This window comes from Bos indicus, chromosome 6 (assembly GCF_029378745.1).
Source record: "Bos indicus isolate NIAB-ARS_2022 breed Sahiwal x Tharparkar chromosome 6, NIAB-ARS_B.indTharparkar_mat_pri_1.0, whole genome shotgun sequence".
NCBI lineage: Eukaryota > Metazoa > Chordata > Mammalia > Artiodactyla > Bovidae > Bos > Bos indicus.
The window spans coordinates 45,415,481-45,487,569 of NC_091765.1; the positions used below are offsets into that span (position 1 = coordinate 45,415,481).

Here is a 72,089-nt window from a genome sequence, read left to right on the forward strand (position 1 = left end):
AGGGAATCTCAAGGCACTCCAAAATCTTCCCTACTCTCCACATACACCCAATTCTTTCTGCTCACTGATTTGCAAAAGATCTCAGAGATTCATTTCTATCTTTATTCCAAGCTCAACATTTGTTTAAATATTTATTTCTGGAATAGACCACCATTAAACCTTCTTGGTTATTTCTATAGTGTGAACAAGTTATTTGATCATTGGACCAACGGACATTTACTAAGGTTCTCCAACATGCAGAGAAAGGAACATGCAGTAAGTAGACTGATGACCCCCAGGAAAGAGGCAATTTGAAGGACCAGCAGAGAATGCCAGGAGGGTGAAATTGAAGCTGGTGCCATCACCACTGTACTGAACACCCACTTTTCAAGGTGTCTAAGAGAGAGAAAGGAGGAAAGGAAGGTACAGTGAGAGTTCCAGAGGTATGGAATTGCTTTGTGATAGAGAAGGGCAAGGGTGTGAGGCATGTCTTGAATGGGAAGGGATATTTGGAGCCTGATAATTCCAGGGCGGGGCCCACTGCTGCAATGAACCCCCACTCACCAGGAATCTGTTGTCCTGGGGGCTCTCAACACAAAAGCTGATCTGGAATCTGACAGCAGCCCTGCTCGCCTATACCCCTACCCATCCAAGAGTCCCTGCTGGCACCGTGGATGCATGATGCTCAGTCGATCTTTTAAAAGTAAGAGGCAAACAAAACTGTGTGCGGAATTGGATGTTTATTTCCACCATCTGCGTGGCAATACAAGTTCAAGTTATAATGGCATCCGCACTCTATCAGTATTAGGCAACCATTTAAACATCCACAGCCATTTACTGATTATAAACACACACTAAAAAAAAAGCGGCAAGTGGCATGTGGCCCCGCACCTGCTGCCTTTGTGTGTGTCAGTCAATTTCATGCCTAGGAAGCACTGGGCTCCATGGGGACGGCTATATAAGCAGTTTGGTTGGTTGTGGGTTTGCTTTTTTCCTTTTTTTTTTTTTTCCTGGGAAACAGCATAAACCAAGTTGGCCCCAAAATGCATTTATTGCAAATAGATGGGAATAAATGGAAAATAGACAATGATCATAAATGCAAACAAAAATACTGAATTTCCTAATGTTAAAAGGCCCATTTGCTTATAATTAGTAGATTAAAACTAATGAGTATTTTTACTGGCTTTCAAGAAAAGTTAGCAGGGGTCACTGTGCAAAACAAAAAGGCTTCTATCTCCCATCTGCCTCCACCCTCAGCCCAGAAGGTTTGAGTCACCAGGTGATGGCAAATAGGGTATAAAGTGAATATGGTGAGAGTGGGCATGGGGAATTGAAGGCACAAAAAGAAACTGATGCATTTTACAGGGGGACTAAAGGAAGTTTACCCAAAAGCTGTCAAAATGTTTTCTGGATCAACTCTTTATCTTATAAAGGGTTTTCTTTATCTCCTTCAGACCTGTCCATGCCCTGTCATAGCTGGGGGCTCCTGCCTCAGTCCTGACCCTAATTAGCTGTGCGACTTTGGGCAGTCAGTCCTGCTCAGAACCTGTTTTCTTACTGGGGAAAGACTTAAAGGGGGTGTTTTATTTCCAGGTTAACTTCTCCAAGGAGAGGTTTTGCTTTTGTTTTGTTTTGTTCTGTTGGGTTTTTGGATTTTTGGGTTTTTTTGGCAGCTTTCTAATTGAAAGTACTTTCTGCCTTTATGGTGTATAAGACCAATTTACTGCCTGTGAGCAAATCTTTTGGAGGCGAGAGTGTGGAAAATCACTCTCTCAGCTTTCTATCTGGTCAAAAGCTCCAAGTGCTTTCTAAAAGTTTCCGTCTCTCTAAAGTGGTCCGTGAGATCCATCAGGCATTCTTCTCACTGAGCATCATACTCAGCTCTTCTGATTTATCCCGGAGGGGGTCCCTGTCTGCATTCCTTCTCTGAAAACTGGTTTTGAGATGGCATCCTTCCACTGCTCATTAAACCTGGCTGGCTGGAACCCCAAACAATGGTTCAATTAGCCTTCAATGCATTTATCTAGAATAAGGGTTCCCTCTATGTATCTGACGGAGAAGGCAATGGCACCCCACTCCAGTACTCTTGCCTGGAAAATCCCATGGACGGAGGACTCCGGTGGGCTGCGGTCCATGGGGTCGCTAAGAGTCGGATACGACTGAGCAACTTTACTTTCACTTTTCACTTTCATGCATTGGAGAAGGAAATGGCAACCCACTCCAGTGTTCTTGCCTGGAGAATCCCAGGGACGGGGGAGCCTGGTGGGCTGCCGTCTATGGGGTCACACAGAGTCGGACACGACTGAAGTGACTTAGCAGCAGCAGCAGCTATGTATCTGAAACAATTACCCCCATTGCCTTATAGACCTAATCTAATTTGAGGTTCTAATTCACAGCCTTATGTTAAGGAAGTTGGCATTGAAATTGGATTGTTATACATACTATGGACTGAAGTCCATTTCTTATGATAACCAGTGAAAACTTGGAACAGGTGAAATGTGAATTTCTCCAGCATCCTGGAAGATATTTAGGAGCCCATTTGGAATATGAACATCCTTCATAAATCCAGTATTACTAATCCATGGGAAAGTTGTTAGAAAATACCATCTCAAGCCTTGTGAATCTCTTTTCTCTGCACTTGTCCAATTTTCTCTGGTTACTCAAGCCATCTGTTTCTCACCTCTTCTCCCTTTTCCACTAAAATCTACCCTTAGGGGATCTTATTTGGATCATGACTCAAATGTAAAAAAGGAAATTAATTAGAGAAGTGAACAATGATAGCATATTTGATGATATCAAGATAATTGGGGTTGAAAACAGTATTGTGACTTTTGAAAAAATGAGTCCTTTAGTTGTTGTTCAGTTACTCAGTCTTGCCCGACTCTTTACTAACCCCATGGACTGCAGCACACCAGGCTTCCCTGTCCTTCACTAACTCCTGGAGTTTGCTTAAACTCATGTCCATTGAGTCAATGATACCATCCAACCATCTCACCCTCTGTTGCCCCCTTCTCCTCCTAAGAGAAAGGAGATTCTTCAGGTAGGAGATTCATATTGAAATGTGAGCTACACGTTAAAATGCATATTTGCTTTAAAGTAAGAGGGTGGTGCAGGTAAAACAAAATAGGGCTTGGTAAGTGTCAAAGGTGGCCCTCATTATATGGTTCTCTCCAATATGTTTGAAAATTTCCATAATAAAAACGTTTTTTAATAAACCACTCTCAGGGAAACATCTGATAAACTTATCCAAACTAAGATGTTGCTGCTAAGGGTAAATAGCAGTTATCCATTTCCTGGTGTAGCTATTAATACATTTTAACAGGATTCAAAAAAAGACTTAAGACAAATAAATAAATACAACAGTAGCAAATAAGGTGGGAGCAAAGGAGAGAGGAGGGAAGGAGGGGGCCATGAGGAAAATGGCCACTCGAACAAGAGCTTTGAATACAGTTCATCTTACTGTTCATTTTTTCATCTGATCTAATAGGATTTAATCAAGATCAGGCCTCTAAACCTGGCTGCATTTTTTAAAATTGAAGTATAGTTGATTTACAATGTTGTGTTAGTTTCAGTGATTCAGATATGTGTGTATATATATATTTTTTAAAGATTATTTTTCCTATACTCAAAATATTGAGTATAGTTTCCTGTGCCATACAGTAGGTCCTGTTTGTTCCTATAGTAGTGTATTTATGTTAATCCCAAACTCCTAATTTATCTCCATCCCTTTCCCCTTTGATAACTGTTAGGTGTGCTTTCTATGTCTAACACAGCTACATTTTAACAGATTGTCTCTGGTGCTACTTTGTTGAAATCTCTCTGTTGTTGTTGTTAACTGCCATGTAACAATAGCTACTATCAATGCACTTGCTGTTTGTCAGACTCCTTGCTAGGTACTTCACACGCATGATTACATTTGATCTTTATTTCAACTTTCTTAGATATCATTACCCCAATTTTACAGACGAGTCAAAAGTAACTTGTGCAATGTCACTCAGACACGTAGAAGTCTGGTCTCTCAATTATGTCATGGTCACCATAGTACCTTGGTCACTATAGTACTTTGGTCACAACAGAACTCTTCCTAAAGGTTCAGGGGATGATTTACTCTTCTCACAGTGTATGGACCACTTGTCAGAGGTATGCTAAACCACTGTCTTGCCCCACGTTTAAAACAGTAATTAGTACTTTAAATTACTAAAGAGCTAACAACTGAAGTTTGAGCTAACGTTGAAGGAGCAAACAATGCAGAGGGCATGGGTTCAATCCCTGGTCAGGGAACTAAGATAGCACATGCCTCAAGGAGAGGCCAGGAAAAATAAAAAGGAGTGAATATCAGGGAGGTTGCCAGCAAAGCACATTGCTGTAGCCAGGTAACAAAGTCTTTTCTTGATGGGGAGACTGGAGCAGGACCTCTTTGGATCTGCCATAACCAAATAGGATTTTTGGAGCTCTGTCCTAGAAGCAATAGAAAACCACTGAATAGACTCAATCAGACATGATAAGATTTCATACACAGTTAAAATATAATTAATAATGCCTACTGAATCATTCATACAACAAATACATGTCTCATGTGCCAGGTGCCATTTAGGTACTTGGGTATATGTGAGGGGACAAAGATCCTGCCCTGAAGTAGCTTATGTTCTAGCCAGAGGGATAGAGATAAACAATTGAATGTAATAGTTAAATTACATAATACGTTGTATCTTTGCTCTTCAGTGTGGTCCCTGGGCCAGTATCACAGGCCAGTATCTGTTATTGCCTGTCGGTTTGCTAGAAATGCCAGCCTCACCCCAGATCTACTGAATTCAAATGTGCATTTTAACAAGAAGCCCACTTTTAAGCACAAAAAAACTGAGGCTCCACTTTCAACTTTAAGAAAAATTTTAAGCAATGTTAAAGTGGGGGAGATAGCCACCAGTATTAAGAGTAGTAGTCTAGGTAGACCTCATCAGGAAGGGAAAGTTTGATTAAAAACATGAAAGAGGTGAGTTAGCCAAGCCTCTGGGTTGAGCTGTTTCCAGGCAGAGGAAGTAGCTGGAACCAAGGCTCTGAGGCAAAGTGTGCCTAGTGTTTGAAGAATAGCAAGATAGCCAGTTTGGCTGGAAGGGGCAAGGGTGAAGAGTAGAAAAAAAAGAGAGATAAAGGAAGTCAGAGAGATAAAGGGGGTGGGAGTAGGATGGCCAGATGCTGTCGGGCCTTTGGGGGCACAACAAGGACTATGCCTTACACTGAGTGATATAAGGAGTCACTACAAGAGTTTGAGCAGGCAAGTGACTACACGCCTTAAAAGGATCACTCTGGCTGTTGTATTGAGAATAAGATTGTAATGGGGCATGGTGAGAAAACAGGGAGACTTCTAGGGGTGGGAGGGAAGTACCGAAATAATTCAGATAAAAAACACTGATAGGTGAGACCTAGTGGATAAAAGAGGAGGAGGTAAGAAGCAGTTTGATCCTAGATAACTTTTTAAGGTAGATTCAACAAAGTTTCTTGATGAATTAGATGTAGGATGTGGGAAAAAAAGGGAAAGAGGAGAATTCAAAGGTGTGGAGTTCAAGAAAGAGGTCTGCTTGAGACCCAAATTTGATCATTCTACTATAAAGTTATATAAGAATAGGGCTAAATATAGCAAACCACTGTGCCGGTAGGTCTGCTGACTATACCAAAAACTTTGGTCAGATAATACAATGGATGTGGGCATCACAGTAAATGAACTTTCTCTGTACATTTTTGTTGGGTTGTGATCTAGAATTTCAGGTACACAAAATTATTAATGCGTATTTAAATGTTTCTTTAAAAAAAACTCTCAGATATAAACACAAAACAGAAATTCACAAAAATCTAAATAGAAAAATTCTGGAAAAAGAAAAAAGATAGTCATCAAAAATCAACTAATACTTTGTAATTTCCACTGGAAATGAACAAAATTTCATTGATGATTCTCTCTCAGAAATAATTCTACTGGGAATTCCCTGGTGGGTTCCTATGTTTAGGACTTGGCGTTTTCACCGCCATGGCCAAGGTTCCTCTGATTAGGGAACTAAGATCCTGTAAGCCACATGGTGTGGCTGAAAAAAAAAAATCTACCTAATAAGCTAAGAAATAGATTTTCATTTAATTTTTAAAATTTAATTTAAATCTAGTAAAAATTGGTACATTATAGCTTTATGCAGACCATCATAGTAGTTATTAACAGCAAGTGCTGTGTTTCAAGTATTGAGTTAATCACTTTGTATCTCACTTAAATCCTCAATCCTAAAGGATTGTACCCACTTAACATACGATGAGACTGAGATTCAGAGAGGTTAAATGTGAATTCACATGGGTTAATAAGTACCAGTGCAAAGATTTAATTAAAAATCAAATGAGAACCTGCAAAAATCAAACAGTACAATTTAAAAACAAAGTCTGCTGAAGAAGGAAGTACGACCATTTTATATTTAATTAACATGTTTCTTTTTAAATACTTTTAAGCCTCCAACCATCTACAGTCAACAGAGCTTTGCAAAATGGGTGCTGGAAGATTCTCTTCTCCTTCCCCTTTTTAAAAAAAAATAATCTAGCCTCCACCCCCATGACTCATGAGTCTCATTACAAAGTATGACTTTCCTTGCTGATTTCTGGGCAAGTTAATACTGATGATTAAATGAAAATATGTGCAAGTAATTTAATGTTAGTTATCTGCACTTTCAGATTTTATCTGTAGCAATGATTAGGTAAAATAATGTAACACACTGCCATGATTTATTAAAAATTTATTGCATAATAAATTATACAATTCAGTCTTATTTTTAAATAGTCTACAGCAAAAATATTTTTGGAAATATCTTCTCTTTTAGTAAAACACATAAGTTAGCAGGCTGACACCAGCTTCAATTCTAATAGCTAAAATCCCTCACAACTATACATTTAAACATAGTCTTTCTTCACAGTTCTCTAAATGTTCAAGTTGACACCAATATCACTTGATAAAAACAAGACCATATAAATAGTTTCAGATTTTGCTTAAGGCCTTAGATTGAACTTTAAAATATTAGGTGGAAAATTATAAAGATATAGTCATTAGCCTTGAACTCATCGTCTTACACGTGTACACACCATAATGACCAAGAAGAGCATGAAAGTAGAAAGGCAGGCACGAAGGAACACAGCGGGGAAGTCTTAGGCCTGTATGCTGAGCGGCCGTAAGAGATCAATAATCAACACGATGTGACAGACAAGAAAAGACTATTTACAGGAACTTAAAAAAGATGTTCACAGCATATTCAGTTGTTTTATCAAATTATTCAGAGGGTATCAAACCTCTGAAATAATTCAACTTCTACGTACACAAACTTAGTTTAAAAACGGGACTGGCCTCATGAATGCAAAACACAAAACCATTTAAGGGCTTGGCAGAAATGAGTACATTTCAGACAGTGGGAAAAGAAAACCCAAGTTTTATATGCACCAAATGTGTATGTATTCATAAAAGTTTCCCTGAATGAGATTCACCAGGGTTTGCCATACCTGTCAGTTGTTGGATTTTTCCTCTACGAAAGAAGACAAGAATATAACTTAGGATGAGCTACTAATTCAATATTAAAGTAACATCACTGGTTGAACAAATTATCTCTGTTTAATTTTACTAAGACCTACGATGGCTGTCTAGTCTAAAACCAAAAGCATGCCCTATAGCTTAGACCTCATGACAGTACTTACTATAGTGGTTAAAGAAACAGAACCACAATAGAGGTATGTGCTAGGGCAAAATATCAGGGAAAAAAACTCAATTTAAAGTTATCATTCTGTATATCAAGTGCCCATTGACTGAACATAACTGTTTTCAATAATTCACATTTGATCAACTCATCAACTATTGCAAAAAGCTAAATAAAAAGATTTATAGTTGAACACAGAGTTCCTAAGGCTAGTATCACATATCATTCCCTGAAAGAGGGAGAATTTGTCAGCAGAGAACTTAAGAGCCAAATTGAGAATTGGATTGAAAATACCCTTTCCTGCTCTGTGTATAATAAGTAACACATTGGGTGTAGTGACCTAAAGAATATTTCATGTTATTCAATTTTCTTTTCTGGGCAGACTACCACACAGCCCAATGACTTTAAAAACCAAACTCCAAAATTCTACCTGATAGTCATAATAAGGGCAGTTGGAGCACAAAGATAGAGGAGGTCATCTTAGCCACTGATTGGAAAAGATATCATCGGTTGGCCCTTTGCCCCAGTGAGACGATAACTAAAGCCAGTTATGAGGCTTACCAATCATTACTAGGAGATTAAAATAAATAACTTGTATGTACATGGAAAGGAGAGATAGCAAGTCAAAGGACACTGGAGTGGGGACAAAGGAAAACCTAAATGTGCAGAACCTATAATATCCCTTCAAAAATTCTTGACTTCTACAACCTCAAGGTCAAATTGAAACCAGCAGGAATAGAGTTGGAATTCTAAAACCTCTGAAAAGAAAGGGCTAATAGTAAAAGCTGCAGCTGATTTTATGCGCCAGGAATGAAATGTTATAACATATCTATCATTCACATGTGGGTTCGTGTAATTTATCTTCAATTAGAATTATTATCTATTCAGCAGCTGTAGCCCAAGAACTGCTGATACACCACAGTTGAGAAAACATTTGCGGGTCTCTGGACTCTGGCCTTCCTTAAGTTAAATGCTGATCACATAAAATAGATCACTCGTTCTATAAAGCGATCTGGGCTTATGTGGACAGTATACTGCATCACCAGCATCTACATCCACAGCATCATTTCATTTCCTTTCACAGACTGGAGAGGGTCTATAGCAACTCTTCATCTTAATCAGTTCTTCGATTCAGTCCCAAATTCACGTTAAAAACATTATACAACTTTTTAATCCAGGATTTACCTTTGAAAGAAATATTTAAAGAACCCAGACACTTCAAGTATCTGAACCCCAGACATACAAAAATTTCAAAGCAACCCTTTATGATAGTTGTAATTAAGTACTTATCTCAACAGTGGACTTCCAAAGTTGGCAATAAAATATTCTAATTTACCAGTGGGAGTGGCAGCAATCTAAGCTCATGTTTAACACAGTTTACAGTACCAAACCAATGAAGAAAAACACAATCCAGAAAGAAAAGTGGCATTCTCTACTGTAGTGTTTTCAAAAATACATTCAAAGGGACGTCAGTAAGTATTTAATTAAAAAAACAGGTTCCATCTTTAGACAAGGATATATTCAAACTCAAATAGAAGGGATTCTTAGAGCCTTTAATATGCCAATAGGCAGGTTTGCAAAGTTCCCAACTTGCTCATGGAACCTTTCATACCCTTGAGCATCTCTTAGGAATAAATGCTCCACAGAGCAAGTCTTAAGAAACACAGTTTTGAAACTTTGGTGCATTCAGGAGCTTCACTAATTCCTTAGGCTATCAGTCTTAAAATTAACACCAAAAATAACAGTTATAGCCAGTAAGTCTAGGATTACAGATTCAGGAAGGAAGCATATGGGCAATGGGTAGGGAATACACCTGTTCATCATACTCCATCATTTTCACCTCCCCAGCAAAAATATGTTCCGAATCCCCATGTTAACCACTCTTGATGATGGCTGTACAAAACACCTGAACAAGCTAACCAAGACTGCTTGAGGCAAAAACACTGAAATAAAGTTTTCACTTTCCCAAATGGAAAAATGCACACATGTCGTATTAACAGTTTATAATTATATACTCAGAAGAGGTAACCTCAGTTATCAGTTAAGAATCTGCATACTGTGTAATTCATTAACATTTACGGAGCTACTTTATATTAAGTTACTAGTGAATAAGTAAAGCTGCTATGGAAAACTTCTCTTTATTTAGGAGTTCTCTTACTTTGGTGGTGGTTTAGTCGCTAAGTCATGTCCAATTCTTGCAACCCTATGGACTACAGCCTGCCAGGCTCCTCTGTCCATGGGATTCTCCAAGCAAGAATATTGGAGTGGGTTGCCATTTCCTTCTCCAAGGGATCTTTCCCATCCAGGAATCGAATCCGGGTCTCCTGCATCGCAGGCAGATTCTTTACTGACTGAGCTACGAGAGAATTTAGAGCAGTGTTTCTCAACCACAGCTCTAGTGAGATTTGGGGCTAGATAAATCTTTTATTTTGGGAAGTTGTCTTGCCCATTGTAGGATGTTGAACAGCATGCCTGGCCTCCACTAACTGGATATCAATAGTATTCTGCTAGTTTTGACAATCAAAAAGATCCCCAAATGTTTCTTAGATATAAGCAAATCATCCTGAAGTTGAGATCCATTTCTATTGAGTGAAAATTAAAGCTTACACCTTGACTCTGCTTTCCTGGGAAATATCCATTTTACAGGCATACCATGACTTACACACATTGACAAACATCTAGTAAATAGTAGCATTAGTGATCTTTCTAAATTCTGTGTGGTCAGAAACTAAGTAATTTGTGAATGACAGAGAATGGTCAGAGGAACACAGTCTACACATTTCAAAGAGAATCAGAGGTCATGTGTAATTTTACTATCAACATATTAGTAAGAATTATCTGAATCATAATGCTTAATTGGCAAATGTTTAACAATTGGAAAAATGTTAATTGTATATTATGACCTGTTGAGGATGGTAATGATTGAAGCAGTCTAAAAACAACAAATGTAACAATCATCAATGGCTAGCTCAGACCATATTCTATTCCTTGACCAAATATTCTCCATGAAATTCTCAATTCAAAAATCTTACGTTTTGTCTTTAAACTGTTAGCTTATACTGTAGCCTCCTCACTTCTTTCAAATCATCAAAAATAAACCCTTCACATGTCATCAAGAAGAATCCTGGCATGTGTCAAGACATACATTATCTAGTTTTAAAGCCATTTCTTCTATATCCACATCTTCAGTTTTGTCATTATTGTCAACTCCAGATATGTCACTCTCTTTATTTTGTTCCTTTTTGACTGTCTTTAAACACTTGTCAAGTCTCTTTATGAACAAGTCCACATCCTGTGTCTTCATTCCAATGGCTGACGCAGCATTGAGGTAAGCACAAGGGTAATTATTTGTATGTGACATAAAGCCTCTGAAAGTGTAGCCACTCACAGTCTGCATAGACCCAAGAGGAACAACCCTGAAAGAGAAAAGATTTACCAATTTAATATGTCTGGTGATGTTAACAGAGTATCACTCATAAACAAAAGAAAGCTGTGTTACTAAGCCTTACACCCACTTACTAAAAAGTTTAAAAACAGCTATAGATCGTAGCCTATGAAAACAGACTGTCAGCCTTAAAATAAAATTATACGATACAATGCACTTCACACAGGAAGGTACTATCTGATGTTTACCATTACCTTATCTTCTATTAAAGAGCTACAAGCTCTAGAAATCAAAAACACCTTCACATCTTCCAAAAAGTAGAAAGAAAATTATTTGTTTTTGTACCAAATATGGAAATTTGACACTTCACATATACACACTTCAATGGAATATTTAAGTTTGTAAATCAAACCACTTTGATTAACTGCCATGTATCTCCTCAAGTAATCAATAGACTAAAATTACACCTATCTGATCATATTATGCATGGAAGGTTTTAGAGCAAGGCTCCAGAAGAAATCGCATAATTGCTTACAGTGGATTGATGGTCAGCAACTAGCAATACTCAGCAATGGCACATGCATTTTTAAAGCTTGATTTCACTGGCATACTTGATATAAGCAGATTTCTAACGGTACTTTTTTTAAAAAGCAGCCAATTAAGATCAACCTAAACATAAAGACAAATAGGGGCAACACTAAAAAGCAAGGCCAAGAAAACCATTTTATAAGTGTCAAAACTATGCTGCATACAGATAGAGCTCATCAAGTTAAAACGGTGAAGTAATCTAAGATTTTTTCCTTTTAGGAAGTTGTTCTTTGACGTGAAATCTCTGACCTCTGGTAGTCAGAGAGAAATTCTTTAGTAGAAGCATGTAAAGAAGAGTACTTAGAGCAAGCTACTTCAAGTCATCTTTCTCTGACTCATCAAATATAAAATGAAAAATGAAATTCATCTTAAGCTATAAAAGCAAAAAAGACATTTTTCAAAGGCAAGACAAGAACTGCATAGCTGTTTTCAGTTTAGGAAATGGACTTTTCCTTAAAAACATTTTCACTTAAACTTAAGAATGAAGCTAACTTATTTCTAACACCATAATGTGAAGATTATCTAACAAAGGAAAATAAATACAAATTTGTACAGAGGGTAATGAACTTTGTTTTTGTGTATCTATTAAACAAGATTCATATCCCTTTGTGACTATTTCACACACTACAGGTGGATGCATAACAGCCTCACAGATTCTCTACCTCATCACTATTTTCCTCCATGATGAATCCTCAGGTATAGCTCACCATATACTTGAGGGACTTATTGGTAAGGAAACATACTTCATTAACTTTATAACACAAAATAAAACCAATTCCCTTTTAAACATACTTACCTGGCTCCAGAAACCTGTCTTGTAAAAAGCATGGAGCCAAGCTGAGTGACAGCTCTGCTACAGTGTTTATCTAGGGTTCTAAGTGTCATAGCTGAAAGAGAAAACAGTATTCCAGTGAGCCTTGGTTCACCAGCCCAAAACCACTCAAGAAACAAATAACCATGAAGACGTTACTTTTTTTTATTGTGTTAACAAACATAAAGCATAAAATTTACCATCTTACCCAATTTTTAAGTATATACTTCAGTGGTATTAAATACTCAAACACTGTTAAACAACCATTACACCATTCATCTCCATAACTCTTTTTCTCTTAAAAACTGACACTCTACACCTATTAAACTGTAATTCTCCATTCTCCCTGACCCTAGCAACCGGCATTACACTTTCTATCATGATTTTGAGTACTCTTAAGTGCCTCACACAGGTGGAATCATATGGCATTTATCTTTTGCAACTGGCTTATTCCATGGAGATAGCACTTTTTATTCATTGTCTCATGGCACCATTTCACTTTAATGCACTTAATAAATTATAGTAAGGATTTTATTGCATATCAAAGAAAAATATTTTAAAACAAGCTAACATACTCAGAAAAGAATTTCCATACAACCCTTCCAAAGAGTGAATATTCCAGTTAAATTCATGGAACAATGACATGAATAGCATGACTTACCATACTAGATACTTTACAGTTATAATATCAACCACTCGTAACTTTGTATGTGAGGGATCATTATCTCTACTTTTAGACAGGGAAAAGAAAGTTAGAGGCTACTACATGGCAGAACTGAAATTCAGATCACACCATATCACCTTCTATAGCATCTACCTAGATTTTAAACCAACAGAGAGGACTGACTAGGGTGATTTATTATCTATCAGTGGCCAAAAGGTTTTCCAAGGAAGTTCATTCCTGGAAAAGGCTTCAACTACAAATTATTAATTTCCTTACTTTCCTCAGATATACATAAATATGAGCCATATTATACTATATATATTCACAAATTAAAAGAGGTAATTATGAAGCTTAAATGTTAAATACATAAAAATCAACATTCATATTAACCTGTTTAGTAGCTCCTGTACTACAATGACAATATTAAATTATCATAAACACTGATATCTCTAACATAGGCATACTAAGGAAAACTAACAATAATAGCATTAAAAATTATAAGAGTAACTTTAATATCCAATGTTATGGTATTTTTTTAACTGGTAGAAATTTTTAAATAGTTATATAGATTCCTTATTATTGACCAAATTATTCTGGTAAGAAGCAAGAGGTCAAAGTATTTTTTCCATATATTCATTGTAACATAATACAGATTTGAATTCTTTCAACACATAGGTTTTACCTTTGAAATACATTAAAGCATTTAAAAAGGCTAACTAAATTTTTAAAATTTACAAATCAGTACTGTAATGAAATTAGAAACATCACTGTAACAAGGAAGAACTCATACTCTTTTGAGAAATACCAGCTTCCCACTGGAAATGGTTCAGAAGTACTAATGTTTTAAAAAAGAAAAAAAATTACCTAAAGATATGGGATTGTGAGGTGTATGCAACAGTCTTTCATTGTAGGCTTCTGACAGCTTCTTTAGTTGGTTGGACAAATAGGAAAACATTTCCTGCAACAACAAAATGTTACATTTACAGAAAATCAAATAAACACTCATTGCAACTTGCCGGATTGAGTAAAACAAATCTGACTGGTGTATAGTCTATGCTGTAAATTAACTCATCCATGTGCCCTAGGGACAATTCTTTCCTTTGCCACAATATAGTAAGATTCAGAGCTGCCAGAATGATCTGAAACCACAGGATTTAAAGGTAAAGAACCAGAACATTTCCTGCTCAGGTGCTATCACATATCTATCAGAAATCCATCCTCTTTTCAGAATCTCCAGGGCTACCACTCTAGTCTAAGCAGCCATCAACCTCTCCCCTGGACCACAGCAATAGATTCTAAATGACTTCTCTGCCTTCTTTCCCGCCTTTCTACAATCTGTCCTTCAGACCGAGGCCAGAGTGGTCTTTCAAAAACATAAATCTGATCATGTTCCTCCCAACTTCCTCCTGTAAGTATTAAAAACAAAAAACAAACAAAAAAAAACAACTCTTCATCTATAAGGCCCTGCATGATCCAGTCGAGCCAACATGCCCAACTCAGCAACAACCATTCCCTCCACTTACTACGTGCCAGCCACATCAGCCTCCTTTTCTGATCCCTGGACACGTCTAACCTTTGTGCCTGCTCCTCCAGGACTGGGAAGGCTCTTCTCCCAGATCATGCCATGAGTGGTCCCTTTTGTCACAATCTAAGGAGACCTTATCTCTTCTCTATTAAAGTAACTGTAGACCCTGCCTACCTCCAGCTCCTAATCTCCCTCCAACACCACTGTCTATTTTGGTTCCTTCACTATACTTACACAGTCTGAAGTTATCTCTTTTATGTGCTCAAATAAATATTGCCTATGACTACCCACTAGAATGGAAAAACTTGAAAGCTGGGACTCCTTACCTTCTTCACCACTGTTTTCCCAACATCAAGAAAAATAGGCCAAGATTTTAGTATGTAAGTGAATTGGGAAGAGACAGTTTAAAAATTAATTTCCTTTAATATTATAAACTTAAAATTAACAATTTCCTTTTAACTCAATTAAAAAAAAATATAGCAGCTAACAACTAAAAACTGTACTGTTGATCCTACTCTGAAAAGTATATCTGGTAGTAAAAAGTAAAAATACATATTATTTTACAAGTACAAAATTTCATGTGCACAGGCACATTTGAGAATTTAATGAAGTTACAAACAAATATTAAGTTGGCAACTATTTGACCTAAAATTGTTTTTTCTTCTCCTAGTAAGGACTTTAAAAAGTGTTGAAATGAATATCTGACCCAGTAAGTCTGCAGCTGAACAAACCCATTTGCAATGACCTCCTCCAGCCATAGTCAAGACATATAAATTCTAATGATGTACCAAAGAGCCAAGGGCCAACAGAGTACCTAAGTGAAGACAGGAGGAAATCATACTTGAACTTCAAAGACCACATAAGCGGCTTCAGTTTTCTCTAAGGTAAGGATTGGCGAGTCTGAGCCCACACTGGGACCCAGAGTAGCTTTTTCATGTCTAAAGCACATAGTAGATGACTAACTCTGTCTTTTGTTAGGTAAGGATTAAAAGAAGAGGAAAATTCCTACCAGGTTTATGAATTATGAATGAGTCTCCTTAAGACCACAAGCATTTTTATCCTTGTCAACACAGTATATTTTATATTCTGACCTAAAAAAACTTTAATACTCATTCTTAAATTTTTAGGATCTTTTAAGATCAATTCTCAGCATGCCAGAATTATGAAATCTTAGATCACTAAAATATACTGATTCTTTTTATATTAAAAAAGTTAACATCCACATTTGTCATACCAAATGAAGTTATAAGTAAACATACTGTTATATTTAATAAGTTTTTCTCTTCTGTCATTAAAAAAAAAAGTGTACAGAAATACTTTAGGAGACATATGTTATCACCATTTGCAGTAACAGAAAAAAGAGTGGGCATCTTTTCTTAGACATATAAAGATTTCCTGGCCCTTCCGTCTTAAACTAATATTTTGATGTTCACTAGGTGAAATTATAAGAAAATCAAATGAAATTTTAAAATCAAGAGTTTTTCCTATAACTGGAATAATTTAATATCTTTTAGGTACCATGCCAGTGTTAATGAAGAGCAAAATTCCTGGGTTTCATTTATGTATTTCCCTTTACTATAAAGTAACTAGGTCACTATCATAATGCTCAGTGTTGGGAATTCCCCTAGAGGTCCAGTGGTCAGGACTTGGTGCTTTCACTGCCAATGGTCTGGGTTCAATCCCTGGCTGGGGAACTAAGATCCTACAGGCCAAAAACATTAAAAATAAAATTTTAAAAATGTTCAGTGCTGTTTAAAAAAGAAAAAAAAAGTCATATATTTTAATTCAGATGTTAACTGCTGATTCTTCATATTATACATTAAAGTCTTAATGGGAATCTAATTCTCTCTTACTGTCAAATTCATTAACTTCCCATGCTGCTGCTAAGTCACTTCAGTCGTGTCCGACTCTGTGCGACCCGACAGACGGCAGCCCATCAGGCTCCCCCGTCCCTGGGATTCTCCAGGCAAGAACACTGGAGTGGGTTGCCATTTCCTTCTCCAATGCATGAAAGTGAAAAGTCAAAGTGAAGTCGCTCAGTCGTATCCGACTCTTAGCGACCCCATGGACTACAGCCTACCAGGCTCCTCCATCCATGGGATTTTCCAGGCAAGAGTACTGGAGTGGGGTGCCATTGCCTTCTCTGCATAAGCAGAAACAAATCTGAGAGCCAGGAAATGCCTTTTACAGACTCCCACATTCTCCCCCCTAACACTAACAACAAAAAACTTATTTCAATTGTGAGGGCCAAATTTAAAATATTCTCTCTAGTATGACTGCCACAGTTATCACCAATGTGATCACACTTGTAGAATAAAAAGAACCTGAAAAGAGTAATTTCTCCTTAATTTGTACTTAGCTATTTCTTTAAAAAAAAAAAAGAAAGGAAATGGTTCCTTAATAACACCCTTAGAGGATGCTTTTAAATTCACTAATGCATACATGGCTATTAAAAAACAGATTTTTCCAGTGTTCAATTTCTAATACCTTAACAAATTAATTCTAACCAGTTCTATCAATCACTTGCTAATACCATTGGAATGGTAGCTAATATTAGAATAAAAATCTTCAGACTATAAATGTAATGCTAAAGTAACTAAATCACATATTACTAGTATGGGAGTAATTAAACAAAAAGAATATATTTGTGAGTCAAGTTCACATCCATCTGCAAATGTTTTTAGTATCTCTACTCTGTATAAAGGGTTATGACAAGTAATCCAATAAATAAAGCAGCTTAAAATATCTTAAAGCACAATGTACTGAGTCCTACAGTATTTCACATATTAAGGTCCTAAATGCTCTCCCATTAATATCACTACACTTTAAAAATATCATTTAAGAGACTGTACCACTATTTCCTACACTAATACTTAGCTAAGCAGTTTTTTACCTGATATATTAAAGGTATTTCAAAACCTGCACTATTTTTTTCCTACAGTTAAATCTATAACTGACATTTATTATAAAATACTCCTGTGAAGGGAGAAATTTATAAGCACTCCAAACAAATGTATATAGAAAGATCTTACTTAAAAGAAATGAAATATTATTGATTTTCTATGTCTTTTGTGCTGTATTTAACTTAATTTTAAAAGATTCTTCACCAGAGATAAGCTGAACCGTACACCTGAATGCTAATGTCAGCTACATTTCTAGAATAAAAATATAGAACTTTACACCATAACTCAAGATGTTAATGGAAGAGAAGTTGAATTACATTAAGCATTATCTTTCATATAGCCTTTTGCAAATTGATTTGCAGTTGTGAAGCCCAACATCTAGCTTATCTGTTCCCATAATCCAAGATGTACATAATTCACTAAATTTTAAAGAAAAGGGTCTTAGGTAACCACGTCTTTCGAAATAACTATTTCATGTTACACGATGAAAGAGAACTTCACATATGATTACAATATGCCTCATAAGGTGGGTAATAAATCAAAAAGGAAACATAACAAGTAGTCTGGTATTTCAATGATAATAATGTGTAAGGATGGACAGACAATGGACTGGAGGTACACATCCACTCACACAGATGTTCTAAGTGAAGACACACATACTAAACGTGGGATGCTGCTATCCATGACAATGGCCAGGCCACAGGTTCAGACACACTCCATGCCGCACAGGCTAAAGCTTTCAAACTTCTCTACTGATGCTTCATATCCAGGCCTAAAATCTGACACTTTCGTTGGGATTCAACTACTCTACCTTTAGGGCTACAAAGTTTGTTTGAGTTATATGTCTAACGCTCTCCAAGTTTCAGCAAACAAATTCCAGTCACTGAAGCAGCCATTTTGTCATTCCTTTTCTGCAGATATTCTCTTTCCCAAATCAGCAGATATTTGCAACAATGAACGATTACCTGCCTGTCCGGTTCAGCAGAGCACTCTTATAAAAAGTAAAGCTAAGCAGAATAATGGTCTTCTCTGGAACCAAACCTGAAGCAGAGATGAACATCTAAGACTGATTATTCTTTTGCATAGAGCAACTCAAAGAAATAGTTTCTGCAATTTTCATCCCTGTTCTTAAAGGCCTCTTCAGTTAAACTTCCTGGTCACTTCTCCCCTCAATGAAGCAGACATGTTGATCAGGAAGGGGCTAAGGGCGAACAGGTTCAATTCACACACACAGTTCCACTCTCTTAGATCCTTTCACTCTTCAAAAAAGAAGGCTTGAGAAGGAATGGCTTCAAGCTGAGTTCTTGTCTGCTTTTACTGTGAAAAAGATAAAGCCTTTTTGGAAGAGATATAGCTAGATGAAATAACCTCTAAAAATATCATTGTGGTGAATAAGGGCACAGAATTAAAAAAAATCCTAAGTTTTCTTTTAACACTCCTTTTTTAGTACGCAATAACACCAATAATATAAAAAAAGGAGCTCTCAGTGATGGTATAAAAATAGCTCTGGCTAGAGCAAAATAGCTATGCCTCAGCTTCTCCAGAGCTGAACCAATAAACTATCACGATTAAATTTTCACAGTTCAAAAGCAAGTCCATTTAAACAAAAGAGGGTTTTACTTCTGCAACAAATCCAATAAAAAAACAATATTTATGCTACATATATGCAATTATGGTTTATGGAGGACATCCACGTTTTTCAAGAAAAAGACTTTCCTATTGAATGAAGTTGTTAAAAAGCAAACTTTTATTCTCTTACAATGATAGAGTTCTCAAATGAGCATTTTTATACTCTGAAGATTACTACTATAGATAGTCTCTGTTCTAAGTAAATTCAATACACAGAATTTTAAATAAAATCAATGAATACATTAGAGCCTTTGGGATTTTACACACCTCTATTAATAAGAAAAGGGGTCATGAGAGTACCATTTTTATGGCTCAGATGCCTAGCACAGAGCAGGCAAACACTTCCACAACAGTTGATGGGTGACTGGAAGCAAGTGGGAAGAGTGGGAAGACAGAAAGTGCAGAGGCTTCAGTATCACACAGACTCGGGTTTCAACAGCAGTTCTGGCACTTACGTGGGATTCTGGGTAAGTGCGTAACTTCTCCTAACCTCAATTTCATCTGTAAAATGGGCATGATATTTACCTCATAAATTTGCTCTGAGTACTACATGCGCTGCATGAAATAATGAATACAACGAACCTCGCAGAGTCCTAGACATACAGCAGACGTTCATAAAAATATTAGTTTCCCACCCACCTACTTTTCTCTTAGCCTAACAGTTTTCAGACTAAAATAATTAACAATAGCTAGCAGGACTCATACAGACACATGCTAATATACCGAAGCTATAATCCTTTTCTTTTCCTGTCCCTGTTCCTTCCACTCTACACTATCTACATAAAGAAAAATAAAGTTCTGGATGCTACAAAGTGAGTGATCTCTTGACACCTAAAGTGGACTCATCCAATTCATAACACTAAAAAATAAAATTTCCCCACAAAATATTTAGCCAGTGTTTAATAAAGGACAAAGTCCCAGTGAAATCAGAGCTGGGCTGCCTACTGGATCCATTTACCAGCTGAATTACACATTCCTGCAAGTCAGTCTCAAAGCAGGTGGACTTTCATTCATGCTGAGCAAAACGTACACGTGCTTGGGACTTTGGCATCATCTAATAGTAACTTAAAATTTTAAAGTCAAACTCTAAATGTCAAAAGTAAGAAGCATGGCATAAAAGAAATTCCTAGACTGCAAAAAAATGACAGAACATCCCTAAAATCAACAATTTCAAAATCCTTAGGGGTAAGAAAAGTCCTTTTGGAAGAAGAGTATCTGCTAGGGAGGAAGCCCTATTCAAGTACAGTAAATGCTACACACAACAGGTAATCACCATTTTAAGTCATTCCTTTTTCACAAGTTTTCAACTATATCCCTATAGAGAAATGTCTCTATAAGAACATCTAAGTCATAAGAGATGTCAAGATACTTATTCCATGTAAAACAAGACTGAAGAGTGGACTTACGTGTTCCCAAATGTCCTTTCACTTTTCACTTTCATAAACACTACAACACTATGACATTGCAGGTTTCTGTTCCAAGCTTCCATTATAGATACAAATGATTTGTGTACCCCAAAATAATGGGTTTTAAGCTTGGGTGTGCATCAGATTTATCAGGGAAGTTTGTTAAAAATACAGTGACTAGGGACTTCCCTGGTGGTCCAGTGGTTAAGACCCTGCACTTACACTGCAGGGGAAATTTACATACCAAATAAATAATTACAAGTCTGATGAGAGTTATAAAAGAATAAGCAGTATTTCTCTATTGAAGATCCTCTAACAGCTATTTTACTCAGAATACAAGGCAAAGACCTTACATGGCCTAGAAAGGCCTACGTGACCAGCACCGCCCCCATTACCATCCTGACCTCAACTCTCACAACTCTCCTTAATCTCTTTGCCCTAACCACACTGCACTCTTCTCTGCTTCTCAAATGCACTGTTCAGTTCAGTCACTCAGTCGTGTCCAACTCTTTGTGACCTCATGGACTGCAGTATGCCAGGTCTCCCTGTCCATCACCAACTTCCAGAGTTTACTCAAACTCATGTCCATTGAGTCGGTGATGCCATCCAACCATCTCATCCTCTGTCATCCCCTTTTCCTTCTGCCTTCAATCTTTCCTAGCATCAGAGTCTTTTCAAATGAGTCAGTTCTTCACATCAGGTGGCCAAAGTATGGGAGTTTCAGCTTCAACATCAGTCCTTCCAATGACTATTCAGGACTGATCTCCTTTAGGATGGACTGGTTGGATTTCCTTGCAGTTCAAGGGACTCTCAAGAGTCTTCTTCAATACCACAGTTCAAAAGCATCAATTCTTTGACTCTCAGCCCTCTTTATGGTCCAACTCTCACATCCATACATGACTACTGGAAAAATCATAGCTTTGACTAGACGGACCTTTGTTGGCAAAGTAATATCTCTGCTTTTTAAAATGCTATCTAGGTTGGTCATAACTTTTCTTTCAAGGAGCAAGCGTCTTTTAATTTCATGGCTGCAGTCACCATCTGCAGTGATTTTCAGTTCAGTTCAGTTCAGTCGCTCAGTCGTGTCCGACTCTTTGCGACCCCATGAATCGCAGCATGCCAGGCCTCCCTGTCCATCACCAACTCCTGAGGTTCACCCAGACTCACGTCCATCGAGTCAGTGATGCCATCCAGCCATCTCATCCTCTGTCGTCCCCTTCTCCTCCTGCCCCCAATCCCTCCCAGCATCAGAGTCTTTTCCCTGAGTCAACTCTTCGCATGAGGTGGCCAAAGTACTGGAGTTTCAGCTTTAGCATCATTCCTTCCAAAGAAATCCCAGGGCTGATCTCCTTCAGAATGGACTGGTTGCATCTCCTTGCAGTCCAAGGGACTCTCAAGAGTCTTCTCCAACACCACAGTTCAAAAGCATCAATTCTTCGGCATTCAGCTTTCTTCACAGTCCAACTCTCACATCCATACATGACCACTGGAAAAACCATAGCCTTGACTAGACGGACCTTTGCTGGCAAAGTAATGTCTCTGCTTTTCAATATGCTTTCTAGGTTGGTCATAACTTTTCTTCCAAGGAGTAAGCGTCTTTTAATTTCATGGCTGCAGTCACCATCTGCTGTGGTTTTGGAATCCAGAAAAATAAAGCCTGACACTGTTTCCCCATCTATTTCCCATGAAGTGATGGGACCAGATGCCATGATCTTCGTTTTCTGAATGTTGAGCTTTAAGCCAACTTTTTCACTCTCCACTTTCACTTTCATCAAGAGGCTTTTTAGTTCCTCTTCACTTTCTGCCATAAGGGTGCTGTTATCTGCATATATGAGGTTATTGATATTTCTCCTGGCAATCTTGACTCCAGCTTGTGCTTCATCCAGCCCAGCGTTTCTCATGATGTACTCTGCATATAAGTTAAAAAAGCAGGGTGACAATATACAGCCTTGACATACATATACAGCCTTGACATACTTGACATACTTTTCCTATTTGGAACCAGTCTGTTCTTCCATGTTCAGTTCTAACTGTTGCTTCCTGACCTGCATAGAGATTTCTCTGGAGGCAGGTCAGGTGGTCTGGTATTCCCATCTCTTTCAGAATTTTCCACAGTTTATTGTGATCCACACAGTCAAAGGCTCTGGCATAGTCAATAAAGCAGAAATAGATGTTTTTCTGGAACTCTCTTGCTTTTTCCATGGTCCAGCAGATGTTGGCAATTTGGTCTCTGGTTCCTCTGCCTTTTCTAAAACCAGCTTGAACATCTGGAAGTTCACAGTTCTCATACTGTTGAAACCTGGCTTGGAGAATTTTGAGCATTACTTTACTAGCATGTGAGATAAGCACAACTGTGCGGTAGTTTGAGCATTCTTTGGCATTGCCTTGCTTCAGGATTGGAATGGAAATGGACCTTTTCCATTCTTGAGGCCATTTCTGAGTTTTCCAAATTTGCTGACATACTGAGTGCAGCACTTTCATGGCATCATCTTTTATGACTGAAATAGCTCAACTGGAATTCCATCACCTCCACTAGCTTTATTCGTAGTGATGCTTCCTAAGGCCCACTTGACTTCACATTCCAGGATGTCTGGCTCTAGGTGAGTGATCACACCATCGTGATTATCTGGGTCATGAAGATCTTTTTTGTACAGTTCTTCTGTGTATTCTTGCCACCTCTTCTTAATATCTTCTGCTTCTGTTAGGTCCATACCATTTCTGTCCTTTATGGAGTCCATCTTTGGATGAAATGTTCCCTTGGTATCTTGAATTTTCTTGAAGAGATCTCTGGTCTTTGGCATTTTATTGTTTTCCTCCATTTCTTTGCACTGATCACTGAGGAAGGCTTTCTTATTTCTCCTTGCTATTCTTTGGAACTCTGCATTCAAACGAGTATATCTTTGCTTTTTTCCTTTGCCTTTCACTTCTCTTCTTTTCACAGCTATTTGTAAGGCCTCCTCAGACAGCCATTTTGCTTTTTTGCATTTCTATTTCTTGGGGATGGTCTTGATCACTGTCTCCTGTACAATGTTACAAACCTCTGTCCATAGTTCATCAGGCACTCTATCAGATCTAGTCCCTTAAATCTGTCTCTTGCTTCCACTGTATAATCGTAAGGGATTTGATTTAGGTCATACTTTAATGGTCTAGTGGTTTTCCCTACTTTCTTCAATTTAAGTCTGAATTTGGCAACAAGGAGTTCATGATCTGAGCCACAGTCAGTTCCTGGTCTTCTGCCCTAATTTCAGGTACTGGTTTTTTGCCTGAAATACTCTTCTCCATCATACACTTGATGGAGTATACTCCCTCAAACTTCTTCAAGTCAACTCAGAAGTCATGTTCTCTATGAGGCCTGCACTAACCACTGTATTTTAAAAATCAGTTCTCACCATCTCCCCCCTCACATCAACCCTAACCCCCCTTATTTTACTCTGTTCTTCTTTTCCACAGTGCTTTCACCTGTATAATTTATGTATTAAACAAACTTTATAATTTATATTTTATGTTATTTGTTTACTGCTGGTATCCTTCATACAAAATGTAAGCTCCACAAGAGCAGGTATCTTTTGTCTATCTTATTGGTTATTATATCAATATTATAGGCTTGACACATAATATATGCTCAACAGATACTTAGTAAATTATTTACTCAGTGAAACTTATCCTACAATCAAAGTTCTCCACTATTTGTTTCTATTTCATAGAAATACTGGTCCATATGTTAGACCATGCTGTTTTAAATGAGCTTGTCACTGTTCAGACTGGGGGAGGGGGTGGGTCAAGAGGGCTTAACAGGGGTGGAAATGGATATGAGATACCATGAAATTCAAGAGATCATCTTAAAAATTTCAAACTTAAAAAATGCTTAATAGAAATTACAAGTCATATAAAGTATGACTTGTGCTGGATTACTAAATTACAGGCCAATTCCCATGATTATAATACCCAAGGCCCAGAAAGCAGCTATTTCATTTTAAGAAATATTCTATAATCTTTCAGAATTAGAAATGGCCTAGATGTCAATTGTTTCTTTCATAAATAAGGGAAAAAAATTTGTGAGTTCAAGTACCTTTACCATAGTGAAACAACTAGGGACAGGAGAGCTAAGACCCCCGGTGTCTGATACAACTTTCACATATACAGGTGATGGTTTTCCTCAGTCAACAGTCTCCATCTGTCCTATGGGGAAGGAGCGTTGAAAGATTCTGCTGAGGTTTTCTCTCTCAAAACAAGATGATTATTTCTTGGAGTTCATCAAACTGGAGTTTTAGTCTAATCATCTAGAATTTCTTTTCAGGGCTATTGAGGCATAATTTACACACAGTAAAATTTCAGGTGTCCACTTCTGTGAATTCTGACAAACATACAGTCATGGAACTACTTCCACTATCAAGATACAAAACATTTCACTACCATTAATAATCCCCTCCCCAACCCAGGCCTCTAGCATCCACTGATCTCTTTTCTGTCCTGATATCTTTTTGCCTTTTACAAAAAGGATGGCTACATACAATATGTAGCCTTTCAAGTCTGGCTTATTTCATTTAGCATAATGCACTTGAGAGTTATTATGCTGTTGCATATGTCAGTAGTTGGTTCCTTTTTATTGCAGAGTATGTATGTATCAGTTTGTTTATACCCCAGATGATGGACATTTGAGTTGTTTCCAGCTTTTGGCAATTATGAATAAAATCACCATGAACATTCACATATAAGTTTTTGTACACATACAATTTTTCATTTCTCTTGACTAAATAGCTAAGAGTGGGACACTAGTTTTTGTGGTAAGTATACAAGAAACTGCCAAAGCGTTATCAAAGTTGCTGATTAGTTTTTTATATTAGTTTTTGTTTTTTATATTAGTGACATCTCACTTTAATTTGTATTTCCCTAAAGACTGAGGTTGACCATCTTTTTCCTATATCATGTAAATCTTAAGAGATGTCCTAACAATAAAAAGTAAGCAATTACTTTCCTATGGGTTGAATTAGTGGGAAGAAAGGGACTAGGAGAAAACAGGGCACAGAAGTTTTAAATTTCTGTTAGATATTCATAAGGCTGTTTGTTGAGAGGATCTATCAGATGATATACATGAAAATATTTTAAAATATGTAAATTAATATGATAAATCTTAGGGACTGTAACTGCTACTAAGTATTAGAAAGTTATAGATACAAAAATGATACCAGGAACCTCTAGCCCTCCCAGATTGGAGATGAATAAAACATCTTAATCTGACCTGCCCTAGCAACACTGTCTCTGACTACAATTTTGAAGCTGCCCTGAATTAAGCTAGCTTTTAGTGTTGAAGATAAAGTTCAGTTTTCAAGCACAAATGTCACTTTTCATAATCAACATAATCAATGAGTTCAGCATTCCAGTAACGGCAAAAGATGGATTTATTACTTAGAAAGAGAAGCTGGTCAACTTCTACCTGTATTTTTCCTCCTGCAAATGACATGTCACATCTAAACAAGTCTTCCAAAACTAAAAAGAAAAAAACTTGTCCATCTGTCTTTTAAGAGCTTCTATTTACCTATAAGTGATAAATGAATTAAATTTTACTGAACTAATAGAATCCCTGATACAGGACTTTCTCAAAAAGAGCAAACACAAAAACAAAATTGCTTTTCCAAGATTTCTCAGGATATCTGAATAGATGGGATAACAATGATTAATTGAAAACCAAATCAAAGTCAATCCCCTAGGACTGTGCTAGGTATCTATATCCCAAATTGATAAACCAATAGACAGAAACACCAATACTCTGGAGTACTGTTTTAGTCAAGGATATTATTTTATACCTACAGGGAAAGCTTACCTTTCTTTCTTTTAATAGCTTCTTGTAGCCATTTGATCCAAGTGATAATAAAGTAATAAGGACATCTAAAGAAGGTGAAGCTGAAGCTCTTCCTAAAATAAGGATGATATGTTACATTAGGGAGAAAAAGCTTTGTAAAGTAAGATTTATTACAGTAGCCTAATACACAAATGGATATTTGTTTGTTAGTTACTTTTTCTGAAGAGCAACTGATTTATTTACCTGGATACATCTTGCTGATTTCCTGAATGAAGGAATCATTAAAGCCAGCAATTATAGCACCACCTACTGGAACCATAAAATTTTTGTCCAAGCTCTGAACGAAAGCATCTATTCTACCAACACGAGCTCCCTAGAACAGAATAACAAGCAATATTACATTATTAGTTTCCAGAAGAAAGGACAGCAACTGCTGTTAATAAATGTCATTAAAACAATGCACAGAAATAAAAACACAGATCAAATATTTTCTTTGTATAAACACCAGTAAAATATTTTTTAGTATTAAACAGAGTTTTTAAATGCTGCTTCTTATAACTGGAGGGCTTCCCTCATAGCTCAGTTGACAAAGAATCTGCCTGCAATGCAGGAGACCCCAGTTCAATTCTTGGGTCAGGAAGATCCCCTGGAGAAGGGATAGACTAGCCACTCCAGTATTCTTGGGCTTCCCTTGTGGCTCAGCTGGTAAAGAACCCACTTGCAATATGGGAGACCTGGGTTCAATCCCTGGGTTGGGAAGATCCCCTGGAGAAGGGAAAGGCTACCTACTCCAGTATTCTGGTCTGGAGAATTCCATGGACTGTGTATAGTCCAGGGGATTACAAAGAGTCGGACACGACTGCGCGACTTTCACTTTCTGCTCCTACCACCACTTGGATAACAACAGAGAAAAGAAAGATTCTATTTTTAACATCAACTAATGGAATTTTTTGGAAGTATACTGTTGGCAATGGTTCTACGTAACTTTGTTTCCTAATGTCATAATCTTGGATGATCCTATTCCATTGCAAATGAACTTCAAGTGAAAATTTCATATTCTGGTGAAAAATGGAATACTTGCTAGAAATGTAAAACTAAGTTCTAGTCCCATGCAACACAGTCCATGACCTTCTGCCTAATGTGTTTCAATTTTCTCCTCTTAAAAACTGAGATACTATCTAAATTTCAGCTAAGATGGTTTTTCTTCTTTATCTATAGCCACAGATTTTCAATCTGTATTCACAATCTACATTCCTATTAATATTGTAACCACATTTGACCTTCATCTTCCCACTTTATATCCACATCCATATCTCAGGGAGAATAGAAGGAGCAGATAGGTAGCCTAATCTGAGAGACCAGATCCTGGCAATAGGGAGAAGCAGCAAAATCAGAAAAAGGGCACAGACCACTCTGGAGGCTATCCTGTGATTGTTTCAATCGTAACCTTCCCCATCATTCTCCTTTCTAATTTCCTCATAAACCATGATCAGAGAAAATCTCATCTTACCACAGGAAAACAGAGAGAAGCATATGAGACTAACTGAATAAATAACTGAAAACCATGCAAAGTCACTGAACAAATAACTGAAAACTATGCAAGGTAGTAGCCATAAAAATAAAGTGGAACGGAGTTACCTTTTCATCAACATTTAAGTACTGCCCAAGATGTCCCAAGAGAAATCTGAACTTAAATTGGGAGCAGGAGTACTAAGAGGGCAATCAGTCCACAAGACTTTGCTAGAATCCTTTCACTACTAAAACACAGAAAGCAGTCAAAGGGCAGCAAACTCTGTGGCAGGAAAACAAACAGGCCAGGAATGGTGTATAGATCTTGCTCTCCACACTAAGGTCTGAGGCTATTACTGAGGAGGAAAGAAAAACACTACAAGGCTAGAAGGGCTTAAACAGGATAGGAAACACAGGAGCACGTCCTATGAAGTAAACAGTGGCCATTTATCAGTTCATTCACTTACTCATTAATTCAGAGGACAAATATTGGGGCACCTATCACCTATTATCATACACTGCTCCAGGTCCTGGACACAGCAGCAGTGAATAAAACAGATGATTGTTCATACAATAATTAAGGCTAGAATTTACAGAGAACTTACTATGCATCAGGCACTGTTCTAAGCACTCTACATTCTTAACTCATTTAACCTGTGCAATACCCCTCTGGGCAGATGTCACAATAATAGCTATTTTACAGATAAGAAAATTAAGGCACAAAGAAATTAAAGTGATGTGCCCAAGGTCAGAAATGTAGTTAAAGCGTCTTACTGAAAGTCACCTGGGGCTTCCCAGGTAACTCGGTGGTAAAGAATCCATCTGCCAATGCAGGAGTCACAGGAGATGTGGGTTTGATCCTCGGATTGGGAAGATCCCCTGGAGAGGAAATGGCAACCCACTCCAGTGTTCTTGCCTGGAGAACCCCATGGAGAGGAGCCTGGTGGGCTACGGTCTATGGGGTCTCAGAGTCAGATGCGACTAAGCAACTGAGCATACATGCACACACTGAAAGTCACCCTGGCAAAAACCTAGGTAAGTGCGATGAAGAACTCATGTTTAAAGAATTAAATAGTATCCTACAGCATTTTCATCTTTCCAGCAGCTCATAAAAGTCTTGGAGGCCCTGAATCCTCATTTCCTCATTTTTTGCATCTGATTCATCAGCATACCCTATAAGATCGACTCTCAAATTACATCTGAATCTAACTGTTCCTTAACACCTCAACAGCTACCACCCTGGCCTAGGCCACCAACACATCTCACGTGGGCAGTTGCAACAACCTTCCATACTTGTCTTCCTGCAGGCCGTTTCCCACAGCACAGCCAAAACGATGGTTATAAAAGTCAGTCACAGGCTATTCTGCCCAAAGCCTTCCATTGCCTGATGATCATACCAAGAATAAAATCTCAAACCTTTACCCCACCTCAGAACCTCTTTACCCTCACTGCCACCCTCAGTTGCCCTGGCCCAGCTATACCGGCCTCCTTGCTCTTCTTCACCCATTCCCAGCACACCCTGGCCTCTGCGTTACTTTCTGCCTGGAATCTCTCCAGAGTACCACCCAACTCACTCTTTCATATCACTCAGGACTCTGCTCAAATGTCACTTCTCAGAGAGGACTTCCTGGATCACTCCATCTGACACCCCTCCTCTCAAACGCTAGAGCATTTATGAAGACCTGTCATCCTTATTGCTCACTGTCTGCTTCCACTCCATGAGGATGAAGACTGTTACAATTACTACTGCATCCCCAACACCTACCCTGGTGCCTGGCACATCTGTGGGAACCCTGCAAATATGTGTTGAATGAATTGACAGGTCTATGAATAAGCAGTATAACACCTACTTCTCTCAAATTCTCAATAAAAACACTCACTGCTTCCCACACTTTGGGAGCTTAACAATCCATTCTAACTCTAAAATTTAAATTAATTCTACGTAATTTTGTGACTCTACTACAACCCTATCTAGTAATGTGTCCTCACACCCATATTCTATGAGTCTCCTAAATTAGTCAGTTTAATATATATCAGAATTATACATTTTGCAAAGTTAATTTCCTGGTCATATATGCATATCAGAATGCACAGTATGCTCAGCATTTAGTCATTCTGGGGTACTGCCCTTGAAAAAAAAAAAAGAATTCGGAAACATTTTAGTTATACCTCTTTCTTTCCTGATTGCTTGATTATTGCAATACTATCTTCTCAAGAAAGCTTAGCAGTTTTGGTACTTTGTTTTTTAGAGGAAAATAAGGGCTTTGGAGTCACATAGAACTAGATGGGCCATTTTGCAGCTTCGTTCCTTAGGCAAGTCACTTAATACCTCTGAGTGTGTTTCTTCATTTGCAGAACAGAAACAATAAGAAGTATACCTTAAACTGTTAGGATTAATTTAATAAACTTTAAAAGTCTAGCAGGATGCCTGACACATGGTGTATACTGAGTAAATGGCACGTACAATGAATAAAAACTACTGAAACACAGTTAATTTTAATTTTTTATAATGTCATGAAACAACTAGCACCAATAAGACCCAAATATTCGTTTGGTTGAAAGCAACAGGGACACCACCTCTTTTTCTAAGGGTCAATGTTCATGTAGGGTTCTTCGCTTTTTTAAAGAACTATCAGTTCTAGAAGGTAACACAGTATCTGCAACAATACAACAACTACCTCATAAAAATTCATTCACCATCTTATAATGTTATTTTCTGGTTAAAATTTTAGTAAAACCACCTCACAAATGAAGAGAAGTGATGACAAAGTAGTCTATTTGTGATGTATAACCCCACGGGAAGCTTTCGGAGTCCTAAATTCTTCAATTACACCATCAAATTTTCCAGTATTCAAAAATATGTCATGAACATTGCTGGGTTAAGTATGTAACATCTGGATAAATGTTAAGGGACCATTAAACTGATTATTATGAAAACTTCATAAGCATGTGGAGAGTATAGAAACACAAATATTTAAATTTAAAAATTAAATATTTTTACTAAATTTGAAAATGTTAATACTAAGTATACATAACAGCTATAACCACATACGTATTTTAAAAAAGAGAGAAAAGGGATACAGAAATTACTAAGGGTAACTGTTAGGGTAACAGGTTTATGAGTGATCTTCTACTCCTTCCTCATTTTTCTAAACTTTTAGGAATGCTGGTATATTTAACTTTTAAAAGAACTGAGGCTGCTAAAAATTAAAGAGGAAGAGAGAGGAAAAGGGGGAAAGGGAGATGGAATAAAAATGAATCACTGAAATCATGTTTTTTTCAAGAGTTCCTCTGCCACTATTCAAATTAGATATAATCTAATCTAAAATTGTGATGAAGCCTTAAAAAGTTAAGGAGTTATGGAAAAGGATATCGAGGAAACAGTAAACGGTTTTCCACAAAGGTTTTAAAAAACCTGGCATACCACCCACCTCTGGACCTCTTTTGTTATGCAAGCTAATCTATTTCTTTATTGACTAAGCTAATTTGGGTTGGGTTTCTGTTACCTGCAGTCAATTACATCTTAACAGGTACAACCTTTGAGTAAAGAAATTAAGAAAATCAGCTAATACTATCATATAAACCATATTTATATCAGAGTACACTCAAAAGAATAAAAAAAGAAAACAAAAAATTTATAAGATAGGACCTACAGATCTAAGAAGCATTCACCACCACGTGGGAGACCGCAGATAATCTGTAAGCAACTCTTAACCACGTAACACAAATTACATGCGTGTCAAAACTGAGTACTTGTTTACACCATTATGAACACAAATCATAAAACTTGTATCATACCTAAATAATATCTATCTATATACTAATATAGCATGAATAATCACTGTAAGTAAATATAATTCAATTTGGAGTAATCAATTATTGAGTGCCAATTATGTACCAGGTTCTGTCCCAAGGACTGAAGACATAACAGTGAACAAAGTCCTATCCCTAATAGAAAACAGTCCTTTCCTATTTGCCAACTCCACAGTTATATGCTAGAATAAATATTCAACATTTTATGAATACTATAATCAAGTACATTAGAAAAATGAGAACACTGGTAATGGAACATTTTGAGAAAGTTAAATAAAATAAGCTACTGAAGTTTTTGCTTTTTAAGAAAAACAGATAAAAAAAATTGAGGTATAGTTGCTTTACAATGTTGTGTTTAGTTCAGTTCAGTCACTCAGTCATGTCCGACTCTTTGTGACCCATGGACTGCAGCACGCCAGGCTTCCCTGTCCATGTTCCCTTCTCATGTCCGTTGAGTTGGTGATGCCATCCAACAATCTCATCCTCTGTCATTCTCTTCTCCTCCCGCCTTCAATCTTTCCCAGCATCAGGGTCTTCTCAAATGAGTCAATTCTTCATATCAGGTGGCCAAAGTATTGGAGTTTCAGCTTCAGCATCAGTCCTTCCAATCAATATTCAGGACTGATCTCCTTTAGGATGGACTGGTTGGATGTCCTTCCAGTCCAAGGGACTCTTGAGTCTTCTCCAACACTGTAGTTCAAAAGCATCAATTCTTCGGCACTCAACTTTCTTTATAGTCCAACTCTCACATCCATACATGACTACTGAAAAAACCACAGCTTTGACTAGATGGACCTTTGTTGGCAAAGTAATGTCTCTGCTTTTTAAAATGCTATCTAGGTTGGTCATAATTTTTCTTCCAAGGAGCAAGTGTCTTTTAATTTCATGGCTGCAGTCACCATCTGCAGTGATTTTGGAGCCCCCCAAAATAAAGTCTGCCACTATTCCCCATCTATTTGCCATGAAGTGATGGGACCAGATGCCATGATCTTAGTTTTCTGAACGTTGAGCTTTAAGTCAACTTTTTCACTCTCCTCTTTCACTTTCATCAACAGACTGTTTAGTTCTTCTTCACTTTCTGCATAAGTGTGGTGTCATCTGCCTATATGAGGTTATTGATATTTCTCCTGGCAATCTTGATTCCAGCTTGTGCTTCATCCAGTCCAGCATTTTGCATGATATACTCTGCATATAAGTTAAATAAGCAGGGTGACAATATACAGCCTTGATGTACTCCTTTCCCGATTTGGAACCAGTCTGTTCTTCCATGTCCAGTTCTAACTATTGCTTCTTGACCTGCATACAGATTTCTCAGGAGGCAGGTAAGGTGGTCTGGTATTCCCATCTCTTTCAGAATTTTCCACAGTTTGCTGTGATCCACACAGTCAAAGGCTCTGGAATAGTCAATAAAGCAGAAATAGATGTTTTTCTGGAACTCCCTTGCTTTTTCAATGATGCTTTTTCAATGAAGTTGGTAATTTGATCTCTGGTTCCTCTGCCTTTCCTAAAACCGGCTTGAACATCTGAAAGTTCACTGTTCACATACTGTTGAAGCCTGGCTTGGAGAATTTTGAGCATTACTTTGCTAGCGTGTTGAGATGAGTACATTTGTGCAGTAGTTGGAGCATTCTTTGACACTGCCTTTCTTTGGGACTGAAATGAAAACTGACCTTTCCCAGTCTTGTGGCCACTGCTGAGATTTCCATATTTGCTGGCATATTGAGTGCAACACTTTCACAGCATCATCTTTTAGGATCTGAAATAGCTCAACTGGAATTCTATCACCTCCACTAATTTTGTTCATAGTGATGCTTCCTAAGGCCCATTTGACTGCATTCCAGGATTTCTGGCTCTAGGTGAGTGATCACACCATCATGATTATATGGGTCATGAAGATCTTTTTTGTATAGTTCTTCTGTGTATTTTTGCTACCTCTTCTTAATATCTTCTGCTTCTGTTAGGTCCATACCATTTCTGTCCTTTATTGAGCCCATCTTTGCATGAAATCTTCCCTTGGTATCTCGAATTTTCTTGAAGAGATCTCTAGTCTCTCCCATTCTCGTTTTCCTCTATGTCTTTGCATTGATCACTGGAGAAGGCTTTCTTATCTCTCCTTGCTATTCTTTGGAACTCTGCATTCAAATGGGTTTATCTTTGCTTTTCTCCTTTGCCTTTTCCTTCTCTTCTTTCACAGCTATTTGTAAGGCCTCCTCAACCATTTTGCCTTCTTGAATCTCCTTTTCTTGGGGATAGTCTTGATCACTGCCTCCTGTACAATGTCACGAACCTCTGTCCATAGTTCTTCAGGCATTCTATCAGATTTAATCCCCTGAATGTATTTGTCACTTCCTCTGTATAATCGTTAAGGGATTTGATATAGGTCATACCTGAATGGTCTAGTGGTTTTCCCTACTTTCTTCAATTTAAGTCTGAATTTTGCAATAAGGAGTTCATGATCTGAGCTCCAGTCAGCTTCCAGTCTTGTTTTTGCTGACTACATAGAACTTCTCCATCTTTGACAGCAAAGTATATAATCAATCTGATTTCAGTATTGACCATCTGGTAATGTCCAATGTTGTATTAGTTTCTGCTGTACAATGAAGTGAATTGGCTACATATAGCCCCCCACCTTGGACCTCCCTTCCACCTCCCACCTTGGGTAGGATGAACTGAGAGACTAGGACAGATAAATACACACTACCAACTACCATGTGTAGAGTAGAGAGCTACTGGGAACCTGCTCTATAGCATAGGAAGCTCAGCTCTGTGTTCTGTGGCAAAATATTTTTATATCCGTTCTGAGCATAGCTATAGTCCAATGCCACTAGCAACAAATAATGACTTTCACTAGTAACTACTGGATGCAAATTCCTAATGCTCCATAAAAATGAAGATGCTAAACTAACTGTCTTTCTATATTAGGTTGCAAGAAAAACAAAGTAATAATCCCAAGTATGTTAAAATACATTTTTTCTTGACATATCTTTTGAAGCTCTTACCTGCTGAATGAGGTGCATGCACTTTGAAGATTGCACTCCATAAGCATTGTTGACTATATGTGGAATGCCATAATTAGCACAAATCACAGCCAGTTCTTCTAACCTATAAACATATTCAATAGAAAGATGTATTCATACTCTGCCTTAATAAACTACAAAAAAAGTTTTAAAATTTAAGTTATCCATATGGCAACCCACTCCAGGATTCTTCCCTGGGAAGTCCCATGGACAGAGGTGCCTAGTGAGCTATAATCATGGGGTCACAAACGACTTAGCGACTAAATAGCAAAAAAGTATACTAGGGGAAAAAATGACAAACTGAAATTTTTACAGCAGTATTTCAGCATATAATTTGGCACCTTTAATATACATAGTAGGTACTTAGGGATAAGCCTGAAAAAGCTTTTAAATTAATGTTACCAATAAAAATAAGAAAACAAGTGTTTAGAAAAATCTATATAGACGGTAGCTTTTAAATCACTTGAAAATTTTCGATATAAAAAGCAAGAAGCAGATTATTTATACAGTTCTTACAAGGTTGATATGCTCATTTTTAAATGCTTTCAGTTGCTTATCACTCCAAAGCTAATATCTGCAAAATAATTAGCATATCTTGAAATCCTAAGAAGTCTCATATGAAGCATCTCATAAAGTAAAAAATACATTTTCAAACAGACTTTAATGTATTAAAAAATACAGAACATTAAACTACTTGAGTACCAAAATAACGTTTTCCAACAACTTGGATACTAAAGAATCTTTTAAATAGCTGCTGGTTTAAAATTCACTCTTACTTTTTCATTTGATACTTCTCATATTAAGACAATCTGAGAGTCTAACTTTATGCAAAGTAAGGTAATAAATTTCAATTGGAGTGTAATAAATAATGCTCTTTTGTAAAACTAAGTACTACTTGTGACTGAGGTCATCTCTAACAGAAATGTCTTCATGCTATGAAGCTAAAACAAAACCTTATGGCTTGATAAAATTATTAAAAAATGCTCTCTACAATATAAAATTTGAAAGCAAAGCATGTTAAAAGAAAAAAATTCTTCCCCATAAGAATGTATTATAAATATATAATAGCTTAACTATCTATTTATCCATAGCACATTTTCCTTTTACAGTAGATGTACATTAATATGTTTTTAAACTACAAATAGGAATAACATTATTCAACATCAGAAGTTTTCAATTTATATCCCTAAAGTTTTGTTTTATGAATTAAAAACTCATTTTATCACTCATTTTCATAAACCTCACAAATCAAGGCAGAAAACTAATCAGATGTTGTTTTTAACAAAAATAGACTTTCCGGAATACACACAAGTATTTTTTTTATAAAAGACACTTTCACATGTTTGTATTTTAATGAAAGTATTTCTTAATAACGGAACAAACTTCTTTTAGAATAAAGCATCATAATAACAAAGTACTTTTAAAAAAAGGACTTGTGAGTAGTTTTAAATATTCTGAATTGATCAAATTGCTAATATTTACAATGTGTATTAAGAGGGCAAGGAGAAACAAAAAAATATTTTTGACGTGAATTGGACTGTATTCTAACTCAGAATCCAATTTAAGTTATCAATTTAAGAAATGATACTTTAAAAAAACATTTTCTTTGATTTTGCTCCATAATACTGTCCAATTAATTAATAAAGATAATATATACATTCAAATTAAAACTATAAAGGAATTAAACTTAATGTAAGGAAATAAAAATGTATTTTTAAATTTAATAAAATCAGAAATTCAAACATATTACTAATAACTGAGCATCATCATATTCCTAAAGTTCACTCTAATCAGGAACATTCATTATATAACACCAATAACAGTAGCATTTAACATAAGAATAAACATGAGAATTCTGACTGAAAAAAAAAACCTGATTTTTTCTAAAGGATAATACACACAAAATGTACTTATCCTATACCAGGTAATAAAGTTATTCAAAATGATACAGATGGCCAACAGGCACATGAAAAGATGCTCAACATCACTAATTATTATAGAGATGCAAATCAAAACTTCAATGAGGTATCACCTCACACCACTCAGAATGGCCATCATTAAAAAAATCTACAAATAATAAGTGCTGGAGAGGGTGTGGGGAAAAGGAAACCCTCCTTCATTGTTTGCAGGAATGTAAACTGATGCAGCCACTATGGAAAAAGAGAATGGCGATTCCTTAAAAAAACTAAAAATAGAGTTGCCATAGGATCCAGCATTCCCACTTCTGCACATACATGCAGACAAAACTCTTAATTCAAACAAACACATGCATCCCTATATTCATAACGAGGGCTTCCCCAGGTGGCATTAGTGGTAAAAAAAATCTCCCTGCCAACGCATGAGACACAGGTTCAGTGTCTGAGGTGGGAAGATTCCCTGCAGTGTGAAATGACACCCACTCCAGTATTCTTCTTGGATAATCCCATGGACAAAGGAGCCTAGCAGACTACACAGTCCATGGGGCCACAAAGATTCAGACACGACTGAGTGACTGAGCTATATTCATAATGGCACTATCTACAATAGCCAAAACATGGAAGCAACCTGAATGCCTACCTATAGGTGAATGGATAAAGATGTGGCCTATATATACAATGGAATACTACTCAGCCATAAAAAAAGAACAAAATAACACCAATTGCAGCAATATAGACTGACCTAGATATTAGCATACTAAGTGAAGCAAGTCAGAGAAAGGAAATTACAATTTGATATCACTTATATGCAGAATTTAAAATGATACAAATGAATAAACTTACAAAACAGAAACAACTCACAGACACAGAGAAGAAATTTATGATTACCAAAAGGGAAAGAGGGTGGGGGAAGGATAAATAAGAAGTTTGGGATCAGCAGATACAAACTACTACATGTAAAACAGATAAACCACAAGGTCATACTGTATAGCACAGGGAGCTATATTCAATATCCTTTAATAAATCCTAATGGAAAAGATATAAAAAAACAACATGTATATTGTTTTTATATGTATATGTATAACTGAATCACTTTTCTGTACACCAGAAACACAACACTGCAAATCAACCATATGTCAATTTAAAAAAAAGTCAAAATGAAACAAAAACAAAAATATCCTCACAAAAATATCCTCAAGGACAAATTATCTATAATAATGCAAATATCCATATGCTGTTTTTAGAAATGTAATTTATTTCCATCACATTAAAATTTTTCTAGATAGCAAAAACATCAATGAAGAAATAAAGATGTTTATTTAATATTTCAATACAAATTTAAAATTTGATAAGTAATGAATAAACAACTCAAGCATATGTAACATAATCTGAAAACAGCACTCAAGCTCATGAATGAAGCAAGTGTCTTAAAAAAGTCTTAAAATCTGCCTATAAAGAGCTAACATGTATTCATTATTGTCAAATCACGTGACTTCATGAACTAAAATCAAAGTGTAACTTGATGCTATGAAAATAGTCCAAAGTCAATGTAGTTTTTATAAATTATTAGTACTTATATTAAAAATGTTTAAAATGAAACAAACAGTTGCTGTCAAAACTAGAAATATATATTACTATACCTAAGCCTACCACATTTTCAGAGCAAAAGCTTGTGGCCATCCTTTAGTAAAGGAAACAGTTGCCATTTTTAAACATTTGCATTTTCTCTAAATGCAAGGATAATTATATACTTAACTGTATATCTGGGTTAGTCTTCCAATTTATTTATTTTTTACTTTTTATTATTATTATTTCTTACTTTACAATATTGTATTGGTTTTGCCATACATCAACATGCATCAGTGGACAATAAATAATCCTAAAATTTTCTGTTTAAAATCTGTTATTATAATACTGATAGTTTCTATATATGAAAACAAACTGTAAGATCAAGTAAGTGGAGATGGCAATAAAACCAAATATGTAAATCCAAAATTTAGCTTAGAAACTTCTATTAAATAATGACAAAAAGGATGCTAGAAAGCCAGAAACATAATGAAGAGCAAGAAAACAGATGCTCTGAGTCTTTTCAGGTGATAAAAAGGGTCTCCACTTGGTACTAGTTGCTTTTCCTTCTTCTATATCATATTTTTATTTTCTGAAGCCATTATGTTGTTTCTTCAACAGTCCATTCAAGTAGCATTAACTGCCAAATGTTACTTAGACATCTCTCAGAATTAGTATAAGTGCATTTTAAAGACTGATAAACAGTGAAAGACAAAGTTCACAAATCATTTACCTATCAGGCACCCTTGGAGCAAAACAGGATGTGGTAGAATGAACACACAGAACGTGATCAGGCCCAAGTTCCTGGACTTTAGCCTCCACTGCTTTCAGGTCTGTGCGCAGCTCGTCACCTTCTAAAATGTTCTCTATCACCACAGGCTCAAAACCTAACCAAGTCAACCAGAAACCAAAATGTTAGAATAAGGGGAGATCCTGGACTCTAGGAAGCAGTCCTATTCTATACAGAACTCTTAAATATTTATTTTGGTCAATGGACCCTTCTCTAATATAAAGACCTGGCTTAATACTGGCATGAGGCAAAGGCAGGTCAAAACAATGTGAAGGACAGTTAGGATCACAAATCCATTTAATATTTTGATATGACAAGAAAGACTAATTCTGGGAAGAAACGAAAACAAGTGTTGAATAGATGCCTAGGAAAGTAATAACACAGTCATTGATGACAAAAGAGGTCACTGAGCCCTGTTCAATTTCAGTCCACCAAAAAGTAAATCTACTCAATCTCTGGCAACACAAGTTTTATTTTAAAGTACACTTTATTTCAGAGATGAACAAAAATAATACAATCAAGTACTGGAACAAATCACAATCATGCACTTAATGTTTTACCTCTAAAGAAAAATAAAACACATTTTAGGAGACCCATCTCATAGCTTGTAACAGCCTTCTATAATTTAAATATAAAAATTGTTTTGCACATAAAGTTATTATGTACTCACATCTTAAGTCTTCCCAAATACCAGATCTAGCAGTAGGCTAGATTCATGGATTTAAAAGCTATAAGGGATTTAGAAACCATTTAACTCAACTTACTCATTTCAAAGATAAGGGAGCCAAAGTTTAGGAAGATTAAGTGGCTTCCCCAAGGTCACACAGCAATTTAAAGCAGAGTTCAGTGCAAATAGTTTTCATTTCTGTTTTAGAATCCACAACAAGTTGTCTGCATTCTACCTACAGAAATATAAAACTTCAGCCACTATAAAATCATCAATTCACATGCTGGTCCACAGAAGTCTAGACTTCATATCTAAGCAGCTACTAAAACAAAACTTTACTTAAATAAATAACATCCTAAGGATAGCTAATTTTCCATTATCAAATTCTCTAGATTCAACCCTATTTTTGCTTTTAAACAACTACAATGCAAGTTTGTGTTGTTTTTCTATGAATACAACCATCTTGCTTCCTAAGAACATAATGTAGTCCAAATCATAACACCTTTTGGAAAAAGTTTCCAGTTTTTCAATATATCAATCTTTCCATAAGTTTGGTTATCAGATTTTTGGTTAATAGTTTGCAAATTAACAGACTTGACAGATTTATGCCAGTTAAAAGTCTATTTCTGCTATATGACCTTATTATGAATCCCTTTACCCGAGTTTCTTTAGAATTATTTAAGCAGTTTAATTACAGTCCAATACTGTTCATTTCATACAACAGACTGAGGTCATTCAAAAATAACTTTAAATTCTCAAATTTGACTTGTCCTAATCAGGAAGCCAAATACTAAAATGCCAATTTAAAGTTTCTTCTCATCTATACTCAGTGATGTCTGTATTCCTGTACTTTGATTCATGGTAATTATTTATAGGTATTCCACTCATGTACATACAACAAACATTCCTGAAGCACCTTGTATGCTCCAGGGATTATTGCCCGCATTTCATATGTTATCCCATTTAATCCTGAAAACAATCGTAGGTAATCATATCCCCATTTTAAAGAACGGGGGCATAAAATGCAACACTTCCACTTCTTGAGTGTATACTTTTCAGAATTCACAGCAGGGACTCAAACAGGATATGTATACCCATGTTCTTAGCAGCATTATTCACCATAGCCAAAAGGCGGAAGCAATCCAAGTGTCCACCAGTAAATGAATAAACAAAATGAGATATATATATACATGCAATATGCACTCAGGCACGTGCGCACACACACACACACACACACACAATGGGAGTCTTAAAAGAAGAAGGAAATTCTGGTACGTGCTATAACATGGATGAACCTTAAAGATATTATGCTAAGTCAAATAAGCCAGTCACGAAAGGACAAATAGTCTATAATTCTACCTATATGAAGGACAAATTCATAGACAGAAAGTAGACCTGGGGTGGAGGGCAGGGGAGAGTTATTGTTTAATAGGTAGAGTTTCAGTTTAAGAGGATGAAAAAGTTCTGTAGAGAGATGACAGTGATGGTTCAAACATGATGAATGTACTTAATATCAAGAAACTATATATTTAAAATCAGTTAAAATAATAAATTTTGTTATGTATGTTTTACCACAATTAAAAAAAAGGAATAGGAACAGGTTTATTTGGTAGCTCAGATGGTAAAGAGTCTGCCTGCAGTGCAGGAGATCCAGGTTCAATCCCTGGGTCGGGAAGATCCCCTGGAGAAGGAAACAGCAACCCACTCCAGTATTCTTGCTTGGAAAATCCCATGGATGGAGGAACCTGGCAGGCTAGAGTCCATGGCGTCACAGAGACAGACACGACTGAGTAACTTCACTTTAGTTTCTTTTTCACTTATTTGCCTCTATATAAAATGTTTGAATTTTCTGTGGTATTGAAAACATATATGCTGCTTCTCTTTTTTTACCTGCAGTGATCATGGATTTAAAGCAAGACTTCTGGTCTATTCGTGGCCATATAATATACTTTGCCTTTGGTCTTCTGTGTCGCAATGTTAAGAAACACAGGGTTAGACTCATACCAGTTGCCATTGGAACTACAAAGCAGCTGGTCACTGTATGGACACCTACAAATAAGAAGAAAAACAGAAATTAGTTATTCCATTGAAAAACTAGCATCCTTCTTAAAGAAATTATATACTTCTATCAAATAAAAGAGTTATAGACTTAATACTTCTTCTGTATTCCTGCTCAGGAAGCTCACTGCTAAATTCATCCTTCAGGCTTATGGCTCTTATTTTCCATCTTATTCTAAAGGTTTTATATACATCTTTTCAAAAGCCATTTATACTCCTTTTGGAAAGAAGCATTAATAAAAGAAATTAGGCAAAGGTTTGTGTGACTGGTCAGCCAAAAGTATTATGATTAACACAGTACATACCAGCCAATTTTATGATGTCCAGGACCAAAGAATTGGTAATTTTGTTCAAAAGGCTAGAACCTGCAGCTTTGGGTTGCACAGCAGAAATATCACCTGATCGTCCAATTCCATGAATGAACCTAAGCAAAAAATGGGCCAACAACTGGACAAAAATGTTCAGTGTTAAGTAATCCACTGTATAAGTATACAAATACAAATAACCAAATAAACACTATATTTGACTATTAATAATGTGGAAATATCTAGTTAAAACAAATTCATCAATTATGCTGTGGTTGCTAGTCTTCAAAGATGGCCACTATTGATTTCTTTTCTCTCTATGCCCATATGCCACTGCCACACCAAGAGATGGAGTCTAATTCCCCAGATTGAATCTGGGCTGGCCTCAGTGATTTGTTTGGTCTGGATGAATCAAGCAGACATGATGGTGTGGAACTTCTGAGCTAGGTCATAACAAGTCTTAAAGCTTCTACCTGGCCTCTTGAAGGGTTTGCTCAAGGGGAGGCTGGGGAGAGGAGGAGAGGGTTTCTCTCTTCAAATCCAGTTGCCATGCTGGTGGAAACCCAAGTCAGGCCACTTGGAGAGGCCATCTCAATTCCCAGCCATCTAAGTGACTGAACTTGGATAAACTGCCCAGTTGAACCTTCAGAAGACTAAACTCTCAGCTGGACCGTATACATGAGAGACCTGAAGCAGTAATTACCTGCGGAGTCCAGGTAACCTGTAGAACTGTGAGAGACAACCATAAGTGACTGCTTTAAGCCACTATGTTTTGAGGTGGTTTGTTATACAGCAATGGAAAACCAGAATATATGCAATACTAACTTATCTTCTTTCTTTCCATTTCCCTAATCAGAGCAGTGAGCTAAGTTCCAACAGAGATGAACTGATGTTTCAAACATTGCCTTAAGTTTAGAAGAATTATATGCTCCTTAGCATAAAATTAGTGTACAAACCATTCATTTTAAATTTGATTTATTTATCATTTATAGTTGCCTAGATTAGAAACTCTGCACATAGGAATTATCACAGAACACTAGTGTCATACTCCATTACCTCTGCAACCTCAGGTACAAAGCTTTTTTTTTTTTTTAACATATATTATCAACCATGTTATCAGCTTATTTTTAACCATGAATTTTTCATCTAGCTCATACATTCGTTATCATTAGCTTTGACAATAGTTTGGGCTGAAATAAAATTCTACTATCCTGAGGAAAATTTCATCATGATTTAAAATCATGGAACACATGAGTTTTAAAGAGTTTACCTATTTTTCAAGGAAAAGTTGGAGAACAGAGAAATCATATTTCAAACCACTGACAACTAAATCATTGTCAGAATTGATGGAATAATGTTTCTGAAATAATACAAAAGAAAAAAGTGATTTACTGACCTGAAATTAAATATAATATACCTTTCCTACACCTACTGCAACAAAGCAGGATACTCATATAATGGGATTCAATTTAGATGTGAGTGAATGATGGAAAGTTCTATCCATATAGCATTCTATTAAAAAAATTTGCAATGTTAGAAAAGAAACATGGAAAATTATAAACAACCCTAACACTTTTAAAACTCTTATAACCAAATAGGTTAGGTTAAACACTGTTAACACAACATACAGCCAGTATTTTTAACAACCCAGACCTGACAGGATAACCACCACATACTAGAACTTTTACCCTACTGTCTTAAAAAACACCTATTCAGATAAATTGTTTCCGTCTCCCTGTTGCAGCTAGTTCACATGTCCATTTAAACAAGAAGTAGGTTACAAAGGAACATTTTATAATTTAATATTATTAATACTGCCACCATGGTTTTTAACAAAGAAAAAAGAAATGCTTTGTACTTAAAAAAAAAAAACATACCTGTAATGTCGCCGAGCAACTAATGCAGATGCCACTCTTCCTTCCCTTTCTCCCACACCACAATTGCCCAGGAAATTGTTGCTGTCCATAATTGCAAGTTCATGTAAAAAGAGTTCAAGTGTACTTTCATCCCAACCATCCTCTGGACACTTGCCCTTAAAAAAGGAGGGAAAAAAAAGCTTATGACTATATTAAAAAAAACATCATTCCCTAGAACTCTACTTCAACGAACTTCAAAACTTTTCCATGCAAATTCTGCCATGCTCCTTGCTTTCTAAAATTCAGACATGAATTCAACACTATGAAGAAACCCTCAGGAGGCAAAATGTTTGTTACAATCCATTACAATTATCTACAGACTCGTCCAAGAAGTGATGATAAATGCATACAATGAGATTTACTCAGGTTTAAAGCTGTAACAAAAGTAACTGAAGACAAATAAACCTTATCTTCCACTAGGATTTTTCAAACCAGGGTGTTAAAACTGGGGTTGCCAAACCGTACTGAGATTAAAATTCAGGATGCTGGCAAGAACCAGGAGAACTGTGAAGTTCCTTAGCAACACTTGCTGTGAGTTAGCATGTTGTTCAGTCACTAACGGGTCCGACTCTTTTGAGACCCCAAGGACTGCAGCACTCCAGGCTCCTCGGTCCTCGACTATCTTCCAGACTTTGCTCAAATTCCTGTCCATCCCGGGGTGTTACCTAACCATCTCATACTCTGTCGCCCCCTTCTCCTTTTGCCTTCAATCGTTCCCAGCTTCGCGGTCTTTTCCAATGAGTCGGCTCCCTGCATCAGGTGGCCAAAGCATTGGGGTTTCAGCATCAGTCCTTTCAGTGAATATTCAGGGTTGATTTCCTTTAGGATTGACTGATTTTAAGTGCCTTGTTTTGTCGCTAAGTCCTGTCTGACTCTTTGAGACCCCACGGACTGTAGTCCGCCAGGCTCCTTTGTCCATGGAGCCTGGACTGTCCAGGCTAGAAAATTGGGAGTGGGTTGCCATTTCCTTCCTCAGGAGGTCTTCCCAACCCAGGAATGGAACCCACGTCTCCCGCATTGGCGGGCGGATTCTTTGTCACCAGGTAAGTCCTTCCAGTTAATAAACCTAAGTTTATTTAAACATCACGTGTTTCCTGGGAGTAGTGAAAGTTGGAAGAGGCGAACTTTGCCCTACCCGCAAACAAAAAACTAAATCATGTGGCCCCTCCCCCTCGCTTCTCCAACCCGAAGTTAGGGGGAAAAAAAAAGGAGGGGGGGTCTCAAAATCCCGAAAACCTCGTATCCCCTAAAAACGCTGGGTTTTGCGGCACTGGCGAAGCTGAGAAGGACCTGAGCGGTGCAAGCCGGTACAGGGCAATGCCAATCTGCGACAGGGTCTGGGGACAGGGTTCAGACAGCAAATACGAGCGGGTGGGGCACGTCCTGGAACTAACAGGGGCGCTGGGCGGAGCCGGAGCCTGGGGGGCGCGGCGGTTGGGGAGGGACCCCAGAGCCCAGTACCTTCTCCAGAAGTAGCCGCATGAGGTGCTCGTGCGAGCGGCGGGCCTCACAGCCCTGCCGCACGTAAGCCGGCGACACCAGCCGCTCGCCCGCCGCGAAGAGCTCGCGGTTCATGTCCGTAGTGGCGACAGCTGTCGGAGACCGGAGAACAACTGACACACAACAAATACACCCCGGAACCAGGAGACGACTCACCTCCTGGACGGTACGGGAAGGCCTTGGGACAAAAACCTCCGTCTCGCTCTCGCACATGCGCGAACCGCTCCTAATAGTGTGCCTGAAGACGAAGCATTTGCGCCTGCGCAAGGGTGTAGGTCGTTTGGCAGGCTTCAACCAGTACAGGAAATTAGCCCTGCCCATAGATATGAAGGAACGACTTTGCACCTGAGAGCAGCGGCTGAGGAGAGTCAGGGCCAAGTGAGTGTCTTCCCTGAAGAAAAAATTTCCTAGGTTACGCTGTATTCCAGTCCTGTTGAATGGTGAGATATCTGAGTCTGCTCTTCAGTCTTACTCAGGCCATGTTTCTCAGATTCCAGATCCGTTCATCCCTTCCTTCATAGATCTCAACATTGACAGTTGTCTGGAAACCCCATTTGAAATAGCAATGCCCCCACTCCTTTTCTCCTTTACACCACAAAATTTTTGGCCATAACACTTATCATCCACCTCCTGATGAGACGTTTATAACAAACATACACATACACACACGTACACCCAAAAGAATGTAAACCCTCTAAAGGGCAGGGCCTTGGTATTTGCTGTGGTACTCCCCAAATGCCTGGGAAAGTGCCCAGAATATAGTAGGGGCTCAAATTTTTTTTTTTAAATATTGAATTAATGAGTTACTTTTGACTTTTCAACAACCTAGCACTAGGTGCTTGAGATGGAGATGAAAAGGCAGGATCCCTCCCATTGATTTCCTTGCAGTCTTCACTCTAGGTGAGCCTACAATAATTCTTGAAATTACTCTTTTCTAGTGGTATGCTGGGGCCCATTTACAATAGTTCATATTCTCTTTCAAGAGGTGATTGTCAAATGTTCAATAATTTTGTGAGTTGGTTTTTAAATACAGTGGCTCTTAATTGTAAGTTTACAATTAAGCCAATTGTCTTAAAAGCAAAATATGCTAAACACTCAAACTCGTAATTTCCCAATTATTTTTCTACATTTTACTATTATCTGTGATCTTGAGATTATTTACATCTGCTGTACTGTATGGTGGAAACAGGATATAATGGCACCTTACTTCACATCTCTTTCCAACTACCTGTTTAGTGGCATCCTACTGGTAAATTAAAACTGGCCAGGGTGGGAGTATTTACACCATGGAAATCCACTGAAATCAGTAATCTTTACAAATCAGACCCTTCGCTCCCAATCCCCTACACCCACCACACCCCACTCCCCTGGGACTCATTGTTTAACAGGTAACCTGGTGGCTCAGACAGTAAAGAATCTTTCTGCAATGCAGGAGAGCTAGGTTTGATCCTTTGGTTGGAGAGATCCCCTGGAGAAGGAAATGGCAACCCACTCCACTGTTCTTGCCTGGAGAATTCTATAGACAGAGAAGCCTGGTAAACTACAGTCCATGGGGTCCCAAAGGACACAACTGAATGACTAAAGCTTTCACACTCAACCACTGTTCCTACTGTGTATTCCCAAACCATCCTGCCATTTATCAGCCATGATACTTGCCAGATTGCATTTCAGTTGATAATTTTCTGTCTTCCTCAGCTAGACTGTGAGCTCCTTATTGATGAGGGTTATGTTTGACACTTGTGTTCAAAGCACAGCACTGAACATCTATATGATAAATGTTCAACAGCTTCCCCTTGCCAACAGTCTCCAATCAGAGCACACCTGAACCCTTCCCCTTTTCTAACATAAAGCTTTTCCACTCCCCTGCCTGCCTTTGAGTCTGCCAAATGCAAGTGATGATGACTAAATCTCTTACACTAGCAAGTTCTTCTAGAACTTGCTAGTTCTGAAGTTTCTGTTATTTGGATGGTTTTCATTCATTTCCATAGTTTTCCTGGAGACTCCACTGAGACACGATCTGAACTGTCCATCACCATGGACCCCAGCCTTCAGCCGGATGAGGTTCTCACAGATACCCCAATGCCCCCCTGCTTCTGGCTGTCAAGTCTGTGTCAACATGGTAAGTTAGTGCCAAATCTGGGCTCCACTGTTTTTGTGTTGAGTTATTCAACTATTTATTATAAGTTTGTTACCCAGGTTTTGTTATTAGTTCCCATATATTTGACATCCTTGGAATCAGACCATTCCTTTCCATGCTTTTTGGTTCTCTTTAATACTTCTATTTTGTATTGTGCTGTTTGAAAGTGTTGTCATAGGAAGAAGAATCATAAGGTAGAACACAGGCACAGGTCCTCTAAACTGTTGTTCCAACCAGTGTCACAGACTGATGAGTATTGATCTAATGAGGGCTGTTCTTACCAGACCAGCATCCACTTGGACAAATTTTGTCATGAGTCACCAGTGAAACTGGATGAGATTCAACTTTCATCTTGATTTTTGTTCTGAGAGTTTGCCTTTGATCTAGAGGGCGTTCACTCAAATTCACTCACCTGCCAAGGGTGGAAAATTTGTTGGGTCTATGTTCAGAGTGGTCTTGAAACACAAAGAGACCAAACATCTCTTTTAACCAACTATTGCCAGCTCTCCTGAGGTCGTCTATGCTTAGAATCTCTTTTCCTCCAGGAAAAATGGCTGCTGCTTATATACGGATGGTCAGCCTCATCAATTCCCGGTAGACAGGGATGCTACTATTACTAAATTAAACCCTGTCATTTTTGTTCAACTATCTGTATTTACTCACCTCAAGTGCTCAAAGATAAGTCAGTATATTGAAAGTGTTTTCCTTTTTCAGAAAGGTTCTCTGAAAAAGGAAAAAAGTTCTTCAATAGCTTCATTTACTGGCATTTCTAAATACAAAAATCCCTTTTGTCTATATGTGCATAAGTAATCTGGACAAACCCTTGGGGTTTTAATTCAACTTCATGGGAACCATCAAAAATCTATTGCTAGACCCTTGACCTCATTGGAAAGATTTATCCCCCATAGTAGTATCTGTTGCTTAAAAAAATAAGTAATTGTTGATGTTTTTACTGAACTAGCTCTAGGATCCTCATTTGACCTCATAGTTCCTCATATAGGACAGACATTAATGCTGGCTGAGAACATGCAACACTTTTCAGCCAGCTGATTAACCTCCTGTGACATTATTACTCTTGTACTCTCACATTACTAACTAATCACCACTCCAACACTGAATTTTGCCACTCTGCCAGAGGAAGGTGAACAGCACAATTGTCTTGCCTTTGTTAGGGGATGTTCTGTACATGACTCAAATGTATTAGAGAATGCCACTGAGAACTGAGGTCTAATATTATTTGTTGATGGCTCATACCTCAAAACTGAATCTGGAGGTTATCAAGCAGGATATACTATCACTAACTTAATCTCTCCTTTGGAAATCAGTCCTCTTCCTGAGGTAAAAATCAGCCCAAATGGCAGAACTTTATTGCACTTAATAGAGCTAGTCAATTAACCGAAGACCAGACAGTAAACATACTTGAATGTAAGCTTTTGAAGTAGTACCTGACTTTGAGCACAGTGCTAGAAGTCTCATTTTAAAAATGGACAAGTTGGTAAACTTTAGATGCATTCCTACTTCTTAGAGGGGCGACTGTTATGCAAATGGAGGCTCATGTAGGAAGAGGGCATGCATGTGTGCATGCTAAATCGCTTCAGTCCTGTCAGACTTTTTGCAAGCTTATGGACTATAGCCTGCCAGGCTCCTCTGCCCATGGGATTCTCCAGGCAAGAATACTGGAGTGGGTAACAATTCCCTTCTCCAGGGGCTCTTTCCCCATCTAGGATCCAACCCATGTCTCCTGCATTGCAGGCAGATTCCTTATATATTTACTTAAAACTGCATTGGTGATGTCTAGAAAGAAACCTCCTGGAAAACAGAAACTATGACTATTTATTCACCTACTTTTCTAGCAGTTAGCGTGGTGTCTGGCACAAGGTAAGCATTCACAGATTTGAATGAATAAATAATTAGAATGAGTCCCAGAGATTGCTTATCATTTGGTGGTTGCTGAATGAACCCAGATATGAAGAGAGGTGAGAGAGCCAGAGACAAATCAGTGACACCTCATGAGATGAGGGTATTTCAAATTAAGGAGATATTTTCCAAAGACAGATGCAAATAAACAAATAATGACCATATCACTTTGTCATTCCTTTCACATGTGTTCTAAATGTTCAGGGTAGGGGGAAATGACAAGTCTCACAAAGCATGGCAGGATATGGCTGTCGTCAACCTCATTAATGAGACCTCTTAAGCAATTTGAAGCAAAATACCTTTCACACCAATGTCAAGCTTCAAAGAGGAGTCAGAAGTAGGAAGTAAGGGAGTGGTAGAATCAGTAACTAGGGTTCTCAGAGAAGTCTCCTGTGATTAGAACAAGAAAAAAGAAATATAGTAATTGCATTTTGCTAAGACTCAGAATTCAGAGATCCTGGTCTTGCCTTCATCTGTATTTCAGATGGAGAGAGATGAAATAAAAGTAGATGTGGATGTAGCAGAAGGGAAATGAAGACCTTCCTTGGGATGAGTAAAGCAATTCTTTCTCCAGAAGGAGGAGAGGTGGGTAGAGAAAGCTTCTTCCAAGCAGGAAAACTGAGATTATTGCAATAACTTCAAAAGCAGGGACCAAGAAGAAAGCTGTGGGAGACTTCTCAGGAGTCTGTGAACTGGCCCAGAGCCTGAGGCTTGCTGCATTTAACAGAGAGTGAAGAGGCCCTTCGCTCAGAGGCCCTTGGCTCAGAGTGATGGTGGGTGGGGGAGCAGTGATAAAGAACTGGGTGGCTGGTGGTCAAGTAGCAGTGAGAAAGTAGCCTCTGGAATCAGGCAGATGGAACTCAGAGGCTGGCTCCTCCTCTTCCTCCAGCATGTGTGTGTTAGTCACTCAGTTGTGTCCGACTCTTTGTGACCCCATGGACTGTAGTCCACCAGGCTTCTCTGTCCATTGGATTCTACAGGAAAGAATAACTAGAGTGGATTGCTGTTCCCGTCTCCAGAGGATCTTCCCTACCCAGGAATCGAACCCTGCTCTCCTGCATTGCAGGCAGATTCTTTACCATTTGAGCTATAGGGAAGTCAGCACCAGCATAAACTTGTGCAATTTACCTGTCTGTCTAGAAAGACCCCAGCTCTCTCCTCTATGAAAGGATCCTAATAATAGTGCAGGGAAGGAATGACAGGTGTAAAGAACTCAGCCCAGTACTTGCACTGATGGAGCACTCAGCAAGTGGGAGACCTTGGTTTCTGCTGTTGCAGCCATTTGTGGCCATGGCAGTGAGTGTGTCATTTGACCCTGAGTGTGGAGAGTGTGGACTGTCTCGCTCAGCCTACTTCTCATTGGTCTTACTAGAAGTGAAAGTGTTCGTCGCTCAGCATTGTCCAGTTCTTTGTAACCTCGTGGACTGTAGCACGCCAGGCTCCTCTGTCCATGGAATTCTCCAGGCAAGAATACTGGAGTGGGTTGCCATTCATTTCTCCACTGTATCTTCCCAACCCAAGTCTCCTGCATTGCAGGCAGATTCTTTACTGTCTGAGCCACCAGGGAAGCCCCCTTACTAAAAACTGGACAATTACAAACTACATTCTCTGGACTTCCAACTAGCATTATAGAAACAAATTAAGTTTAGCTAATTAGATGTACTTCCATGAGACTTAGAAGGTGGAAGACATTTCCTGCTTTTTTTCTGACTGTTAATTGTCACTGGCAAACAAGGCAGTAGAGACATGGAATTTTTTGTCCTGGGATCCAGAGGTGGTATGGCCTCCTGATACCAGGAACACAGTCTCAGCTCTGGGTTCTTGACATAAGCAGCCTTAGCAGTAGCCACAGAGGTGGTAGTTCCCCTGGTAGGTCAGTTCTGTAGTATTCTAGAATGCATTTCCAGAGGCCCAGTCTAGAGTCCATATCCCTTGACCCCTCAATGATTTTGTAAACACCTTATTCCCTACATTAAGTCCCTTCACAGTTAAATACCTAGAGCCATGTCCACTGCCAGCACTCAATCCTACTACACTAGGTGTTTGGATTTATTTCTTTCACAATCTCAGTTGTCACATTTTTCACATGTGAAGAAAAACAGTGTTTTTAAAACATCATTCACTTTACCTGGTAACATTATCCTCCCTGAGTTATTCATACCTCCTGGAAGATTGACCAATTACCCCATCCCTGTGTAACTAAGTCTGAGGCATTGTCATCTCCTGGTGACAGCTGCCCAAATTGCTACTGTGATGCTGGGGAGGGAGTAATCAGAGTTAGAAGAATCAGAATAGAGCAGACTTCACAATCCCAAACCAAGAAAGGGGAGCCCAATCAATACTGATGTCCTTATGGAATATTGAAAGTGTGGTTGTTGACAAAGAAGAATTTCCCCAGTACTGCTCAAAAGAGATGGAGTACTAATGACTCAATATGAGTCTTTCTGTCAGCTTGGCAGATTTAGCCTTTTCATCAAGAATGACTCACCATGCCTCATCAGTGACTGTATTGCTTTAAAATAACCACTCCCTTTGCAATGGACTCAAATCTTCTTCAGAAGGAAGGAAGGAAGTAAATACACTCTGCAACCTTTTCATCTTGGTTTCCCTGTTGATAAAAGACCATGCTACCCATCTGACACCTGTGCTGGTGTGGTTGTAACTTCTCTATCTCCCTAGACACTAATGAGTTAGCATTCTAGCTTTTTTTCAGCTTTTTGTGAAGCTGGAATCATTTTATCAATGATTCAGTTTTCCAGAGTCTGAAAACTTTGTACAGAGAAGTGAGAATATCTTGTGAACCTACTGATCTGAATCAAACCTCTGAGCTCATCTCTATGAGAAGCCCTAAAAAGCGTGACTTGCATTCCAAAGTGGACAAATATACTCTTTGTTCAGTTCCTAATTACCTGCATATGGAATATTCAACACCATTTATTTTCATTCCATTAGGAAACTAATTGAAAAGGCTGCTGCAGTTGCTGCTAAGTCGCTTCAGTCATGTCCGACTCTGTGCGACCCCATGGATAGTAGCCTACCAGACTCCTCTGACCATAGAATTCTCTAGGCAAGAGTACTGGAGTGGGTTGCCATTTCCTTCTCCAAATTAAAAGGCTAGGCTCTTGAGTTCAAGAGATATGGATTCAAATCCTGATCTTAGGCTTCCTGGCTCTGTGATCAAGTTACTTTACTTCTCTGTTTTTTATTTTCCTATTTTTTTGGGCTCCAAAATCACTGCAGATGGTTACTGAAGCCATGAAATTAAAAGACACTTACTCCCTGGAAGAAAAGTTATGACCAACCTAGATAGCATATTCAAAAGCAGAGACATTACTTTACCAACAAAGGTCTCTCTAGTCAAGGCTATGGTTTTTCCAGTGGTCATGTATGGATGTGAGAGTTGGACTGTGAAGAAGGCTGAGCGCCGAAGAATTGATGCTTTTGAACTGTGGTGTTAGAGAAGACTCTTGAGAGTCCCTTGGACTGCAAGGAGATCCAACCAGTCCATTCTGAAGGAGATCAGCCCTGGGATTTCTTTGGAAGGAATGATGCTAAAGCTGAAACTCCAGTACTTTGGCCACCTCATGCGAAGAGTTGACTCATTGGAAAAGACTCTGATGCTGGGAGGGATTGGGGGCAAGAGGAGAAGGGGACGACAGAGGATGAGATTGCTGGATGGCATCACTGACTTGATGGATGTGAATCTGAGTGAACTCCGGGAGTTTGTGATGGACAGGGAGGCCTGGCATGCTAAAATTCATGGGGTCGCAAAGAGTCAGACATGACTGAACGACTGAACTGAACTGAACTGAACTGAACAGAACTGAACTGAATGTGTAAAAGGAAGCAGTAAGAATACCTACTTTTAATGCAGATGGCCAATAAGTGCATGAAAAGATGTTCAACATCACTAATCATTAGAGAAAGGCAAATCAATGCCACCATGCCATACCATCTAACAATTGTCAGGATGGCTATTGTCAAAAAGAACACAAATAATAAATAATGACAAGGATGTTCAGAGAAGGGAACCTTCCTGCATTGTTGGTAGGCATGTAAATTGATGCAGTCACTATGGGGAAAATGCTATGGAAGTTTCTCAAAAAAAACTAAAAGTAGAACTACTGTGTGTGTGTGTGTGTGTGTGTGTGTGTGAGTCACTCAATCATGTCTGACTTTTTGCAACCCCAGGGACTGTAGCCCACCAGACTCCTCTGTCCATGAAATTCTCCAGGCAAGAATACTGGAGTGGGTAGCCATTCTCTTCTTCAGGGATCTTCCCAACCCAGTGATCAAACCTAGGTCTCCCACATTGCAGGCAGATTCTTTACTGTCTGAGCCACCAGGGAAGCCAGAACTACTGGATAACCCAGCAAATCCACTCCTAGGTGTATTTTTTTTTTAAAGAAACACTAATAGAAAGATACATGCACCTTAATATTCATAGCAGCATTATTTACAATTGCCAAGATATGGAAGCAACTTAAGTGTCCATCAACAGATTAATGGATAAAGAAGATGTGCTCTCTCTCTCTCTCTCTCTCTCCATATATATACACAATGGAATATTACCTCATCAGTTCAGTTCAGTTGCTCAGTCGTGTCTGACTCTTTGCGACCCCATGAATCGCAGCACACCAGGCCTCCCTGTCCATCACCAACTCCCGGAGTTCACCCAAACTCATGTGCATCGAGTCGGTGATGCCATCCAGCCATCTCATCCTCTGTCGTCCCCTTCTCCTCCTGCCCCCAGTCCCTCCCAGCATCAGGGTCTTTTCCAGTGTCAACTCTTCATATGAGGTGGTCGAAGTATTGGAGTTTCAGCTTCAGCATCAGTCCTTCCAATGAACACCCAGGGCTGATCTCCTTTAGGATGGACTGGTTGCATCTCCTTGCAGTCCAAGGGACTCTCAAGAGTCTTCTCCAACACCACAATTCAAAAGCATCAATTCTTCAGCACTCAGCTTTCTTCACAGTCCAACTCTCACATCCATACATGACCACTGGAAAAACCATAGCCTTGACTAGATGGACCTTTGTTGGCAAAGTAATATCTCTTCTTTTCAATATGCTATCTAGGTTGGTCATAATTTTCCTTCCAAGGAGTAAGCGTCTTTTAATTTCCTGGCTGCAATCACCATCTGCAGTGATTTTGGAGCCCCAGAAATAAAGTCTGACACTGTTTCCACTGTTTCCCCATCTATTTCCCATGAAGTGATGCGACCAGATGCCATGATCTTATGCAGCATGATCAATGCAAGGAAATAGAGGAAAACAACAGAATGAGGAAGACTAGAGATCCTTCAAGAAAATTAGAGATACCAAGGGAACATTTCATGCAAAGATGAGCTCAATAAAGGACAGAAATGGTATGGATCTAACAGAAGCAGAAGATATTAAGAAGATGTGGCAAGAATACATAGAAGAACTGTACAAAAAAGATCTTCATGACCCAGATAATCACAATGGTGTGATCACTCACCTAGAGCCAGACATCCTGGAATGTGAAGTCAAGTGGGCCTTAGAAAGCATCACTACGAATAAAGCTAGTGGAGGTGATGGAATTCCGGTTGAGCTATTTCAAATCCTGAAAGATGATGCTGTGAAAGTGCTGCACTCAATATGCCAGCAAATTTGGAAAACTCAGCAGTAGCCACAGGACTGGAAAAGGTCAGTTTTCATTCCAATCCCTAAGAAAGGCAATGCCAAAGAATGCTCAAACTACCACACAATTGCACTTATCTCACACACTAGTAAAGTAATGTTCAAAATTCTCCAAGCCAGGCTTCAGCAATATGTGAACCGTGAACTTCCAGATGTTCCAGCTGGTTTTAGAAAAGGCAGAGGAACCAGAGATCAAATTGCCAACATCCGCTGGATCATGGAAAAAGCAAGAGAGTTCCAGAAAAACATCTGTTTCTGCTTTATTGACTATGCCAAAGCCTTTGACTGTGTGGATACAATAAACTGTGGAAAATTCTTCAAGAGATGGAATACCAGGCCACCTGACCTGCCTCTTGAGAAACTTATATGCAGGTCGGGAAGCAACAGTTAGAACTGGACATGGAACAACAGACTGGTTCCAAATAGGAAAAGGAGTACATCAAGGCTGTATATTGTCACCCTACTTATTTAATTTATATGCAATGTACATCATGAGAAATGCTGGGCTGGAAGAAGCACAAGCTGGAATCAAGATTGCTGGGAGAAAATAAGAATAACCTCAGATATGCAGATGATACCACCCTTATGGCAGAAAGTGAAGAGGAACTAAAAAAGCCTTTTGATATTACCTCATAACTCAGCCATAAAAAAGAATGAAATTTTTCCATTCCCAGTGACATGAATGGACTTCAAATTTAAATTATTTGCTGAATGTCACAGGAATGCAAAGATGAGCGAGCCATAATCAAAATCCTTTAGAAATATCTGATCTAATATATACAACCTGTGTATAAGTAACAATGAGTCTGAATGTCTGAATGAGCTGTGCTGTGTAATTCAAGATCCCATCCAACTTAGACAACAAGCTTAAGTAGGACATACTTTTTGAAAGTGGACCAGGTCTCTGTCCAGTGATAGGTAGAAGGAGTGTTCCAGGAGGAGGGCAGTAGAAGAGTAATAGTATGGAGATAAAAATAAGCCTGATGGGACTTTGGTAGGGAAGTGGACCTTAAAGGCCAACTCGAACTTCAGCAGTTGGATTGCAAAAGGAACCACAAATGCTTCCCCATCCAACATCCACAACTTACGTAATTGTATCCCACACTGACACTGGACTTGGTCATGCAGCTCTTTTTGACCAGTGGGATGGATGGCAGCAAATGTGATTCAGGTAGAGACTTGCTGCTGCTGCTGCTGCTGCTAAGTCGCTTCAGTCGTGTCCAACTCTGTGACCCCATAGACAACAGCCCACCAGGCTCCCTGTCTCTAGGATTCTCCAGGCAAGAGCATTGGAGTGGGTTGCCAGTTCCTTCTCCAATGCACGAAAATGAAAAGTGAAAGTGAAGCCACTCAGTCGTGTCTGACTCTTAGTGACCCATGGACTGCAGCCTACCGGGCTCCTCTGTCCATGGGATTTTCCAGGCAAGAGTACCGGAGGTAGAGACGTGAGAAGAGCTGATATGTGTAGGCTGATCCACCCTGCTGCCACGTGAATAATCCTGCTTTAGCCAGTTGGATGGTGATGAGAAACACGTGGTCCAGTACTCTCCTTTGCCCAAGTCAACAGTCAGCACTGCCAGGGGAACAGCAGTCTAGCTCCCTGCAGCTGGCCATAGATCAAGAGCAAGCTCAGTCAACACCAGCGAGGGAATCACCCAGTGGGGCCGACGCCAGGGAACTGTTAGCATGTTAATGGTGGTTGTTTTAAGCCAATGCATTTTGGCGTGGCTTGTTAAACAGCATAAGCCTGCTGATAATGAGAATGAGAGATATTCAGAGGTGGGGGCAGGTGAGCAAATATGACATGCTATGCAGATAGATGTATGCTTTCAAAATTGTAGGCACATTGTAAATATTAGATTAAGCAAAATAATTGTTAATTTCAACAACATTCCCAGGTAATTCTTTTGCACTATTAAAGTTTGAGAAGCACTAACGTGTCCTAAAAATGCAAACTGAATCCACATTGACCACTAACCTAGTCTTTCCTTTCCTAGTCAGATAGTTTTACTTCTCTAGATGCTTTAGTATACCTGTCTTCCTGCCTGCTTCCTACTATAGCTTTAGTAAAAACAAAACACACACATCAACCCTCCCCCCTGCAAAACAACAACAAAAACCCACCATTATCCTTTGATATTATCAAGAAACTGTATGTATGTGTTTTATTTCCCCATCCAGGTTTTGAACTAATTAGGAAATAAGACAAAGGATAAAGCAGAAGGGAGATAAAATATTTTCTCTATCACTGATAAAGTCTAGGTTAAAGACGTGCCAAATGGGCTTCTCTGGTGACTCTGATCATAAAGAATCCACCTACAATGCAAAGGACATGGATTCGGTCCCTGGGTTGGAAAGATCCACTGGAGAAGGGAATGGCTACCCACTCCAGTATTCTTGCCTGGGGGATTCCATGGACAGAGAAGCCTTGCAGGCTACGAGAGTCCATGGGGTCGCAAAGAGTTGGACCAGACGAGCTACTAACCCCCACACAAACACAAATGGGATTCCCCTGCAGTATCCAGTATTAACCAGATGGAGGAGACCGGTAGGCTGCAGTCCATAGCATTGCAAAGAGTCAGACACAACTGAGCGACTTCCCTTTGACTTTTCACTTTCATGCATTGGAGAAGGAAATGGCAACCCACTCCAGTGTTCTTGCCTGGAGAATCCCAGGGACGGGGGAGCCTGGTGGGCTGCCATCTATGGGGTCACACAGAGTCGGACACGACTGAAGCGACTTAATGGCAGCCGTAGTAGTAACCGTAGTGAGTGCTGGCCCAGGGCAGTCTCCCCAAAGAGAAAGAGAAGGAAGTTCTAGCTAGGGGAGGGGGAAGAGTTAGTGAAGTGCTGGAGAGAGCCAGAAGAGTTGCTTGTGCGTAAAAGAAACTCTGGGAATGGGGACAGATATCAGTATGTGTGTGTGTGGTGGTAAGAGAAATAAGTTCTGTATAATGTTGTCATGGGCTTCGCTTGTGGCTCTGCTGCTGCTGCTAAGTCGCTTCAGTCGTGTCTGACTCTGTGCGACCCCAGAGACGACAGCCCACCAGGCTTCACCGTCCCTGGGATTCTCCAGGCAAAAACACTGGAGTGGGTTGCCGTTTCCTTCTCCAATGCATGAAAGTGAAAAGTGAAAGGGAAGTCGCTCAGTCATTCCCCACTCTTAGCGACCCCATGGACTGCAGTCTGCCAGGCTCCTCTGTCCATGGATTTTCCAGGCAAGAGTACTGGAGTGGGGTGCCATTGCCTTCTCTGTCCCTTGTGGCTCAGCTGGTAAAAAATCCGCCTGTAATGCAGGAGACCTGGGTTTGATCCATGGATTGGGAAGATCCCCTGGAGAACGTAAAGGCTACCCACTCCAGTATTCTGGCTTGGAGAATGCCATGGACTGTATAGTCCAGGGGATTGCAAAAAGTTGGACAAGACTGAGAGACTTTCATTTTCTGCCCCTACCACCACTTGGATAACAACAGAGAAAAGAAAGAAAAAAGAATGTTGTCATCCTAATTGCTTAGAAGTCACTTAAGAGCCAAATTCTTTAGAAATGATGTGTAATGATGATTGATTGATGGTGTAATCTTTTGCTAAAAGGAAATAATATTGTAATTTGTGATTTTGAAAAATTAGATGGAGTTTAGGCTGAATAGTAATGATAACAAAGAACATGTTTGAAAGTTTATGAACAGAATAATACCAAACTGAGGTGAATGAAAAGCAATGTAGATTTGAGGGAAGCAAGAATTTATTTATGAAGATTGATATTTGGCCCAGGAATGGAAAGACCCATCAATGACTTCCATGTGCCTTCCAACCCTATGACTTTGAGTTGCCCTAAGACACTGTACTATTACTATTAATAATGATCATGGTAACAATAGTTAAGCTTTTTGAGCACTTACTGTGGGCCTGGTACTGAACTATAAGAACAATATTTTATTTAAGCCTCATAACAAGACAATGAGGTCAGTATTTTTATTACCACTCTTCTCATTTTGTGGATGAGGAAATCAATACTTAGAAAGGTTAATGACTCATCTAAGGTCATATAACTAGTAAGTGATAGAGTGAGGATTCAAACCAGGGCACCAGTGTAATGGTCATCTATACTCATGATCTTCATTTTAACTAACTTTTTATTATTTCCATTTCAAGTGTAACACATTTTTGGTATATACCCCCCAAATTAGAAAATTCAGATTTTAAAAAAGAGAAGAAAATAAAAATCACCTATAGTTTTCCAGAGAAAGATAACCGTTTCTATTAAAATTGTTGTATATACTCATCCAGTCTCTCTTCTGTGCCCATATCTGCTACTTCTGTTGTTGTTTTACAAAAGAGGAAATATATTGTATATGTTTCATTACCTGCCTTTCATACTTTAACAATGCATTATAACATTTTCCATGTCATTCTAAAGCATGTTTTCTTCTGAAATACCATTTTAAATGTCGTATTTTATAATGTTATGAATTCATTATAATGTATTTAACCAATCTCCTATTACAGGTTATTTAGATTTTTAAAATATTTTCACTGTTATAAACAATTCTGTGGTGAACATTTTTATAGCATCATCTTTGCATTCATCCTTATTTCAGACATTATTTTTGCCTGCCCCAAAGCCATTTCTTCTCCTGGTGTTTGCTCCTAAGGAAACCTCAATTTTTAGAAGTTAGTAGAGAGATGTCCTTTGAACTAGACAACTTTCCTCAACCCCTGTTGTGATTTAGTGTGGCCACATGACTGAGTTCACGCATTCAATGGGGTGTAAGTGAAACAATCAGGCCTTTTCTAGTCAAATCTCAAAGAAGTAGCTGTGCTTGCCCCATTCTCTGTGTACCCATCCTCTAGAGAGGTACAGCTGCTGCTGTGCGTGGCCCCCAAGGGTAGCTATGTTAGGCAGGGTTTGATAGAGAAACAGAACTTATAGGATATATATAGAGAGAGGGAGAGAGAAAGAATTCTTTTGTAATCAGCCTTTTATTTTGTTTAGGACTTTAATGGAATCGATAAGGCCTGACCACATTAGGGATGACAATCTGCTTTTCTCAATGTACTGATTCAAATATCTCATCCAGAAACTCCCTCACAGATACACCCAGAGATAATGTTTAACCAAACCTCTGGGCACCCTCGACCCAGTGCAGCTGACACATAAAATTAACCATCAAAGTGACAGAGTCAGAAGATGAAAAGAGTGTAGGTACTTGATTGCCAGTTGAAGGAGAAATGCTCACAGAACAGAAGATCTTCCTTGAACTCTTCTTTTGGTAAAAAATAAACTCAATTATGTTGGAGTCATTATACGAATATTTCTGCTCTCCCATAATAAACGTTGCTGAAAAACCACACATTCAGCAAAATTATACATTCAAAATAATGCTTTTAGGAATATTATATTTATAGTCAGACCACTAAAAATGTATGCAAGTTTATAACGAGGGCATGAACAAAAACAGTCATTGGTGCCTTGGGAGACAACTTGGACAGTTTAGGCAGGAAGCTCAGCATGGTTGGAAGTTGCTCCAAGGCTATTAAAATGCTATTAAAAATAATTGTATGGAGTTATAGAGATGGAGAACAGATTAGCTATTGCTCAGGGTTAGAGACGTAGTGGACTTCCCAGGTGGCACAGTGGTAAAGAATCTGCCTACCAATGCAGGAGACCCAAGAGATGTGCTTTCAATCCATGGATCGGACAGATCCCCTGGAGGAGGAAATGGCAACCCACTCCAGTATTCTTGCCTGGACAGTTCCACAGACAGAAGAGCCTGGCAGGCTACAGTCCATGAGGTCGCAAAGAGTCTGACACCAATGAGTGACTGAGCACGTACACACACACAGATGGTGGGAGAGGAGGCTGGCTGTGGCTGTGAAGTAGTAGTACAAGGGAGCCTTGGGTGATGGAAGAGTTATGTAGCTTAGTGTCAGAAGTAGTTATGCTAATCTACATGTATGATAAATTTGCATAGATCTACACACACACACACACACACACACACAGCACACACAGTGTGGGTAGAACTGGTCAAATTTGAAGAAGCTCCGTAGATCATACCAGCCACCAGTATCAGCTTCCTGGCTTTGATGCTGTACTACAGTTGTGCAAGATATTACCCGTGGGGAAGCTGGGTTCATCAGGGCATATTAAAGCTCCCTATACTTCTTTTTTTTTTTAATTTCCAACAAATCTATAATTATTTCACAATCAAAAGTTCTTTTTTAAAAAATGGGCAGAAATGTTCTCAGTGGTTGCAGAAACAATACAGATGGAAAGGAAGTTCTGAGCCTAGGGAGCTGCATCTGGGTCACCAGAGCAGAAGTGCAGACTGCCCTGAGCAGGGCGAGGAAGATACCTGTCTGGAAGGAAGCCCAAGATACTGTAATTATTTTCATTTTCTTAATGAATACCTGAAAGAGTTCTTGCCTATGTATCAGCCAAGGTGAGGCATTCTTGCATTCCCACCAAAGGTCATAATTCTACTCTTACTATTCAATGAGAGTAACTGATATGTAAATCAGTAACATATCAGAGTTACTGTTTTGGATTTGGCTTGTTTTCTTTGTTCCAGATCTATTTAGCCATTTAGAAAGACATATACTTGATTGCACATGGGACATTTTCAAAATATAAGCCATTAAATATTTAAGGGATGGGGGTTTTCTGCAAAGCTTTGAGTCATATGAATTGACCTGCCTTTTGTGAAGATGTCCAGATGTATTTCTGGAAATAGGCTTCTACAGACTGTTGATGTCCCAGCCCAGTGTGTAAAGGAATACATGAGGCTCAACCAAAACATAATTGGTGACTGTATCAGAGGTCCTAACCATCAGTGCATAGACGTCACCAGGGGCGTTTGCTTAACATGCTGGTTATCTGCTCTCCCATTCCCAGTTTTTGAATCCTTCCATTGAGAGATAAGGTACAGGAATAGGCAACGTAACAAGCTCCCCAGGCATTGTGGCTGGTGCCTGTCTGAGGATCTCTCTTTGAAAAACAGACTTAAAACCTCAACAAGAAGGAGGCTGGTCCACTAGCTTTAAAGTATTTCGCTGAGTTCCTGCTGAAATAGTGCAATTTGGCTGAACAGTGAGCTGTGGAAGAGACGAGTAGAGGCGATGCTTCAAAGACATGCTGAGCAAAGTGAAAAGCAAGTTAAAGTACCATGACATTGCTTCCAATAGCCTGGGATTGACAGCAGCTGACAGTTGTGCTGGTACCAGTGTCACCTCTGAACACAAAGAACGTTGGGTATTTTGACTTATTTCAGCAGGGATAAAATGTTAGGGAGGAAAATATTCCCTTAACTAGTTTCCTCCTCTGAAGCATCAGTGTAGAATAATAATGTCTTAAATTCATGCATCAGCTTTCCAATCACTGACTTATTTGAAGCCATCACAAGAGAGATCTTAAATTATCTGCCCTTAGGCAAGTGGTACATTTCTCAAAATTCCTTGACTGGTAAAAAGAAAAAGAAAAAAAAAAGAAATGTACTTTTGAAAAACAAGTTCCCAAGTTCTTTATAGCTTAGAAATATTTCCTTCTTGGGATTTTAGGAGATGTCCAATCGAAGTAAAAGTGAATACAAACAGAGGCAGAGTTCTGGTTAGCAGTTGGTTAAGACATCAAGGACAATTCTCTGCCCATGGTACACTGAGTTACATTTGAATTTATAAAAATTATGAGATCAGTTTTTGCCAAACACTGTCCTAAACATTCACTGAAGTAAAATTTATTGCATAAAGTTAAGAAAACTATAATTATATCAATAAATGCCAGCAAAACTGACCAAAGACCCCAAACTGCATTTGCAGTACTCTGGCTTTGAAGCTTATTTCAGTTCAGTTCCGTTCAGTTGCTCAGTCATGTCTGACTCTTTGTGACCCCATGGACTGCAGCACACCAGGCTTCACTGTTTATCACCAACTTGCAGAGTTTACTCAGACTCCTGGTCCATCGAGTCAGTGATGCCATCCAACCATCTCATCCTCTGTCATCCCCTTCTCCTCTCGCCCTCAATCTTTCCCAGCATCAGGGTCTTTTCCAGTGAGTCAGTTCTTCACATTAGGTGGACCAAGTATTGAAGTTTCAGCTTCAGCATCAGTCCTTCCAATGAATATTCAGGACTGATTTCCTTTAGGATTGACTGGTTTGATCTCCTTGCAGTCCACGGGACTCTCAAGAGCCACCAGGGAAGCCGAACCTTATTTATCATACCTAATTCTGTTCGGGGCTTCCCTGGTGGCTCGGTCAGTAAAGAATCCACCTGCAATGTGGGAGACCTGGGTTCGATCCCTGGGTTGAGAAGATCCCCTGGAGGAGGGGATGGAAACCCGCTCCAGCGTTCTTGTCTGGAGAATCCCCATGGACAGAGGAGCCTGGCGGGCTGCAGTCCTTGGGGTCACAAAAAGTCGGACACGTCCAGAAAGCAGGAATAGAAGGAACATACCTCAACATAATAAAAGCTATATATGACAAACCCACAGCAAACATTTCCTCAATGGTGAAAAATTGAAAGCATTTCCTCTAAAGTCAGGAACAAGACAAGGGTGCCCACTTTCACCATTACTATTCAACATAGTTTTGGAAGTTTTGGCCACAGCAATCAGAGTAGAAAAAGAAATAAAAGGAATCCAAATTGGAAAAGAAGAAGTAAAACTCTCACTATTTGCAGATGACATGATCCTCTACATAGAAAACCCTAAAGACACCACCAGAAAATTACTAGAACTAATCAATGACTATAGTAAAGTTGCAGGATATAAAATCAACACACAGAAATCCCTTGCATTCCTATACACTAATAATGAGAAAACAGAAAGAGAAATTATGGAAACAATTCCATTCACCATTGCAACGGAAAGAATAAAATACTTAGGAATATATCTACCTAAAGAAACTAAAGACCTATATATAGAAAACTATAAAACACTGGTGAAAGAAATCAAAGAGGACAAAATAGATGGAGAAATATACCATGTTCATGGATTGGAAGAATCAATATAGTGAAAATGAGTAGACTACCCAAAGCAATTTATAGATTCAATGCAATCCCTATCAAGATACCAACAGTATTCTTCACGGAGCTAGAACAAATAATTTCACAATTTGTATGGAAATACAAAAAACCTCGAATAGCCAAAGCAATCTTGAGAAAGAAGAATGGAACTGGAGGAATCAACCTACCTGACTTCAGGCTCTACTACAAAGCCACAGTCATCAAGACAGTATGGTACTGGCACAAAGACAGAAATATAGATCAATGGAACAAAATAGAAAGCCCAGAGATAAATCCACACACATATGGACACCTTATCTTTGACAAAGGAGGCAAGAATATACAATGGATTAAAGACAATCTCTTTAACAAGTGGTGCTGGGAAATCTGGTCAACCACTTGTAAAAGAATGAAACTAGACCACTTTCTAACACCATACACAAAAATAAACTCAAAATGGATTAAAGATCTCAACATAAGACCAGAAACTATAAAACTCCTAGAGGAGAACATAGGCAAAACACTCTCTGACATACATCACAGCAGGATCCTCTATGACCCACCTTCCAGAATATTGGAAATAAAAGCAAAAATAAACAAATGGGACCTAATTAACCTTAAAAGCTTCTGCACATCAAAGGAAACTATTAGCAAGGTGAAAAGACAGCCTTCAGAATGGGAGAAAATAATAGCAAATGAAGCAACTGACAAACAACTAATCTCAAAAATATACAAGCAACTCCTACAGCTCAACTCCAGAAAAATAAATGACCCAATCAAAAAATGGGCCAAAGAACTAAATAGACATTTCTCCAAAGAAGACATACAGATGGCTAACAAACACATGAAAAGATGCTCAACATCACTCATTATCAGAGAAATGCAAATCAAAACCACTATGAGGTACCATTTCACACCAGTCAGAATGGCTGCGATCCAAAAGTCTACAAGTAATAAATGCTGGAGAGGGTGTGGAGAAAAGGGAACCCTCTTACACTGTTGGTGAGAATGCAAACTAGTACAGCCACTATGGAGAACAGTGTGGAGATTCCTTAAAAAACTGGAAATAGAACTGCCTTATGATCCGGCAATCCCACTGCTGGGCATACACACTGAGGAAACCAGAAGGGAAAGAGACACGTGTACCCCAAGGTTCATCGCAGCACTGTTTATAATAGCCAGGACATGGAAGCAACCTAGATGCCCATCAGCAGATGAATGGATAAGAAAGCAGTGGTACATATACACAATGGAGTATTACTCAGCCATTAAAAAGAATAAATTTGAATCAGTCCTAATGAGGTGGATGAAACTGGAGCCTATTATACAGAGTGAAGTAAGCCAGAAGGAAAAACACCAATACAGTATACTAATGCATATATATGGAATTTAGAAAAATGGTAACAATAACCCTGTATACGAGACAGCAAAAGAGACACTGATGTATAGAACAGTCTTATGGATTCTGTGGGAGAGGGAGAGGGTGGGAAGATTTGGGAGAATGGCATTGAAACATGTAAAATATCATGTATGAAATGAGATGCCAGTCCAGGTTCGATGCACGATACTGGATACTTGGGGCTAGTGCACTGGGACGACCCAGAGGGATGGTATGGGGAGGGAGGAGGGAGGAGGGTTCAGGATGGGGAACACATGTATACCTGTGGCAGATTCATTTTGATATTTGGCAAAACTAATACAATTATGTAAAGTTTAAAAATAAAATAAAACTTAAAAAAAAAAAAACCTAATCATTCAAAACACTAAAAAAAAAAAAAAAAAGTCGGACACGACTGAGCGACTAACACAGCACATTCTGTTCTACAAGTGAGATGACAGTTCTCCTGGTGATAATAAAAGCAGAATGCCTCTGACTGCAGCCTCTCTCACTCACTCTGTCTTTCCCACAAGGAATATTTCTTTTAAGACAATAAGTGCATATTTGTTTTAATTTAAAGGCTATCTCCTCTAGTTTCTTCATCATACGTCTTCTCAGACATGCAGTGAAGGATTTTCCTGCAAATACAAATCGCCATATGGGCCCTCTGACTTGTGCACAAAAGATTCTAGAAGTCTACAAATGGGGAGAATGTGTATTTCAGTAAAGACACCACCATTCATCCATGTACTCAGGCCAAGATGTCAGTGAGCCACCTTGATTCTCTTCCCACCCCTAGCCCCTCATCTGACACATCAGTGTCTTAGCTCTCCCTCTAGTAACAGCATACCACAGAGTGGGTGGCTTAAACAACAGAAATTTCTTTTTCACAATCTGGAGGAGGGAAATAAAAGATCGGAGTACCAGCCTGGTTGGTTAGGGTGATAACCCTCTTCCAGGCTTGCTGGAGGCTCAGTTCTTGCGGCTTTCTTACAGGGTGGTGAGAGGAAGTTCTTTTAAGGATACTGATCCTATCATGGAGGCTGTACTCTCATAACCTCATCTAAATCTAATTACCTCTCAAAGGCACCACCTTCTAATACCATCACACTGGGTGGTGGGGATTAGGGCTTCAACATATGAACCTTGTTGTGAGGGGGACAGAACCATTCAGTCCATAACAATCAGCAAGTCTTAAAGTTCCACCTTCAAAGTACACCCCCAGATCCAGCTACTTCTTACCACCCTCACACTTGTCTAAGTCAACATCATCCCGCTCCTAAATTATTGCAGGGCCTCTTCACTAGTCCCCAGCTTCCACTCTTCCCCTGACTACAGTCAGAGTGATCTTCTTAAAACATAAGTCATATTCTGTTGCTTTTCTGCTTAAAACCTTTTAAGGCTTCCCCTTGTGCTCAGACACCCTTCTGGGCCTCTGATCTCTCCAGCTTACTACTTGTCACCTTGCTCACTCCACTCTGCCATCCTGGTCTTCCTGCTGTTTCTCAAACCCAGCACTCATTCCCACCTTGGGCCTTTGCTTTTTAGGTGACTCTGCTGAGAGTGCTCATCTCCCAATTCTTTGCACTGCTGACTTCCTTTGGGTCTCTGCTTTATGTCAGCACATCAGAAAGGCCTTCTCTGAACCATCCTAAGGCAGTTCCTTCCACCCCAAAACTCCAACCTTTCACCCTGCTCTATTTTTCTTCAAGTGCACATCTCTGCCTAACGTATTAAATTGTTATTTGTTTTTGTCTGCCTCCCACACTAGAAAGTTCTCCAGAAAGCAGACACTTTTCCTATTCACTGCTCTGTTCTTAATGTCTAGGAAGGACTTGGCTCATAGCAGGTGCTCAATAAATAACTGTCGGATGAATAAGTGGAGAGTTCTCCATTGCTGTTTCCATAATGACAATTCCCAATCCCTAAGGTTGGGGGTCTCGAATTTTGAGGCTTGAGTGGTATCACAGGTTAGATTCCCCAGGAAGCAGACTCTGAGATGGAGATGAGCATACAGGTTGTTTATTAGCACCTGTGGGAGCAAAGGAAGAGAGCAGGACTGGGCAGTGGGAGAAGTTGAGCTATGACACAGTCCTGGTAGGAGCTTCAGCCAACCTTACGAGGAATTCTGAAGCCAGATGGACCCTCAGAAGCTGTCCCAAGGGGACAAGGGAGCCCTCTTAGCTGATGCCGTCTTAACAGCTGGAGATTTAGTCCTCCTCTCCCAAGTGGCACAGCAAAACATCTTCCACAAATGGGAGGACATGTAGTTTAATCATGGTCATGCCAAGGAAGCCTAGAGACCTCATAATATGGCATCTGGTTCTTTAGCAGTGTTACAGCACTCCAGGGACTGGTTCATGGTCTTCCAAATCCAAAACTCTGGTGGTATGAGAGCAGAGAATATGGACCTGTCTGAGAGGTGGACTCACATTAATTCTGGTTCACAGACAGCAGTGCAGACAACTGGATGACAATTTATTTTACGAGCGACATAAATTTCACCCAAACTGCAGGTATCAGAAAGACTTGTCCATTCTTTTCAGAGCCACCTACATATAGCTTCCCAGGCTGTATATTGCAGAACCCTAGGGCTGCCATTCATGTGGACTACAGTGAGAATGGTATAACCCCCACCATACTGTGCAGTACACCAGCCCTGAATAACTAATAGGTTGGTTGGAACCAGGTGAGGAGAGTCAGGTACGGAGACTTTAGAAGTTGGTCCCCAGATGACAAGGCTTAAGACAGTTGTCCTCACTGCCAAGACAGTCTTACCAACAGAACCACAGTATTATATGAAGCCTGTTGGCCAAGGTTCCATCCCATGTGTAGCTTTTGAATGAGCTCTCTCTTTAATCATGTTTATCACCAAGAGAAGAGGGTGCACTCCACAAGTGAATTCACTGCCCCTCTGCATATAATATAGTTTAAATAGCTGAATACTAGATATTAAATAACTAAAGGTAAAGTTTATTTTAGAATGTTTCAATAGGTTTAAAAAACACTTTTGTATTTTTCAAAAAGCAACAACAAATATATGTCATTATATACTATATTTCTTATGATCCTTGGTATATAAAACTTTTCGGGGTGTGGAGAAAAGGGAACCCTCTTACACTGTTGGTGGGAATGCAAACTAGTACAGCCACTATGGAGAACAGTGTGGAGATTCCTTAAAAAACTGGAATTGAACTGCCTTATGACCCAGCAATCCCACTGCTGGGCATACACACCGAGGAAACCAGAATTGAAAGAGACACGTGTACACCAGTGTTCATTGCAGCACTGTTTATAATAGCCAGGACATGGAAGCAACCTAGATGTCCATCAGCAGATGAATGGATAAGAAAGCTGTGGTACATATACACAATGGAGTATTACTCAGCCATTAAAAAGAATACATTTGAATCAGTTCTAATGAGGTGGATGAAACTGGAGCCTATTATACAGAGTGAAGTAAGCCAGAAAGAAAAACACCAATACAGTATACTAACATATATATGGAATTTAGAAAGATGGTAACAATAACCCTGTATATGAGACAGCAAAAGAGACACTGATGTATAGAACAGTCTTTTGGACTCTGGGAGAGAGAGAGAGGGTTGGATGATTTGGTAGAATGGCATTTAAACATGTATAATATCATATATGAAACGAGTCACCAGTCCAGGTTCGATGCATGATACTGGATGCTTGGGGCTAGTGCACTGGGACGACCCAGAGGGATGGTACAGGGAGGGAGGAGGGAAGAGGGTTCAGAATGGGGAACACGTGTATACCTGTGGCGGATTCATGTTTATATATGGCAAAACCGATACAATATTGTGAAGTTAAAAAATAAAAAAAAAACTTTTCTGTGCTAATTTAGATAATTAGAAGATACAAAAAGTTTGCATTTAATTTATGAATGAGAAATCTAGTTCAGTAATCAAACAGAACAGTTTATTCCCACCTGTGTCACTTAGCAGCTCTGTGATCTGGGGCAAGTTACTTGGTCCTCTATGCCTCAGTTTCCTCATCTATAAAATGTCAGTAGTAACAGCCAGTTCAGAGTATCGCCTTGAATATGAAATAAAATTACATTAAACAATGCATACAGAACAACACAACATCTAGTGCTGCTGCTGCTTCTTAGTCACTTTGCTGCTAAGTCGCTTCAGTCGTGTCCGACTCTGTGCGACCCCATAGACGGCAGCCCATCAGGCTCCCCCGTCCCTGGGATTCTCCAGGCAAGAACACTGGAGTGGGTTGCCATTTCCTTCTCCAATGCATGAAAGTGAAAAGTGAAAGTGAAGTAGCTCAGTCATGTCTGACTCTTAGCGACCCCATGGACTGCAGCCTATCAGGCTCCTCCATCCATGGGATTTTCCAGGCAAGAGTACTGGAGTGGGCTCTGTGCGACCCTATTGACTTCAGCTTGCTAGGCTTCTCTATCCATGGGATTCTCTAGGCAAGCGTACCGGAGTGAGTTGCCATGCCCTCCTCCAGGTATCTTCCCAACTCAGGGATCGAACCTGCATCTCTTATGTCTCTCGCATTGGCAGGCGAGTTGTTTACCACTAGTTATTTTTTAACTTTACAATATTGTATTGGTTTTGCCATATATCAACATGAATCCACCACAGGTATACATGTGTTCCCCATTCTGAACCCTCTTCCCTCCTCCTAGTGCCACCTAGGAAGCCCAAATTAATACAGCATGGGAACACAACTTGGGAACTGTGGCTATTAATATGTTAAGTGTACTTTCATAATAGTCACATATGATATGTGGCTATTAGTGTGTTAAGTGTACTTTCCCCCTCCCATTATCTAAAAGGATGGTTAGAATTTGCATGAGGTGGGCAATAGCATATAGTCACATATATGCTATGAATTTTTAAGGTTTCCATATATTCATTGCCTCAATACCACGTCTCTCGGATTCACTGTCCTGTCCTGTGGTAATTGGGCTTGCTAACAGTTGCTAAGTCATGTCTGACTTGCAACGCCATGGACTGTAGCCCACCAGACTCCTCTGTCCTTGGGATTTCCCAGGCAAGAATACTGAGGTGAGTTGCGTTTCCTTCTCCAGGGGATCTTCCTGATCCGGGGATTGACCTCGTGTCTCCTACATTGCAGGCAGATTCCTTACTACTGAGCCACTGGATAGTGTACAACATAATAAATGTAATTAAAACTGCTCTATATTATATATGAAAGTTTTATTTTAAGAGTGTAAATCTAAGAATTCTCATCTTGAGGAAAAATATTTTTTTCAATTTCTTTAATGTATCTATATGAGATGATGGATGTTCTGGCTATGATAATCATTTCATAATGTATAAAAGTCAAAATTATTATGTTGTACACCTTAAACTTATTTAGTGCTGTATGTTAACTATATCTAAATAAAACTGGAAGAAGACGGGAAAAAAAGCCATAAATAACATATAATGAATGTTCCAATAAAATTTTAGTTACAAAAACAGGCAGTGGACTAGATTTGGCCTAAAAGCCTAGCTTGCCAACCCCTGGACTGGATAAACTGATTGATTTCGTGGCACAATAGTAATAATATCTATGCACTACTTTTCCTATCCCCTTTCTTGTAGACTTTTGAATTAATACTCAGTGATTCCAAAAGAATCTGCCTCTCCTTGCTTCTTTCTTAATGAGCATGAAATATCATCAGCTCCAAGAGGAGAAAGGCTTCTAACCCTGCCTATTCAACTTAGGGCTTCAAAGCCCAAGAGAAAAATAGACTTGCCGATTGTCCTTACTGATCCCAACACATCCAATGTATTTGAATAGCCATTTGACATTTTCAAGAATGCTAACAGACACCACGTAATTAAGTGTATTATCTGTGCTATCACATATTACTCTGCATTTTGTGTTGTTACTTCCAAGCTCTACCAGTTATGGATCTTAGCCACCAGTAGGTGGCATCTCCATTTAATAATAATAATGAACACTCATCTAGTCACAGCCCCTTACTTTAGGAAATAAGACCCCTTTCAAACATTTCAAAATGTTATTTGTAATTTATAATTACAAAATAATCTTTTAGCCTCCTAGAATTCCATCCAGATGACATTTATAAATGTATTTAAATTAGCCTATAGTGGATTGAATTATGCACCTCCCCCCAACAAGTTATGTCCACACCCAAATTTCTGAAACCTGTGAATGTGACCTTATTTGGAAAAACGGTCTTTGCTGGTATAATTTAAGTATCACAAGATGAGATCATCATGGATTACCTGGGGAATTACCTAAAGTCAATGGCAAGTGTCTTTGGAAGAGACAGAAGAGGAGAAGACACTGGGAGGAGAGATGGCCATGTACAGATGGAGGCCAAGGCAGGAGTGATGTCACCCTATGCCAAGGAAGGGAGGTGGAAGAGGCAGGGAAGCATCCTCCCCTAGAGCCTTCAGAGGAGGCAGCTTGCCAACATGTGGATTTTGGACTTCTGGCCTCCAGAACTTCGAGAGAATACATTTTTGTTGTTTTAAGTCACCAAGTTAGTGGTGGCTTGTTATGGTATCCCTAGGAA

General features: G+C 38.8%; 1 protein-coding gene and 1 long non-coding RNA gene across 5 annotated transcripts; one reads left to right on the forward strand and one right to left on the reverse strand.

Annotated features, from left to right (window-relative positions):
* The first annotated feature begins 4,054 nt into the window (after window positions 1–4,054).
* On the forward strand, window positions 4,055–19,394 carry LOC139183610 (uncharacterized). Its single transcript, XR_011567131.1, has 3 exons — window positions 4,055–4,119; window positions 15,329–15,542; window positions 18,479–19,394. It is a non-coding gene; the product is annotated as an uncharacterized lncRNA (long non-coding RNA).
* Window positions 6,724–56,558, reverse strand: SEPSECS (Sep (O-phosphoserine) tRNA:Sec (selenocysteine) tRNA synthase). 4 transcript variants are annotated; one of them, XM_070791240.1, is made up of 11 exons: window positions 56,260–56,558; window positions 43,915–44,069; window positions 42,038–42,156; window positions 41,565–41,723; window positions 38,951–39,104; window positions 34,718–34,820; window positions 26,640–26,769; window positions 26,418–26,509; window positions 13,998–14,091; window positions 12,455–12,545; window positions 6,724–11,101 (listed from the first exon to the last, which is right to left on the reverse strand). In XM_070791240.1, the coding sequence occupies exons 1-11, from the start codon at window positions 56,407–56,409 to the stop codon at window positions 10,798–10,800; spliced, it is 1,551 nt and encodes a 516-aa protein (XP_070647341.1). In that variant the 5' UTR covers window positions 56,410–56,558; the 3' UTR covers window positions 6,724–10,797. The 4 variants fall into 4 exon arrangements, with proteins under 4 accessions (XP_070647341.1, XP_019818092.2, XP_019818093.2 ...); XM_019962533.2 differs by lacking the exon at window positions 56,260–56,558 and adding an exon at window positions 45,610–45,789; XM_019962534.2 differs by lacking the exon at window positions 56,260–56,558 and adding an exon at window positions 45,415–45,603.
* Window positions 56,559–72,089: the final 15,531 nt, after the last annotated feature.

Bases quoted from the DNA above. Each gene is read 5' to 3' on its own strand.
- SEPSECS (XM_019962533.2), bottom strand. From the start codon at position 45,774: ATGGGCAGGGCTAATTTCCTGTACTGGTTGAAGCCTGCCAAACGACCT. The intron at 44,070-45,609 runs GTGAGTCGTCTC...TCCTTTTTTAAG, and splicing joins CTTCCCGTACCGTCCAGGAG to GGCAAGTGTCCAGAGGATGG. The intron at 26,770-34,717 runs GTAAGAGCTTCA...ATTCTGTTCTAG, and splicing joins GCATGCACCTCATTCAGCAG to GGAGCTCGTGTTGGTAGAAT.